At 33.5% G+C, this 60,948-nt stretch overlaps 8 protein-coding genes and 1 pseudogene across 11 annotated transcripts in view; 5 read left to right on the top strand and 4 right to left on the bottom strand.

The window, feature by feature from the left end:
• Positions 1 to 552: 552 nt before the first annotated feature.
• Positions 553 to 4,477, bottom strand: LOC129872807 (aminomethyltransferase, mitochondrial). 2 transcript variants are annotated; one of them, XM_055947689.1, is made up of 4 exons: positions 4,120 to 4,477; positions 2,708 to 3,278; positions 1,821 to 1,939; positions 553 to 1,260 (listed from the first exon to the last, which is right to left on the bottom strand). In XM_055947689.1, exons 2-4 carry the CDS (start codon positions 3,263 to 3,265, stop codon positions 717 to 719), a joined length of 1,221 nt encoding a protein of 406 aa, XP_055803664.1. In that variant the 5' UTR covers positions 3,266 to 3,278; positions 4,120 to 4,477; the 3' UTR covers positions 553 to 716. The 2 variants fall into 2 exon arrangements, with proteins under 2 accessions (XP_055803664.1, XP_055803665.1); XM_055947690.1 differs by having other exon boundaries at positions 4,123 to 4,477.
• A 1,536-nt stretch (positions 4,478 to 6,013) lies between these two features.
• On the top strand, positions 6,014 to 10,772 carry LOC129874291 (peroxisomal membrane protein PMP22-like). The gene is made up of 7 exons (XM_055949554.1): positions 6,014 to 6,315; positions 6,584 to 6,682; positions 8,218 to 8,319; positions 9,023 to 9,098; positions 10,017 to 10,087; positions 10,178 to 10,263; positions 10,377 to 10,772. Exons 1-7 carry the CDS (start codon positions 6,244 to 6,246, stop codon positions 10,426 to 10,428), a joined length of 558 nt encoding a protein of 185 aa, XP_055805529.1. The 5' UTR covers positions 6,014 to 6,243; the 3' UTR covers positions 10,429 to 10,772.
• Positions 10,773 to 15,083: 4,311 nt separating this feature from the next.
• On the top strand, positions 15,084 to 16,583 carry LOC129874314 (probable F-box protein At4g22030). Its single transcript, XM_055949576.1, has one exon. The coding sequence runs from the start codon at positions 15,160 to 15,162 to the stop codon at positions 16,399 to 16,401; it is 1,242 nt and encodes a 413-aa protein (XP_055805551.1). The 5' UTR covers positions 15,084 to 15,159; the 3' UTR covers positions 16,402 to 16,583.
• Positions 16,584 to 19,328: 2,745 nt separating this feature from the next.
• On the top strand, positions 19,329 to 20,687 carry LOC129874823 (probable F-box protein At4g22030). Its single transcript, XM_055950193.1, has one exon. It carries the CDS (start codon positions 19,410 to 19,412, stop codon positions 20,673 to 20,675), a length of 1,266 nt encoding a protein of 421 aa, XP_055806168.1. The 5' UTR covers positions 19,329 to 19,409; the 3' UTR covers positions 20,676 to 20,687.
• Positions 20,688 to 32,838: 12,151 nt separating this feature from the next.
• LOC129874176 (probable F-box protein At4g22030) lies at positions 32,839 to 34,299 on the top strand. The gene has a single exon (XM_055949422.1). The coding sequence runs from the start codon at positions 32,974 to 32,976 to the stop codon at positions 34,258 to 34,260; it is 1,287 nt and encodes a 428-aa protein (XP_055805397.1). The 5' UTR covers positions 32,839 to 32,973; the 3' UTR covers positions 34,261 to 34,299.
• A 627-nt stretch (positions 34,300 to 34,926) lies between these two features.
• LOC129872690 (transcription activator GLK1-like) lies at positions 34,927 to 37,031 on the bottom strand. Its single transcript, XM_055947617.1, has 6 exons — positions 36,824 to 37,031; positions 36,510 to 36,586; positions 36,358 to 36,394; positions 35,546 to 35,720; positions 35,170 to 35,266; positions 34,927 to 35,091 (listed from the first exon to the last, which is right to left on the bottom strand). The coding sequence occupies exons 1-6, from the start codon at positions 37,029 to 37,031 to the stop codon at positions 34,927 to 34,929; spliced, it is 759 nt and encodes a 252-aa protein (XP_055803592.1).
• Positions 37,032 to 43,779: 6,748 nt separating this feature from the next.
• On the top strand, positions 43,780 to 46,337 carry LOC129873881 (uncharacterized; annotated as a pseudogene).
• A 645-nt stretch (positions 46,338 to 46,982) lies between these two features.
• On the bottom strand, positions 46,983 to 52,807 carry LOC129873278 (aspartic proteinase-like). Of its 2 annotated transcripts, none has more exons than XM_055948341.1 (14): positions 52,489 to 52,807; positions 51,157 to 51,528; positions 50,990 to 51,050; positions 50,009 to 50,103; positions 49,815 to 49,927; positions 49,444 to 49,612; positions 49,324 to 49,363; positions 49,139 to 49,203; positions 48,431 to 48,544; positions 48,249 to 48,313; positions 47,992 to 48,145; positions 47,806 to 47,925; positions 47,381 to 47,469; positions 46,983 to 47,266 (listed from the first exon to the last, which is right to left on the bottom strand). In XM_055948341.1, exons 2-14 carry the CDS (start codon positions 51,520 to 51,522, stop codon positions 47,182 to 47,184), a joined length of 1,536 nt encoding a protein of 511 aa, XP_055804316.1. In that variant the 5' UTR covers positions 51,523 to 51,528; positions 52,489 to 52,807; the 3' UTR covers positions 46,983 to 47,181. The 2 variants fall into 2 exon arrangements, with proteins under 2 accessions (XP_055804316.1, XP_055804317.1); XM_055948342.1 differs by lacking the exon at positions 52,489 to 52,807 and adding an exon at positions 52,320 to 52,390.
• A 5,881-nt stretch (positions 52,808 to 58,688) lies between these two features.
• LOC129874137 (probable WRKY transcription factor 31) overlaps positions 58,689 to 60,948 on the bottom strand; it is a 2,899-nt gene continuing 639 nt past the window's right edge. The window contains exons 2-6 of one of the 2 annotated variants that reach the window (XM_055949374.1): positions 60,934 to 60,948; positions 60,458 to 60,640; positions 59,903 to 60,256; positions 59,699 to 59,812; positions 58,689 to 59,616 (exon numbers count right to left, since the gene is read on the bottom strand). The exon at positions 60,934 to 60,948 is cut by the window's right edge and continues 90 nt beyond it. In XM_055949374.1, the coding sequence (XP_055805349.1) occupies positions 58,963 to 59,616; positions 59,699 to 59,812; positions 59,903 to 60,256; positions 60,458 to 60,640; positions 60,934 to 60,948 (1,320 nt within the window). In that variant the 3' untranslated portion in view covers positions 58,689 to 58,962. The remainder of the gene's footprint in view (positions 59,617 to 59,698; positions 59,813 to 59,902; positions 60,257 to 60,457; positions 60,641 to 60,933) is intronic. The other variant, XM_055949375.1, reaches the window with a different exon arrangement.

The raw sequence follows: 60,948 nt of genomic DNA, 5'->3' as shown, positions 1-60,948 counted from the left end.
TACTGGAGAACGTTTTCCTGGAGTAAGTGGTCTTTGAATGCCAAATAGGGAAAGCAAAAAGAAAGAACTGTATATACGATACATAGTTTGATGCATCTTTCTCTCATTTTTTAAGATTCTGTAAAAGTTGAAAGAAGTTTTTAATTGTTGCATAATAAGTACTAACAAATTTAACTTTGGCAACATTAGTATGGACACCAGAATCACTCCTAGTGTTGTTCATCACATTCACATTTGGTATTGCAAATATGGTGCTAAGGCATTCTCTTACATACCTTTGATATGATACTTCAAATACAAATGGTCAGAGTAAAATGTTTCGTTTGTCATCAGATGGGTATATTTCTGACCATTAGCAGTTGGACAGTCGAAACAAGGAAAGGATTTTCAATCAACAACCAAGGCCGCATATGTTCTTTACACCTTCCATCATGTTACCTTTTCAAAACTGATATATAATTCATGTACACTATATATTTACTGAGATCATGCTACACTGTTAACCTTAAAAGATAATGCCAGAGGAAGGCTAAAGGAAAAATACACATATCATGCAAGAAAGAAAGGAAGTTGCCCATGTTGCATTGAAAGGAACTCATGAGCAAAAGACAGCAACATGTATAGTGAAGTATTCCGGTTTCACTTTCACCAAAAACATTAAGAAGAAGGTACAAATTAGAGGAATCAAGAAGTTTTCAAGAGGCAACAAAGAGTTATTATGGCTTGTAGTACTTGGTGGGTACAAAAGGCATCTTGGTAACCGCCCCATCGTAAGACTTCCCTCGAATCACAATCTTGACATTGGTCCCTGCCTTGTGGTTACCCGTTTTTACGTATCCCATTGCTATGTTCTTCTTAAGACAAGGGCTGAAACCACCACTGGTGATTTCCCCAATATTTTGTCCATTTGAATCTTGAATTTCACTGTGACTTCTAGGGGGTGGGCCTGAAGAGAAAAAGCCAACTCGCCTGATTTTAGGACCTTCTTCAATTTGCTTTAGTATTACCTCAGCACCAAGGAAGCCTCCTTCTGCCCTTCTTCTCTTCCCTATGGCCCATGTCAGCCCTGCCTCTACAGGTGTTATGTGCTGCTCCATGTCATTACCATATAAGCACAAACCAGCCTCAAGACGAAGACTGTCACGAGCTCCTAAACCTGTTAACCGTATCTTCCCTTCTGATTTCTCTAGAATAGTTTTTGCAAGGTCAAGAGCATTTTCAGAAGGTACTGAAATTTCAAATCCATCTTCACCAGTATACCTGAAACCTCTCAAAATATAGAGTATGTAAGAGGCTTCTAAAGTCAAGATTACTTGTGCAAGGATCAAGTTGCCAAGCATACATTGGAAGTAGGAAATGATTGCATAAGAAAATAGTACTAGTCGTTTGGTGTGAGGTATAAGGTCTAATAATCCGGTCCAGCGTTTGGTTGGAGGTATTAGGTAGTACTTGGATTATTTATCCCACCATTTATACCATTGTGATGGAGTAAGTTATCCCCGGGATAACTTGTTCCCAACCAAACGAATGACAAAAAACATAGAGAAGTTGCCTTATGTATACAGATGTAGCTGTTTTACACATTAGTGTGCAATAACAAAGGGGTATTCGACCATAATAGAAGCCAGGTTAACCCATTATTAAACAATTTAAGAAGGAACTACCCGACAAAATGCATGGCAATTTTTTCATTTATCTGAAGTGATTCTGATTTTGAACTTTTAAAATTTTGAAAAAGTTGATCAAACTAGAGGATTACTTTTTCTTAGGCACACTCTCAGTACTGAATTTTGAAGAGGAAAGCAAGAGCAGAAACATACCCTGTTCTTGTGAGGAAGCATTGTGCCCCATTGATATCCAAAACCCTGAATTCCCCAAAGTACATCTTGCTCAAATCATCTTTTGTCAGATATTGAAGAACTGGAGCAGCAAGGGGTCCCTGATCAAAAGAAGTCAAGAAAAAAAATCTGTAACTAGCGAAACAATTAAACAACTTAAAGAAGTGAAGTGAAAATTTTATTTCCTGAAAAGCAGAAAATGAAAGAGATTATTTTATGAACTTGTCAAAGACATAGAAGAAAGTGATGCATTGAAAGAAAATAAGATTTATTAATTGAAGGGAAGATGAAGATGATTTGGTAATATCTCGCATGTTGACATTCTTTTAGTCGGTTGAAGGAGTTGGGCGAAAGAGAGAGAGAGGGAGGGGTGGAAAACCATTGCTAGCAAAGAAGCGTACCCCAAAACTGATGAAAATAAAGTTTTAGATAAAGAAGAAAAAACAGAAGGGCGAGGGATTAATATGCTTGGATTTGGCAATATTTGCACAAAGGGAAAGAAAATAACTTACTGTGTCAAAAGAAAATAACTTAGTGATAGAATGAGAAAAGGTCATCCGGAAAGTATATTCATTTGTCTCTATATACTATCAGCAGATATGATCACGGCAAATTACCTTAAGCCAGACATACCCCACATTTGTACAGAGAGTCTAATAATTCTATGAGCTGAATCTCAGTTTTTTGACATTCTGTATCCACTGTGATGTTGGATATCACTTTCTCATATCCTTGTCTACTAGAATTTCCATTTTCAATCTCTTGATCGGTTCTTAGTGCATGTGATTAGCATTGCTTATACTTGATGATAAGAGAATATTTATATAAAGCATATAGCATGTACCAATTGTTGGAAAGAGCGAGCTAACCTGAAGGGCTAAAAGCGATCTCTCATCATGGATGTGCCATGAAACATCACCACCTTTTGACTTGAATGATTTCATATGCTCCTCAATGTGTGCAAGATCCTTGTCCCTGCAACCCGCATTTACAACAAGGTAGATGTGATCATTTGTCACCTTGGTGATCACTGAATCATCAATTGCACCGCCCTTCTCATTTGTGAAGACTGTGAGAGAACCAGTCCCAGGAGCTAGCCCAGCAACATCAGCAACAACAAGCTTTTCCAGGAAAGGGATAGTATCTTTCCCCTTGAGGCTTAGGCCACACATATGAGAAACATCAAAGAGGCTACCATTCTCCCTACAATTTACTGTAGAGTCCATAATTGAGTCCTTATACTGGATAGGCATACTCCAACCAGCGAAAGGCACCATCTTTCCCCCATTGACAACATGGAAGTCATATAGAACAGTCTTCTTGAGATCAGCATCTGAAGCAAAACATCTGCGACCAATAGTCTTCTTATCAGCTTGAGCCAGACGTCTGGTGATCGATTGTCCAAGTTGCCACAATCCTCCTTTCATCTTTCCAAATAATCTAAAAAGTTTACAGACAAATCATCAAAATTCAGACAATGAGACTGATCATATTTCAAGGCAAAATTGAATCCATCTAATTAAAAAATATCAAAATCATACCGAGAAACTACCAAAAACACCATTCCCAGCAGTGACAAGAACAAACACAAAGTCAGAACTGTTAAATCAGGTCTTAGGCTTAACTCACACACCAAAAGCTAGCTCAAAGGGAGGAGGATTGCCCAAGCCTTATAAAGAGTCCACTCATCTCATTAACCACTAATGTGGGACTTTTGTCGTTCTTTAACAAGAACATTGAAATAATAACCAACTTGTAAATTATCTAGGAATACAAATTTTCTGTGTCAACTGTTTTTTTTTTCTTCAATAAGTACTGATAATTTTAACTTCACATTATACAAGAACAGTCTAAATGGCGATAGCTAAAGTAAAAGAAGAACTTAAAGAGCATATAAACTTTGATAAACAGATGTATTAGTCCGTTTAATTCAATACTCTTTCTTAATAACATTTCTTAACTACTTTATCCATCCTAAATCACATCACAACTTGGAAATGTTGGAACTCCCTGAACAAATCACTTTAGAATTGTTCTCCTTTGTTGGTGTAATTTAGGCTATCCTGGGATTATAACAATATTAAATCTATATTTAAGGGCCAATTGCTTTTATCTCTTTGAAGGCGGAGGAACTCCTTTATATACACGATTGGATGTAAAAAATTAATCAAGTGTGAAAATTCGGACAGCATTCACCACTTCAGATCCAAATACAATGATCTATAAGGTCATACAATGACACAGATCTCTAAGGACAAAAAGAGATAAAAAGAAGACTTACCACCTTGCAAAAAGATTGAATCTTTTCTATTCTTGAAAAAATAAATCTGAGAGCTTATAAGGGTTAACTCACACCAACTGATATATGGGCAGAGAAAAAAGACAATGCCTTTTTATCTGATAAATACTAATCTTGGTGTTGGTGGACAAGGAGAAATGTTTTTAATATTTATATTTTTAAAATATGTAAAAAAGAAGAGATTTGTTGGTGGTGAAGAGTGGGTGGAGGAGGCTTTCTATTCCAAATCGAGAACTCATCTTTAGTGAGTGGTAGGAATTTGGATACTCCCTCTCTCCTTGCCTTTTGGATTTGGGGTTGTCTTCTCTTTGGTTGGTATGGGTGGTATTTTTACATTGAGTTGAAAAGGCTTTTTCACAAGGCCTATCTCTTTTTATAACTTGTTGAATATTACACCAATAACATATTCTGTAACTTGTTAAATATTATAAAGATAAAATTTAACGACCAACTTAAAATAAGAGCATAAACTAAATACCAGCACAAAATAGGCACAAAAGGGCAGGTGACCCTTTTCTTTTTCTTTTGTTCGGTACTTTTGAGCTCCAAACTTACAACTTTGTCAAGGCTAAGTAGGTGCACTCAGGGATGGTTGTTTAAATAAATTAAAACATAATTGATATCTATAATGTATTTAAAATATAGTCAAAACTTAAAAAGAGTGATAGAGACCCAAGTTCAACTTTGACAGTTCAAACATGATGAGGAGAAGAAAGCAGCAAACTGGCTAAAATTTATTTAGACATTTTATATTGTATCCACTGAAAGTAGCTACCTAATTTTTATTTATTTTAGGAGAAATTTCCCTGTTCTCTATTTCTATTGAAAAGAAATCCGAGGATAGGGCTTTCGACCGTGGCCAATTAAGTCCGAAGCTCACCTCTTGTTTGCTTCCAAGCCTACGTGAGAAATTAGTGTTCTCAAGGCCCAAGTCAGATATTTAATCAGTGCATTGACAATTGGGTTACTTACCGGTGTGTATAGGCAGGAAAATAATAATAATATGTATACGTAATATATGATTTGTATAAATAGTGTATTTCATTTATATGATGTATAAATATTATATATCATGTTTACATTTATATATAATGTATATCATATATATTTGAAAAAGCTTCCATGGCTAATACAATCTTTGAATCCTGACCAATTCAAAATCATCTCTAAACATTCTAAAAGATAGATATATAGATGTGAACTCCTTTCAATATTTTTAGTCAAGCAACGAAGAAGTAAGGAAGAAAAAGAAGAAAGCAACAAAGAAATACGGAAGGAGAAGGAGAAGAAGGAGGAAAGCAATAAAGAAGTAAGGAAGAGCAGAAGAATAATAAAAATAAGAAAAGCAACGAAGAAATAAGGAAGGAGGAAAGTAAAGAAGAAGTAAGGAAGAGAAGAATAAGAATAAAAATAAGAAAAACAACAAAGAAATAAGGAAGGAGAGGAGAAGAAAAAAAGAAGGAAAGCAACGAAGAAGTAAGGAAAAGAAGAATAAGAAGCAGAAAAGCAACGAAGAAATAAGGAAGACGAAGAACAATAATGAGGAGGAAAGCAGTGAAGAAGTAAGGAAGAAGAGCAAAAAGGAAATAAGGAGAAAGAAGAAGAATGAAAGCAACAAGAAATAAGGAAGAAGAACAAGGAAGAGAAGAAGAAGAAATTAGTGGCTAGAAGAAAGAGGACATAAGAAGAAAGGGAAAGTAGTAGCGAAAAATTCACTCCGCTTGAAATTAAAAATGGCCGAATGATCATTTTATATAATTAATGATAATTAAATTATTTTAACAAAAAAATTTTGACCAAATTTATATATTGTCTAATTTTCCATTTACAATTCAAGCAATGGAAAATGTTTCTCTCAATTTTTTATATTCTTTCCAGCCCATATAATAAAATTTTAAGAGTATTTGGAATGGATTGCCAAACGCTTACTAATTTGGCTGCTGTAGATGGCCCCCACACAATGTGTCACTTGCCAAATTTAGGCGCAGATTCACCAAATGGGTCTCAATGTAATGTAAGTCAAAAGAAGGCAGAGAATAAACCGGAAGATCGAATCTGTTCGTCTTCTCAATTCTTGGAGTTGAACAAGTGAAGAAAGACAGAAGAATGGGGTCAATAGCGAAAAAGGGTCTGCAACAGTACTTGCTACAGCTTCAGCAACATCCTTTACGAACAAAGGTCAAACCTTTTACCCCATTTCTTTACCAATCTTTTTCCTTTTCATTTTTTTCCAACTTTTCTCTTGGATTTGTGAAGAGGGTTTTTGGGATATTTTGAACTGTTAGCTTGATTGTGATGTGGGTCTTCTTTAATTTCTCGAGAAGTTTCTATTTTGGACAAAGATTTCACCTTTCCTACATTTTCTTGATCTTTTTGCTAAATTTTGCTGAAGTATTAGAAGAATTGGTACTGCAATTTTCTATGTTAGTTGAATCCTTTATGGCAGGCAATAACGGCGGGAGTGTTGTCAGCGATCAGTGATATAGTGGCTCAGAAGATCACTGGCATTCAGAAACTTCAAGTCAGACGCCTTCTTCTCAAAGTGGTACGGTTCCTCTACCTTCTCACTGCAGAGGTTTATATTTCTACTACTGAAAAATAACATTTATGGTAGAATGGAGGTTATAATTGCAATTCGTGAGCAATCCCATGGTTGCATTTATGTGTCTGAGCTCGAGTACGATGAATTTGTAAATTTCATGATGCTTTAACAATTTTTTACCTCTGAATCAGAAAAGAAGTATCAGTAAAAGTTTCATATACTGGCCTGAGTGCCTCATGCTTCGATTTAGAGGTTCATCTGTTTCTTTTGATAAAAAAGCTGCTTGGTTCTGTAACACTAGTACTAGTACACTACCTTAGACCTTAGTCTCTTTCATTGTTTTTCTGTTGATGATGGTAATCTGCCAGTTTACGTGTATCTACTAATGCCAAACCATAGAACAGACACACAATGTCGCAGATTGGAATATAGAACTCATATGGCTCGACCACTCAGCCTTAAACCATGGTCTCTTTTGTGTAATGCCAGTAATAGATCATTTTTACCCTCTAAGTGCATCAGGTACAGAAAGTAAATACAAAGCAAACCAATACAGTGTTAGAATGCTCTTCTGCTTAGATGGAAGTGGTACTTTCTTGCATTAAAAACTGTAGCCCAGGGCAATGTGATTAGCTTTTCTCATTTTTTCTTAAAATGACAGGATTAACGTGCCCAAGAGGGTACTTAATTTCTTTTTTCTCTAGGGAATCCCAACCCAATCTCTTTCGGGTAAATATTTCGGTTGTGCCCTTCTGGGGTTTGAATGGGCAACTTTATTTCAGATTCTAGTTTTTCTTCTAAACGAGAATTTTACTACTTACGGGAAGAAGTGTTTTGGTTATGAGCCGCAAAGGATGTTGCAGATATATTTCTTCTTTTGCGTGAAATCTCTTTATTCATACTGGCCCTACTGCACAAAGGCTTCTGCACTGAGTATTGGGACTGTAGCCTTTGTTGCGGAAAAGAGGGGCTATTTCTGTCTAATCCTCTAATTTTCTATTCTAGATTGTCAAATACTGAAACAGGATCTTACAAGTTAGAACTGTTGCACGTGGAATATTATTACTTGTCACAACACTGTCCTAGGAAATTAGGAGTAAGAAGAAAGGTAAAATGTTTCAAATAATTGACAACTACCTAGTATGGAATGCTGCTTGAAACTGCTTCTATATCTTGAGTTGCTTTAAAGATTTGTCTTTGAGATTTGAGACTCTGAATACTCAGCAAGTAGTTGCCAGTGAGCATATATAGTAAAAGTTCATCTCCTGGCTAACTTTAGTCACAACGAGCGAATGGAGCAGATAGGATATAGAGGATTCATACAACCGACCCCAAGTAGCTTGTTATTTAAGCGGAGTTATTGCCGGTGTAGTTTAAGTTTAGTTGCAATTCCGTGTCAAATTCTCTTCAATTTCAGGGTTGTTACTGACATTGCACATCAAAATCATTTGGTATCATTTGTATCATATTCCTTTACTTGTGCGTATAAGTTGGTATTTGGGATTGTCATCATCTGCTTCGCCTGTAACTACATGCAGCTTTTTGGTGTTGCCTATCTTGGACCATTTGGGCATTTTCTTCACTTATTACTGGACAAACTTTTCAAGGGGAAGAGAGACAAGAGTACAGTTGCCAAAAAGGTAATAATTACTAAACTCTCTCTTCTTTCAATGATTTAGAGCCCGTTTGGATTGCCTTTAAGTTGGTCAAAACCAACTTAAAGCCCCTTTTCAGCTTTTGGACGTGTTTGCCTAATGCTAACTTTAAGCCAGAAAGTTCTTAAAGTCAGTCAAAAATGAAAAGTTAGGATTCCTAACTTTTTTTTTTAAGTGCTTAAAGTCATTTTCTTTGACCATGGAAATTACTTTTATATCCCTTATATTTTAACTAAATTCCCAAACTACCCTTTTTATTCTTTTAACCCTAAAATTCACATAATTTTCCTCATTTAAGCACTTTTATCCAAACACTCAACTGCTTATTTATAAAAATAACTTTCAGCACTTTAAAGTTCTAAAAACACTTCATACATAAAAGTTACTTTTTTTAAGTCTATCCAAACGTGCTCTTAGTATACTTCAGGAAAACAGGATATGGTATCTTGTACATAGATGTTACACATTACCTTGTACTTTATGGATCTGATCTACCTCTTACGTGGATCTATTGTAATAGAACTGCTTAACTGTATACTCATGACCTGGTAAATTGCTACACTTGCCTACTTGAAAGTTTCACTTGTTTACCCTTTTTCCAAATGATGTTACCAGATAGAGTAAGAAGTAAATAAACAGTGAGCTGATAAATATACAAGAATGTGAACTTGCATTTTGATTATTTCAGGTTTTGCTGGAACAAATTACTTCGTCACCCTGGAATAACTTGCTTTTCATGGTTTACTATGGATTAGTTATTGAAAGTGAGTATTTACTTTGAGTTACCACTGCCTTTTAACATTCTGACTTATAAACTATTGCATGGTATACCGTCACGCCAAAACTCAACATCATGTCCTACAACTAATCGTCCAAGTAGGCAAAAATGTCCTTAAGCAGTCAAATTAGGATTGTTATCTAAGAACTCAAAGGGCCTGATAATAGACATAACCTTCAATTTGAAAGAGTTACAACTGCAGAGATTCTTGTATTCATGTGGCGAAAAGAGAAAAAGAAACAAAAGGTTAAAAACTATTGTTTCTGGCCATCTTTCAAATCCAGTTTTAGCAAAAACATATCATCTGAGGAAATACATTGTTTGTTACGCAAATTATTCAATTTGCACGTTCCAACAATTTATCTCCTTAAACCCTTACAATTGTACAAAGCTTGATATGGTTACTAAGTTTTTGTCATGTGAAAGCCTCAAATCCTTGATTTATGTTTCTTGTTTAAGGATAGTTTTGCTTATTCATTTCCCACTTTTCTTCTTTTGGACCTTGTGGAAAATATCCTCAAATGAGGAGATTGCTGAAGTAATAGAGGAGCTTTTGAACCCTCTGAAATAGGACTGAAGAGGTTTTAAGTTTTAACACTCTTCTATAATCTAGTGAAAGGAGGAAATATATCTTTTTACCTTCCATCCTGTCCTAGAAACAATTGAAACGAGATGCTGAATGCTCCATAAATGGAAAGTAAATCATGGGTTTCTCATTTCTTTACAATTTTCTTCTCCTGCGTGGAACCATATTTAGCACAAGTTTTGAAAGCTGCTGAAATGGAGCTTATAAGAGTCTGGCTCATTTAAGTTTGCTTACCTTCCATCAGCTAGAGGTATGATTATGTACACACAGAACAGTGGATTTGACTGAATATTCAATATTATCTTGTATTTTGCACAGAAAGACCCTGGATCCAGGTGAAATCTAATATCAAGAGAGAATATCCAAAAGTGCAGTATACAGCGTGGGCGGTTAGTCAAATTCACCCTCTCCCAATTCCAATGTTTTTTGTTCTGTTCTTCAGTGAATGATAATTCTAAGTATTGTTTATAAATGTGCAGTTTTGGCCAGTCGTTGGGTGGGTAAATCACTTGTATGTTCCGCTGCAGTTAAGAGTAATCTTTCACAGCATTATTGCATGTTGCTGGTATGCACCACAATTTCCCTGCTTGTTACTGTTTCTGCTACTGTCAAACATGTTCCCATCTCTATGATTTCAGTGTTGTTAATGCTCTATGTTTTTTTAATATCAATTTGTAGGGGAATATTTTTGAATCTACGCGCAAGGTCAATGGTCTTGAAAAAGGCTTGAAATCCTCAAAGTTGATGCATGAACATGGCAACATCTCCTTGTGTTAGTTGAAAGATATTGAAAGTGGTAGCTTGGGAATGCTTATTCTGTTTTGATTCACATTTTCTCTGATCCCTTTAAAACCAAGACAAAGTTTATTAAGCACATGCAGAATGCTCCACACATGGCAATGTGAATCAAAAAAAAAAGCAAGATTGTGGCAAGAGATGACAGTATATTATGTTTCACAATCCAACATTATTAATGTAGCCATATTTTCTTGGCATTTGACCAAATTGTAACTGAGTTGCTGCTATCTGTGTACCAAGTCCTGGATGGTTGATGTGATTCATCAATGCCTAGTACATCAGAGTATCAAATGATAAACAAAGTGCGCTTTTTCTAAACTCTCTCACAATTTTTTGGAATGTCAATTAAACCTTTCAAATTATTTGAAATTTTAGAAAAACGAAAAATCATTAACATACTCCCCCCCCCCCCCCCCCCCACACAAATAAACCTGTATGTTCTAATTAATGGAGTGTTAATTAGGTTAGACGTTTGAGGGAGAGATAAATAGTACTTGCCACAAATTTTCGAGATTGAGATTATTAGATGTTTTTCTCAAGAGTTGTGCGAAAATTTCAGAGGTAGGACTATATGGATCGGAAGCAGTAATTTTCCACGTGTCAGATAATGTTACAAGTTTAATCATCAGTGTGGAGTTTAAATTTTTACTGAAGTGATTTAAAATATAAAAAGACAAATACATAAAATTAAGAAAAATTAACATATGTAATCTTGATTTGTAAAAGGTCCACACGTTACGCTAGTGGTAGAGATGAACTGAACACGAGGTATATATAAATATACAACTTTTAGGGAAGTAAAAACTGATGAGCTTTAGGATTTCAATAGTGGCTGGCTGGCTTGTATGAGAATTTTCTCATCTTTGAAATATAGTATTTAAGTGTATATATATATATATTGGACGGGTACACTTGCTCATTATATATACATATCCCTCGAAATTTGAATTGACGAGTATTCATATTATATGTCCATATTTGGATTTATTTGAATTTTTCAAACTCCAGTATCCTAAAATTTCGCCAAAATGAAAATCCACGTGATTTGATTTGAAAGAAAAAACAGTTAGTGTTTCAAATACACTTTTGGTTCAAGTATTTGGAATTATTTCTTTTATGTTCTCATTCGTTTGTTGGGTTAGGTTAAGGAAGTTAATCACATAAAATAAAGTAGATTTTACCTAAATTCCATAGTGAAAAAGCTCAATTACAATTAATTCTTACTTTTTTTTTAAATTACCCGATTTCTCTGATTTTTTCCAGATTTCTGATACATTAGTAGTACGTTTGATACATACGTTTTGATACATAATAATTAATGTTGTTTATTTTTTATGAAAAGTTAACGTAAATCAAGTTAAGTTTTCTTCTTTCAGTCAATTACTTAGCTAAATAAGGGAATTAACCCATACATTGTGTAACAGTTATGAGGGACTTGAAAAATTTTAAAAATAGAGCATAGGATCATACCGAACTTCAATCCAAAATTCGAAATTCATCAAACAATTCAAGATGAATATCTCGATTCTACTGAGACATTCTGGAGTTTGACAATCTGAGGTGAGTTATGAACGATACAAAATTGATGGAATCGTAGTGGGAGACAGGATTGATTTAGGATTATTTGGTACAAGGCACTACAGGTGTTTTGTTGTAGATGTAACAGAAGCAGTAAAATTTGATAAATGAGAATCTGATACATAAACTTTCATCTTATATTTGAATTTGATACATTGATAACTGATACATGACCATTCGACAGATTTATGGTTGATACATTAAAAATTGTTGTATTATCTTTCAACTGATTTATGGTTGATACATAACATCTCGTATTGATATAAATTGTAGATGTATCAAAAGCAGTAAAGTTTGATACATGAGAATCTGATACATAAACTTTCATCTTATATCTGAGTTTGATACATTGATAACAGATACATGACCATTCGGTAGAGTTAGGGTTGATACATAAGCATTGTTACAATGCACCACATATTAGAAAGGTTATGTATCATGAACAAAAATTTATATTCAACAACATCTGCTAAATTGCCTAAATAACTGTATAGCTTCTTCACCTATTGATGATTTGAAATCATCAATAAAATTAGCCGTATATGCAGTGCCGAATCTCAAAGAGTTGGAAGGGCTCTTTTTGATGACATACTTCAGTCCCTGCATTGACAGGAAAAATAATTAAATACAACTTGAACTTAATACATTGTACATCTAATATGATACATTAGAATAGATGATACAAAAGTGACCTTATGAATCAGATGCATGGCTAATCATTATACATATAGAGCTTATGTATATTAATATGAGACTTTGTTTTGCCTTTAGGTTTTAAAAATAATAGAAAAAGCAGAAATTAATGTATCGTAAATAATGCAAAAGTCAAAAACACCTTATGTATCTTGATTAGTACTTGATGAATCATAAAATTATAAAAAAACATTAGACCTTATGTATCAGAACATCAATAACAAAATCATATCAGAAGCTTAAGTATCAAAATAGGAACATTAAGAAAGGTACATTGAAATGTATCAGAAAAATCGAGATTTAAAAAAAAAATAGAACACAGCTTAGATGAACTCATACCTTTGAGAGATTAGGGCGTGTTGTAACCCCTTCAATCTTCTTGTCTGCTTCTTTGGGTGCATGTTGAACTGGAGATTTTGACTTCAATTTCGAACGTAACTTATCCATAACTACTAGATTATACGATGTTTGGATCTAACCTCGTGGTAACCTTCTGAAGATGAATCAGAATCCGGTGAAACAAGAATTCCTTGATTTTTATTCAATTGTGTGAAACCAACACTAAAAGACGGAGCGGATTCTATATGTATCAGTGAACAATAAGAGTAAAAACAACAAAACATTACAGAAGAAATCAATGAAAATCGAAGGAGGTGAGATTGAAGTGAGATTCCAGATAAGGAAAAACTTGAATGTACCTTACTTAGAAGCTTGAAATTGAGTAATACTTGGATTGAAATTCAAAAAAAAAACTGCCGAAGCTCAAGCTTGAAATTAGGCGTGAATTTAGGATAGTTGAGAGAAGTTAAATGTGATGTATCTGTGAGATGGAGAGAGAGTTAAAAAAAAGTGGGATTTTTGAGATTTTTACAAATGGTAGGGAATATTAGTAAATATGGTAATATAACATGTGTAAATAGGTAATTTTTCCTAAAATAAAATATGTCATTTTCTTTAATTATATACATTCACCTCAATAAATAGTAAAACCTCAAGTATTTTCTACTTGAGGTTGATGCACATAATTAAATGAGATGAAGTATTTTATATGACTAACTTAACTATTTAATAGAAGAATGGAAACACACACAATTTTTTTTCGAAATTTGAACACACGCAAAAGTTTATGTGCTATTTGAACCAGGATCGTCTCAACAAGTCTAGGGGCCTAAAGCCAGATTTTATAAAGAGGCCTTATTTTTTTTAGTTGACATATAAAATTGAATAAGTATAACATGCTCAGTGTAATCCTACAAATGAGGTCTAGAGAGGTAGGATATACGTGGACATTATGAAGTAACAATATAAACAATGTAAATTTTCAATGAAAAATATATAATATAAAGTTAGAATAAATAAAACTTGACTCGAAAATTTAAAAACTTTATATAATGATATCGAAATAATATTGCGCTAAATTTGATAAGTTGATATAATGATATTAAAATAGTGTTGGTTAGTTTTAGTGTTTGAAATTTGAAAACAACACATGGGTTTGTTCAATCCTTCCCACATGGTGTGCCAATTCAGTGCGGCTAATTCTCATCACTTTGCAACTCAGGTTGACGTAATAATTTGATGTGCCAAGGGAATTAAAGAAAAAAAGAAAGGCATGTTGGATTTTATCGAGATCCAGATTGCTAATGTCTGGCATATGAATACTTATCTGCATCAAGTTTTTTATATCAAATTACATAAATTTACTATAATTAATTAATTTAATGACCTTAAGGATCTATGTACACATATATGCCACACATTATTAATTTGGTGTAATGTAATTTTTCTCATCTATTTATTATTAGTGTTATTTGTAACTGATTGAATAATGAAGTGAATCTCCTTATATAAGTATTAACAAGGATCATTCTTATTTTGAAGAAATTAATGTGGTTCGCACTTAATTATATATCCAATAATAATGGAAAGAACCTGATGATCATTTATGCCAAACATTTATCAGCCATCACACATGAAATATATAATTGGATACACGGGATTAAGAGTTGATCAAGGGTCTTAATTATATAATTATGGTTGGCCGTTTCAAAATTGAAAAACCCACAAAAGTTTTCCTATATTGAAAGTCAATAAGAATAAGTACAATATATCAGGTTCAGCCAAAATAAGAAATAGTCTTCTTTGCCATATTGTACTCAGTCAATTCAAAACTTTGAATAACGTAACCTACTATTTTTGAGATGCCCTCTTTTTTAATTCAGTCAAATCATATCTTATTTCTATTAACTACTATCCCTATAATAATCTATATATACGTCTCATGTCCTGTGTCTTCTTTATCATAAATCAAAAACTCAACTTTGGGTTTTCTCCTCTTTGTTTTCCAATCATAAGATCATCAATTAACATAGAATTGAAGTAACAAAACAAAATGGAAATTGTCCTCCAATCTTCAAATTTCTTGAATTCATCAACATCACGTAGAGGGGGATTAATTAGAGCGAATATTAATATCCCGAATAATCAGACATTTAAAATTTCCCTTCCTAGGCTTCAAAGAAGAGCTAGATTAGTGCAGGAACAGGAATTGATTAATGTGTTCTCAACTAGCGGCAGCCCAATTGAGAAACAACTTAGTCCTTCAAGAAGAAGTGATCCTCTGGTGATCGAGAAGCTTTACGCGATCAAGGAGGCAGTTGCGGATAGAGTGGAGATGCATAGGAATATTGGGGAACAGAGGAGTCAATGGAACAGTATGCTTTTGACATCTATTAATGGGATTACTCTTGCTGCTGCTACAATGGTTGGAATTGCAGCTAGTAGTGGTGAACCTGTTTTGGGACTAAAACTATCATCCACTTTGATGTATTTGGCTGCTACTGGTATGTTGGTGGCCATGAACCAAATTCAGCCATCCCAATTGGCTGAAGAACAAAGAAATGCAACTAGGCTGTTTCAGGATCTATATAACCAAATCGAAACAACTTTATCTATCGGTCATCCTTCTGCTATTGATGTCAAAGAAGCTATGGACAGAGTATTAGCTCTTGACAAGGCCTACCCGTTACCTCTTCTTGGCGTAATGCTAGAGAAATTTCCATCTTCTGTGGAACCTGCTGTTTGGTGGCCTCAACAACGTCGAAGGCAGCCCAAAAGGGTCAACGACAATTGGAATGGATGGAACGGTAAATTGGAGGAAGAAATGAAAGAAATAATGGGAGTATTAGGCAAAAAAGACCAAGAAGAATATATTAAACTGGGGGGAAAGGCCTTGAAATTGAACAAGTTCTTAGCCATGTCCGGTCCTTTGCTCACGGGCCTAGCAGCAGTTGGCTCTGCATTTGCAGGTCATTCTCCTCATGGATCATGGGCAGCAATGCTAGGAATTGTTGGTGGCGCTTTGGCAAGTGTAGTTAACACAGTAGAGCATGGTGCACAAATTGGAATGGTATTCGAAATGTATAGGAGCAACGCTGGTTTCTTTCAGTACATGCAAGAAGCCATCGAATCAAACTTGTCAGAAACAGAAATGGACAGAAGAGAAAATGGTGAAGTGTTTGAATTGAAGCTGGCTTTGAAATTAGGAAGGAGCTTGTCAGATGTAAGAAATCTTGCATCTGCTTCCTTATCAAAGGGAGAAGAAATCGACGAATTTGGGAGCAAACTTTTCTAAGTTTTAACTGCTTAGTGTGTAATGCAGTACATATCAATGTTTATGCAAATAGGACTAACTCATTCTTTGTAGGAGTTTGTAAGGCCATCTTGCAAGTAGCACATTAAATGGCTAGCTTGTTTGATTCTTAATTATTATTTTTGACTCCACACAGGGAATGAATCACCTTATCATTTATTGCCTTTCAATTTTTGACTCATTCTTTCGATGCAAATGTTAATTGCTTATATCAGTTTCTCAGGTTCCATGAGAAATGAATCATCTCTTTAGTTCAACTGTTTCTTTATATTCAAGCTTTAATTATGCATTGAAAACGAATGAAACAAAACACAAGCTGAGATCCTGTGTGTTTAACTAGTGAATAGTGATCAACAGATCGAAGATTAAGTTCGAAACTTTGAATTAGAAAAAGGTGAGCATGTGATCGACTGAGTTTAGAACTTAACAAGCATGGTAAAACTGCCACGCCTCTGAGGAGGGCGGGTGTAATAAAATGACCGATTGACTTTGAAGAAGGGGAAGTAAGGTGGGCTCAGGAAAGCGGGTAAAAGAGAATGACAAACATTTGAAGAAGGGCAAAGGGAGGGCTGACGAGGACGGGCCATAGAGAATGACCGACATGTTTTTAGGTTGACACTTTGAAGAAGGGGTGCACATAACACTTTAGGTTAAACCCACATCGGAATGAGAGAGAGAAGTGAAGGTCTTTATATGGCATAGGTCAAGTGTACATAGTATATACACTTTTGGGCTCAATATTAACATAACCTGATCGACAAATCTGTAGGACCAAACAGACGATACGTGCCATGAACTTGACTTTAGTCATCAAGGTGTAGAGTACAACTTTCAATAAAGTAAAGCTGATCAACTTTATACAAGTAATTGCAATAAAGTGGTTAGCTCGATACTGTATAGTAGTAATATAATACTCCTCAGAATAAAGACAGTGTCCATAATACCTTCCAAGTTCTTAGGTGATATATGTCATATCATATGTTCTCTATACCGTCACTTTTCATGTTTTGGTTAGCATTGATATTGACAACTTTGATCCCTATCACCTTCGAGTGTTCATAACTCGGGGTGAAATGGCTTAACAAGAAATTTTTTTAAAAAAATATTGGCAACTTCCTTCGTGTTTTGTCCAGTCATATTAAAAATATATATGATCAAGGATCTGATATATCATACAAAATGAAAAAGATAAAATAACAAAATGGAATTAAGAATATATACTTCTCAGTGAATATAACGTAAAGCTTTAATTTTGAAGATAAATACATGCAACTTATATGTCTATTTAGCTCTTAAATTTAAATAATTTCAATAGATTAATATATAAATTCCTAAGATTATGTTGATTTTCTTTATTAAAGTATGATATGACGGTAAATATAGTAACAAAAAATGGATCATCCAATAGCATGAATGAAGTTCCAATTGAGCAATGGGTTCTTTAACCCTTATAATATGTATAATATCATTAATCTTATATAGTAAAACATGCAAGAATTAAGTTCATGAAACTATAAAAAGCGAATTATATTGCAGTTGTGCTCATTATAGAAGTCAAAAGAAGAAGTCCTTTTTTTATATAAAAAAATAATGTATATCTATCTATAGGTACATTAAGGTTGAGAGAATGATGTATTGCCACCTCCCTTTTGATATCATCAATCATGGAGGCTGACGTATTACAATAATATAATAGAGATTAGAGACCACCCAGGCTACCATGGGTGAATTAGCTTTGAGTATGAGGAAAAAATGTAGTATAATAGTTTATTAATACTTAATAGGGTAAATATTTTCATTCGCATGAAATGTTTACCTCAAATTAATTTAACTTATCATGTTTAATTGATTCAATGAAATAAAAATATATATTAATTAATCATGATTAATTGATAATTGTGTATGTTCAAACATAATCTATTGATTAAGCATAAATATTCAATATAAATAAGTTTTTAATGATAAATGGCATTATATTTGCCACGGTTGACATCTATTATTAAGGTTTACCAAAGAAGTCAAAGAAACTGATTTTTTCGCGAATGTTGTCTTATGATAAGTATTCAAATAGTCAGGTCAGCCTTTGATACTTTGAGAATCAATTATAGCTTTTAATTAATTAAATATTTGACATATTAATATTGGCTAATATGGTCCTTACATGCCAAATCAATATTCCCAACATCTCATATATATCTTGTTAGTATTAAAAAGAAAACTTCAACATTGTTTTGTATTTATTTGACATAATGTGGGATTTTCAAAATTGTTTCGAAAATGGTCTTTATGTCTTTACAATATAGGAATAAGGCTTGCATACGTACCATCATTCTCAAATTCTATTTATGGAATTTCATGAGTTGTTGTGGTTATGATTACCATGATAAAAATTTAAAATAGATAAATAATTTAATACTTTTTGTTAGGAAACAAGTTCATGAAGTATACTTCGCTTACATTTTACAGCGTAAAGGTGGTCGAATTATATGAAGAGGAAATGTGGTTTATTTTTCATAGCCTTGAACATGTAAATGTTATAAATCCACATGAAAAACTATATTTCCTTCCTTTTATTGGTGTTGAATATATCAATTATCATCCTATAGAGAATAATGTTTCCAAGAAAATGAAAATCCCTGGGCTTGGCCGTTTCAAAATTCATACCCTATAAAAGTTTGTGTTGAAAGTCAATGTCAAAGCAGCCAATTATACTTGACAACAAATTAAAGGCAAATATCAAATATTGTGACTGCGCCAAATTACCCATTCAATTCAACTACTGAAAAACAAAAACTATATTACTATTTCTTATCATGCACCAACTTCCCTTATATATATATGCCATTTCCAACCCCTCCTTTGCCATAATAAAAAAACATATTGCCAACTGCTAGCATTCAAAAGACATTCTTTTCTGTTTTTTTTCCTTCAATTTTTCCAGCCAAGATAAATCATTCTTTTACATATATCAACAGATTTAGAGAAAATATATGGCAACTCTTCAAGCTTCAAGTTACTTGAGCTCATCTTGTACTTCTGCTACTTCATCTTCATCTTCCCGAAGACGACCCATTACAGCAAAAATTAATATTCCCAAGATTCGTACCAGCAAAATCTCCATCCCCATGCTAATATCAGATCATGAACAATTAATTACCAGCAATCCAATGGAGGAACTAGTGCTCAGTCCTTCAAGATTATTAAGTGATACAAATAATATTGTCGATGATCTGCTGGTTATAGAAAAGCTTTACGCTATCAAAGAGGCGGTTGCAGATAGAGTGGAGATGCATAGAAATATTGGAGAGCAGAGAAGCCAATGGAACAGTATGCTTTTGACATCCATTAATGGGATAACTCTTGCTGCTGCTACAATGGCTGGCATTGCGGCTAGCAGTAGTAGTGGTGATCCTGTTTTGGGACTAAAAATGTCATCCACTATGATGTATTTGGCTGCTACTGGTATGTTGACGATCATCAACACGATTCAACCATCCCAGCTTGCTGAAGAACAAAGAAACGCAACAAGGCTTTTCCAAGATCTATATAACCAAATAGAAACTACTTTATCAATCGGTCACCCTTCTGCTATTGATGTGAAAGAAGCTATGGACAAAGTATTAGCTATTGACAAGGCCTATCCACTTCCTCTTCTTGGCGTAATGCTAGAGAAATTTCCATCTTCAGTGGAACCTTCTGTTTGGTGGCCTCAACAACGTCGAAGACAGCTCAAAAGTCATGTCAACGACAATTGGAATGGTAAACTGGAGGAGGAAATGAAAGAAATAATGGGAGTTTTGGGTAGAAAAGACCAAGAAGAATACATAAGCCTAGGGGAAAAGGCCTTGAAATTGAACAAGTTTTTAGCCATGTCTGGTCCATTGCTCACAGGCCTAGCAGCAATTGGCTCGATGTTTATAGAATCTAGTACTGCTTCTCATGGATATAATTGGGCAGCCATGCTAGGAATTGTTGGCGGTGCATTGGCAAGTGTAGTTAACACAATAGAGCATGGTGGACAAGTTGGAATGGTATTCGAGATGTATAGGAGCAACGCTGGTTTCTTCCAGTACACGCAAGACTCTATCGAATCAAACTTGTCAGAAACAGAAATGGACAGAAGAGAAAATGGTGAAGTGTTTGAGATGAAGGTGGCTTTGAAATTAGGAAGGAGTTTATCAGATCTAAGAAATCTTGCTGCTTCTTCTTTATCAAAGGGAGAAGAAATTGACGAGTTCGCAAGCAAGCTTTTTTAAGTAACTGTTATTGTACATGAGTAGGGTCTAGCTAATTCATTCTTTTGATTCAATTGTTAATCCGTCGTTATCTTATTTAATTTTACTTACTCCATGTGGAATAAATAATCTCTTTAGGTCGAACTGCTTTTCTGAATTAGTGATGTATGCAACAAAAACAATTTAAAGAAATAAATAAAGAACCAATTACTATAAGACATAATACTAAAAGAGCACAAGCATATAATATTTGGTTAGCTTTTTCCCTTTTCTTCTTATATATATAAATACGTATTGACACAAATTAATTAGAAAATTTATGATTTTATGCCTGATAGAATATAGAATAGAAATAAGTGTATGAAATGATAAAAAATAACTCTCTTAATAATGAACAAAACTTTTTTTTTACTAAAATGTAAACAAATATTTGAAATTTTGAATTATACCTTCTATATAGTATTCCATCCGTTCCATTTTAGTTGTCATGGTTTTCTTTTGAGAGCCAAATTATATGAACTTTGACTAACATTTTAAGATATATATTTTTTATCATATCAATATGAAAAAATTGTAACTTATAGTACTTTTCGTATAGTTTTTGAATATCAAATTTTTTACTTTATAATATTGAGTTAAAGTAATAAAATTTAACTTTAAAAATTAGTCAAATTGACTTTCGAAAAGTATAACATGACAGCAAAAATGGAACAGATGGAGTAATTTGTAATATAATCAAACTATACATCCACAAAAAATAATCCTACGATACAATTTTTGAATTGTTAATTTCTACATAACAATTCTTACATCACGAGAATTTGTTTATTCCCTTAAAAGCGTCACATATAATCTAAAATATACAGCAACAACATGCTTTCGTTTTCGGCCGCTAATGTAGAAAGTAACAGATTACTAATTAATTATCTTATGAAGTAATGATCTGAGGGGCTATTTGAGGAAAAACACACACAAACAATTACTTTCTCTGTCACTTTCGGAGTATGAGGATCAAAACAATTAATTTTAATTATTAATTCAGGTATAAAAAAATTTAAAATTGTTTGGCTCCTCAAATAATAACACATTTACATAAAAATATGACGTATGGAGCATAGTTTTTATTTGTAATCATAAGTTTATATGCATACATTCTTTTTTTCTTTTCTTTTTTTTTCTTTTTTGGGTCTCATGTATTACTCAATTGCATTCGCGTATACCGTTAAGAAGATGTCCCGTTCCGTTTCACTTAAATTAGAAAAAGCATCTTTGTATGTTTGAAATTGCAATGTTATCGATTCAGATTTGAAGTTATTTTACTTTGTGTTCATTTACTTAATTTATGTATTCTTATATAACATGCACTATCATCTTTTTTATAAATAATTTGGCGATGCTTAAATATTTAATTAATAATAATTTTTAAAAAATCCCACTCAGCCCATGGTGCCTGTTGGCAGAAGAGATTTAACAAAGGCAAGCAATATATTTCAAAAGAAAATAGAGAGAAACTTAACGTTTTTATTGCGTTGAAAACCAGCGAGAATACAACCATTTAAATAGACTTGCAGACCAATAAACTTGGAGAAAAAAATAGAGTACTAGTTTATCACTAACCCATGACTCTAACAAATTTATTTCAACTAAATTAAGATTCTTAAAACTAGCTAACTGGAAACGTAAAAAGCTCTCAAAAATACGGACACAACTTTTGAATCAGTCAACTAACACTCCCTCTTGATTCAAAGTCATACACTCCCAACAAATTCATGCTTAGCCTGAGGAAGAAACTTCGTAAATATATCCGCTTCTTGCTTATTTGTCTCACAAAATATCAACACAATTCTTCCATCAGCTACCAACTTCCGAATGAAGTGATATTGCAAATTGATATGCTTAGTTCTCGCATGGAAAGAGGGATTTTTAGTCATATCAATTGCTAATTTGTTATCACAAAAAATCTCAGTAGCCTCCTTTTGCTCGTAACTAAAATCTGCAAGTAGTTTTCGGAGCCATAAAGCTTGTCGTGCTGCTAAACTTGTTGTTGTATACTTTGCCTCAAATGTAGACAGAGCTACTGTCTCCTGCTTCTTTGAATTTCATGTCACCGCTGAGCCAATGCTGAAACAACTGCCAGAAGTGCTTTTTCGATCATCCAAGCAGCCTGCATAATCACTATCTATAAAGCCAATTACCAGTCTAAAATTTGGCATTTTAGAATACCAAATGCACCATAGTAGTTGTAGTTCTGATCAATGCTTATTGCCATTTAATTTCTGCATTATATTATTATTTATAGGTGCGGGGCCATTGTACTTTGATTATATTATTTATTTATAGTAGTAAATGCCTCTTTCTTTTCGTACTATTCTATCATGACTTTTTCACTTTTGTTATTTCTTATTTTCATCTTGTTTTCGATATGCTTGTCCCTATTTGACTTTTTATCTTGTTTTCCTCTCTTGAGCCGAGGGTCTTCCGAAAACAGTCGCTCTACCTTTCAAGGTAGGAGTTAGGTCTGCGTACACTCTACCCTCTCCAGACCCCACATGGTAGGACTATACTGGGTTTGTTGTTGTTGTTGTTGTAGAATACCAAATACCAAAGCTTGTCATTCCAGCAACATAGCGTAGAATTCTTTTTGCAGCACCAAAGTGTTGCTTTGTTGGACTTTGCAAAAAACTGGATACAACATTAACAGAAAAGGCAATATCAGGTCTAGTGTACGTTAGATAATTTAAGCCACCAAGACTTCTAAACAATCTTGGATTTTCTTTCTCAGTTCCATCTTCACACTGCAACTTCTTATTAATATTCATAGGTGTAGCTGCTGCTTCACAATTCATCTTATGAAATTTTTTCAAAAGATCCTCTGCATACTTTTTTTGAGAAATAAAAATCTCATCTTTGTCTTGGATCACCTCAAGCCCCAAAAAGTATTTTAGTAAACCCAAATCAATCATCTCAAAGTTTTTCATCATACTGGACTTGAAATCATCAACTACAGACTTTGAGGAACCAAAATAAATCATGGCATCAACATAGAGACAAATAACCAAAAATTTTCCAGTACCTTGCTTCTTCAAGTACAATGTTGGCTCATTTTCAATTCTTGTGAATCCACTATCTTGAAAGAATGAATCAATTTTATTGTTCCATACACGCGGAGCTTGCTTAAGCCCGTAAAGAGCTTTTCTTAACTTGTAGACTTTGTTCTCATTGTCATTAATAACAAAGCCCTGAGGTTGTGAAACATAAACCTTTTCTTTCAGATCACCATTCAAAATGGCGGACTTAACATCAAATTGATATATGAGCTTACATAATTGCACAGCCATAGCTAAAACAACTCTCACTATTTCAAATCGAGCAACAGGAGAAAAAGTTTCTTCAAAGTCTATACCTTATTTTTGTGAATATCCGTTTGCCACGAGTTGAGCTTTGTTCTTTTGAATGCTCCCATCTACATTGTACTTTGTTTGAAACACCCACTTGAGCCCAATCATGTTTCTTCCCTTAGGTGAATCAAATAGCTCCCACATAGAATTCCTTTCAATTGCTTATATCTCTTCTACCATTGCGTTCTTCCATTGAAATTGCTCTGCTGCTTCTTCATAACAAACAGGATCTGAAACAAACAAAGAAAATCGATAAAAAGTATGTACATTGTTAGAGTATTTGAGATTTGATTTCTTTACCCTTGTTGATCTTCTTGGTATAATTGGCTCAACTGAAGACTCGTCAACCGGTGCAACTATTATAGGTGCAATTGAAGAGTTAATTAGTGAACTTACTAGAGAAGAATTGATTGAGTTTCCTGGAGTAGGATATGTTGTAGGTTTTTCATCACTAGATAATAGTTGGATGCTTGATCATATATTCCCAGAACTGAAATTCCATCTTGCATCCTCATTAAACACAACATTTCTACTTATAATCACTTTTCCACTTATGGGATTATATATACGATATACTTTGGATTGAAGACTATAGTCAACGAAAATGCATTTTTCAGATTTTTTATCTAGCTTAGAATGAAAATTAATTAAAGTATATGCTATACAACCGAAGATTCTCAAGTGGCTTACCCGAGGCTTCTTACCATTCCAAGCTACAAGAGGTGTTGCATTCCAAACCGCCTTTTTTGAAGAGATATTCAAAAGATAAATAGCAGTTGCAACAGCTTCTCCCCAAAAGTAATCTGATAAAGCATTTTCTTTCAATGAGCTTCTAGCCATTTCTACCACTGTCCTGTTTTTTCGTTCAGCCACACCATTCTGCTTTGGTGTGTATGGCATTGTAAGTTTCCTACGAATTTCATTCTCATCACAAAACATATTAAACTCATTAGATAAGAATTCACCGCTACTATCGGTACGGAGTGATTTTTTTTCTGCCACTTTGATTCTCTACAAGTGCTTTAAATTTCTTGAAATTCTCAAAGGTTTTTTATTTGAATTTCAAGAAATAAATCCAACTAAAGCAGCTGTAATCATCAATAAACATCCAAAAATACCAACTACCACTAAGGGATTCTATTTTCATTGGGCCCACACAAATCAGCGTACACAAGTTCAAGACTAGTTGTGGCCCTCCATGATTTTCCTACTCGAAATAATTTCCTAGCTTGCTTCCCATAAATACACCCTTCACACAAGTCAAAATTTTTGATTTTTGGAAAGCCAATAACCATATCATTTTGAACAAAAGTATCAACCCATTAACATTCAAATATCCATAATGTAAGTGTCACAGATTAGTCTCATTCTTTCCTTTGATAACTAAGGCAATGTTTTCAACATTTGAAATATCAAGGGGAGACGTTTTGTGTTTAGTCATAGGTACATGAGCTATGGTGCGTTCAGATTTCTTATCCTTAATATCATATACTTGATCGTCAAAAATAACTGAGTATCCACTAGTCATCAATTGACCGACACTTAACAGGTTATGAGCTAAGGTGGGAACATATTTCACATTATATAAAAGATTCACATAACCTTGGACAATTTCTATCTCAACTGTACCTTTTTCTTCAACGTGCACTTGTTTGTCATCTCCCAAGTGCACCTCGCTTTTTTGTGAATCATCTAGATCTCTAAATAGAGACTTTGAACTTGACATGTGATTGGAGCATCCGCTATCAATGAACCACACAGCACTTGCACTTTCTGTTACAGGAGAATGAGCCATAAACAACTTACTTTCTTCTCCCACTTTTGTGTGAAATTGACTTTTTTTTGCTCATCTTTCTGCTTCGTCCAACGATCAACCTCTTTATGGCCCAATTTCTTGCAGTATCAGCATTGGATTGTACTCTTGTATTAGTGTGAGTCATCAACCTAGTTTCTATCTCTGCCACCACTATGGCCTCGACCATAAAAATTACCTCTGTCATGTCCTCGCCTGCTGAGTTTTCTATTTTTTCCTTATAAGAAAACTTCCCGTTTACCTGTAAAGCCTTCTATTGAACTTTCTCACGTGACTTATTTAGCCTATCTTCATGAGCTAGCAAAAAAATCATTAATTTATCAAAAGAATAGGTAGATAGGTCCTTAGATTCCTCAATTACAGTAACAACATGTTTAAATTTAGTGGTTAAAATTCTCAATACTTTATACACAACAATTTAATTGTCAATTTTTTCATCATAGGACCTCATCCTATTAACATTAACAGATGTTCTAGATAAATATTCTTATACAGATTTCTTTTTATTCATGAACAATGTTTTCAAAATCACGTTGGAGAGTTTGTAATTTAACAACAATTGCCTTATCATCACCAAAGTACTCTTGATTAAGGATCTCTCATGCCTATTTGAAAGTCTTGCCTGCTGATATGCGAGGAAAAATGTCATCATGAAGTGCTTGCTGGATCATGAAGAGAACTTTTGAGTCTTTTTTCTGATGTTCCCTCAGTTGGTTGTCATTCCCTTCCGGAGTTTCAGTCTCGACTACATCCTAGAGCTCTTGAGACTTGAAAAGAGACTTTATTTTTAGACTCCAAAATTGATAATTTTTTCCTCTGAAAATTGGAATCAGAGGTTGCGACGAAGATGCTGTACCATTCCCTCCCATGGAAATTTTCTGGGTTCTCTCAAATAAGACCTCACAATATCTCTCTAACTTTACCAATCCCTACATGGGGAAAGGATAGATCTCAACTTGGAGTTAAGCTCGAATACCACAATTGTTGACAGAAAAGATTTAACAAAGTCAATTAATATATTTGAAAAGAAAATAGAGAGAAACTTAACGTTTTTATTGCATTGAAAATCAGAAAGAATACAACCATTTAAATAGACTTGCAGAGCAACATACTTGGAGAAAAAATAAGGCATTAGCTTATCACTAACCCATGACTCTAACAATCTTATTTCAACTAAATTAAGACTCTTAAACTAACAAATTGGAAACGTAAAAAGCTCCTAAAAATACTAACACAACTTTTGAAACAGTCAACTAACGGTGCCATCTTATCCCATCCCATTCCTAGCTTAGTGGATAGGACGATCCAAGGGGTTCATATTGCCATCCCAATACCCCCTATCCCGTTAAGAAATCATCATGTACCGTCCCCATAAAATCGTCCCTTTCCGCTCCACTAGACAACCTTAGTTTACGGCAAGTATTACCATGCATGAAATATATATACATATAATTTGGGATGAACATGAAATATATATTATTGCAATGTGCATATAACAGCAATGCACATTCTGAGTTTAAATTATTTTCTCATTTTTTGTTAGTTAGTCATCAATGTATCAGATAGTTAGTTAGCTGTACATTTCAAAGTGTGTGAGTTGTGTGTGTGCATTCAGTTAGTTAGCTTAAATAGTTAGTTACACAACTATCAATAATGAGCTGTCAATTAGAATTAGTTAGAAGGAGTTCAAGTGTATGTGTATATATAGATCAACAAGCTGTACATTCCGGATTGAGATCAATAAATATTTTTCTTCTCCTTTCTGAGTTTTCCTTTCTCCCTTTTCTCTGAGTTTCAGTTTCTTTCTCTGAGTTCATTAATGGATAATTGAGATCATTCACTTAGTTTTCACATGGTATCAGAGCAAGCTTAGCTGGTAATAGAGAAGAAAACTTGAGTTGAAGAAGACAGCAATGACTACTTTCAAAATAGATCAGAACGAACCTCTTTACATAGGACCATCGGATGCATCAGGAGCTATGTTGATTCCTATCAAACTGAAAGAATCTGAGAATTATGAAATATGGAGTAAATCTATGAGAATTGCACTTTTGGAGAAAAGGAAGTATGACTTTGTGACTGGAGCATATAGCAAAAGCTAGTATAATGATGAATTACATGAACAATGGGAGACTTGTAATGCCATTATTCTATCATGGCTAATGAGTACAGTTAGTGAAGAATTTTTAAGTAGAATTATATATGCCACAAGTGCTTACATAGTTTGGGAAGATTTAAAGGAGCGCTTTGATAAAGTGAATCGAATGAGAATCTATCAACTGCACAAGGAGATCAACACACTTTTACAAAGTATTGATTTTGTTTTGACTTATTTTACTAAATTGAAGAATTTGTGGGGAGAATTTGATGATTTAGTACCTTCACCAAGTTGTGTGTGTCCTAAATCTAAAGAGTATTCAGATCATCTGTATCAGTTGAGGTTAATTCAATTTCTGAGTGGGCTAAATAAATCATATGAACAAGCACGTATGCAGATCTTATTAAAAGGCATCACTCCTACTATAAACCAAGCATATGCTATGATAATAGAAAATGAAATCCAATATTCAGCTTGTGTAGTTACTGTGAGTGAAAAATCTGATCTTATTGCCATGTAAGTTCACAGAAGTCAAGGTTATAGTTTTGGAAATCAAAATTATAGAGACAGAAAATGTGAGTATTGTAATTTTACTGATCACACTAAGGAGAATTATTACAAACTAATTGGATACCCTGTTGATTGAAAACATAGAAAGAAGTCTAGTTATAATAATAATAATTTTAAGAATCAATCTGGAGGGCACAACAATCAAAGTACTGGTAATCATGGAGGTAATAATTCTCACAATGGACAACACTTAACTAACAACACTGTTAGAGATCAATTGGATCAGACTCAGATAGTCTCAATAAGTCATGAAGTGAACAATGCCTTTGTTGCCAAAGTATATGAATTCACTGATGGAGAATATAAGCAGATAATGGACTTTCTGAATAAAGATACTAAGGAGATGAAATAGGTCAATATGACAGATATGACTACTTGTTTATCATCGAATATTTTCAAAGAATTGGATAGTAGACTCTAGTGCATCTCATCATATAACAACAGATAGAAATGTGTTGACAAATAGTAGGTGTATCGATAAGTCCCAAAGAGATCAGGTGAATTTACCAATAGGAGATGAAGTCGAGATATCTCATATTAGAGATGCATGTTTGTTTGACAATGAAACTGTGAAAGAAGTGTTGTTTGTTCCAGACTTCAAACTCAATCGATTGTTAGTCTCCAAAATGACAAGACAGTTATCTTATTTTGTTTCATTTTATCCTGACTTCTGTGTATTTCAGGACCTTTTCAATGGTAGGGTGAAGGGTATTGATAAAGAAGAAGGAAGTTTATACATCTTTACAAATGAATGTAGAATAAGAAAAGGAGGTGAAGTTCAGAACCATCAGAAAATAGCTATTGGAGTTTCCCTGCAAGACTGATCTATGGCATAGAAGGCTAGGCCATCCTTCATCTCATGCCTTGAAATATTTACATTTGTTTCATAATAGCAAAAATGTAGAGTCCGTAAATAGTTGTTCAATCTGTCCATTAGCTAAACAAGCTAGACCATCATTTCCTACTAGTGAATCTAGAGCATCTATGTCCTTTGATATTGTACATATGGACCTTTGGGGACCATATAAAACTTATACCTTTGATAATAAATACTACTTCTTGACAGTTGTATATGATTATAGTAGATATACTTGGGTGCATTTACTACAGCTTAAATCTGAAACTATTGTAGCACTTAAAACCTTCTTTCTGATGATTAAGACATAATTTGGTCTCATCATAAAAACTGTGAGATCGGATAATAGGAAAGAGTTTTTTAATTCTCAGTGCAAAGAGTTATTTTTATAATTAGGCATAATACATCAGAGTCGTTGTCCTCATACACCACAGCAGAATAGTATAGTAGAGAGGAAACATAGACAGATCCTAAATATAGCTAGAGCCATCAGATTTCAAGCTTCCATACCTATCAGATATTGGGTTATTTGTATCAATGCTGCAGTTTACTTGATGAATAGATTACCTTTCTCAGCAATTCATGGAAAGAGTCCCTATAAAATGTTATTCTCCAAGTTCCCAAATCTAAGTCACTTAAGAGTAATTAGATGCCTTTGTTATGCTTCAGTGCTCCCTAAAGGAGACAAGTTTTCTGAAAGAGCCAAACCAGCTATTTTGATGGTTTATTCCACCACATAGAAAGTCTATCTATTGATGGATATGCAGACTAAACTTTTTTTCATTAATAGAGATGTTAGCTTCCAAGAACATATTTTTTTCATTTGCATCTTCACATATAGATCAAGAGCAACAAGTTGTCTTGAATACTGGTTGTTATGATGAACTTGAGCCTCTACATATATCACTTCCTGTAATTTCACCTCTGGATAGTGCAGTTGGTGAGACTCTACTAGAATCATTATCAGAGATGACTCATCATGTTGCTGTGCATCCTAGTAGTGAGGAGGTTAAAGTAGTTCATTCTAGTGCTGACAGACCACCACCTGAGGCCTCATCTAGAAAAACTTCCAGACTTACTAGACCACCTATATAGATGAAAGATTACACAGCTCCTAAAAAAGGTCAAGGTGGCTAACTTATCTTTCATACAATCACATTACTTCACATTACCACGGTTATTTGGCAAAGTTTTCTGATTGGTTGAACCACAGACCTTCAAACAAGATGCTAAAGATGATAGATGGATCCAAGCTATGAAGTTGAAAATTAAGGCACTTGAAGATAACAAGAACTGGATGGTGGTTGATTTGCCGCAAGAGAAACATACCATTGGTTTAAAATGGGTCTTTAAGATCAAATACCAAGCAAATGGTGAAGTAGAAAGATTCAAAGCACGACTGGTTGCCAAAGGTTATAGTCAACAAAAAGGGTTAGACTATTATGATACTTTTTCACCTGTTACAAAGTCAGATATGTCATTTCCTTAGCTGCATCAAGAGGATGGGGTTTATACCAAATGGATGTGTACAATGCTTTCCTCCAAGGTGATTTAGATGAAGAGGTCAACATGAAAATGCCAAAAGGATTCAGTAATCAAGGCTCCAATAAAGTATGTAAGTTGCTTAAGTCCTTGTATGGCCTTAAGCAAGCCTCTAGACAATGGAATATTAAGCTTACCACTACACTATTGGCAGCAGGCTTCACTCAAAGTTCCCATGATTACTCATTGTTCACTTTGAAGAATCCAGAGGGGATGGTCCTCATTTTGATCTATATTGATCATTTACTCATTATTAGGGATAATGAGATACTGATTAAAATGGCAAAAGAGGTGTTACACCAACAGTTTAAACTCAAAGTCTTGGGAGAACTTAGATATTTTCTGGGAATTGAAGTTTTGAGATCCAAAGCTGGGATTATCCTGAACCAAAGAAAGTATATACTGGAGCTTATTTCTGATATAGGCCTTAGTGGAGCAAAATCTGTAGCCACTCCATTGGAGACAAATCAGAGACTGACCTCAATAGAAGTTGATCAAGCTAATGATGTTCATGGAGATGACATCTTACCAGACATCTCAACTTATCAAAGAATAGTAGGCAAGCTGAAGTATGCTACTATCACCAGACCTGACATTAGTTATGCAGTTCAGACACTTAGTCAATTTAACACTCCAAGAAGTCTCATTGGGAGGAAGCAACTAGAGTAGTGAGATACTTGAAAGGGACAGTTGGCCAAGATATTTAGTTAAAAGCTCAGTCTATTACTATATTGATGTGTTGGTGTGACTCAGATTGGGCTGCATGTCCCAACATCCGAAGATCTGTTACAGGGTATGTAGTAAAGTTTGGAGAGTCTTTAGTTTCATGAAAGTCAAAGAAGCAACATACTGTATCTAGACGTTCAGCTAAGGCTGAGTATAGAAGCATGGCTTCAGTTATAGCAGATGTAACTTGGTTACTTGGGTTGTTTAGTGAGCTCAATGTGACTGTACAGATGCCCATCATAGTGTTGAGTGATAGTAAGTCTGCAATTCAATTGGCAACTAATCTTGTGTTCCATGAAAGGACAAAACACATAGAAATTGATTGTCATTTTATAAGGGACAAGATCAAAGATGGTTTGATTCAGACTGTTTATGTTCCTACACAACAACAAGTGGCTGATTTGTTGACTAAGGGCCTAAGTCATGCTCAGCATTCTCATTTACTAAACAAGCTTGGTGTTCTCAATATTTTGCACCCTTCAACTTGAGGGGGAGTATTGCAATGTGCATATAACCGCAATGCACAACTTGAGTTTAAACCATTTTCTCAGTTTCTGTTAGTTAGTTATCAATGTGTCAGATAGTAAGTTAGCTGTACTTTTCAAAGTGTGTGAGTTGTGCGTGTGCATTCAGTTAGTTAGCTTAAATAGTTAGTTACTCAACTATCAATAATGAGCTGTCAATTAGAATTAGTTAGAAGGAGTTCAAGTGTATGTGTATATATAGATCAAAAAGCTGTACATTCTGTGATTGAGATCAATAAACATTTCTCTTCTCCTGTCTGAGTTTTCCTTTCTCCCTTCTCTCTGAGTTTCAGTTTCCTTTCTCTGAGTTCATTAATGGATGATTGAGATCATTCACTTAGTTTTCACATATATACATATAATTTGGGCTGAAAGTATAGTTGGTCAGGTTGGTGGTTTGTAAATTGAGACACCATAAAAGTTTTCGTATGTTGAAAGTCAATATAAGGGAATGTGCAAGCAGTCAAAACAAGAAACCATAACAAATAAACAAAAGGGTGCTGGTGAGATCCAAAATTTACGGAAGCCAAATAAGAAAGAGTCTTTTCCATGTACCAATTCAATTCAAACTTTGAACAACTCATTAGTCAATTAGCTACTAGTATTATTTTCAGTCAAGTCATATCTTTCAATGTCAACTCTCCCTATACATTTATGTCCCATAATCTCTCTACTTTTTCATAATCACAACTAAATCCATCTATTTTCCTCTCTTCTTTATCATAATCTCTCTACTACACAAAAATCCTAAATCAGTACGCATCCCATCCAATTGGAGAAAAAAAAAAAAAGATGACAATCCTCCAATCTTCAAGTTTCTTGAATTCTGTTCCCTCAACATCATACAATTACAATTGTAGAAGAGGCTTGATAAGAGCGAAAATTAATATTCCAAGAATTAAAACAAGGAAAATCTCTATTCCAATTCTTCAATCAGTGCATGAACAAGAATTGATTAGCTATTCAACCATAGTTAACAATGACGACCTAGTCGAGATACAACTTAGCCCAGCTACAAGAAGAAGCAATATGGTTAATGGTCCTGATCCCCTGGTTATAGAAAAGCTTTATGCAATCAAAGAGGCAGTTGCAGATAGAGTGGAGATGCATAAAAATATCGGAGAGCAAAGAAGGCAGTGGAACAGTATGCTTTTAACATCCATTAATGGGATAACTCTAGCAGCTGCTACAATGGTTGGAATTGCAGCTAGCAGTAGTGGTGATTCTGTTTTGGGACTAAAGATGTCTTCCACTTTGATGTATTTGGCTGCTACTGGCATGTTGACGATCATCAATACGATTCAACCATCCCAGCTTGCTGAAGAACAAAGAAACGCAACAAGGCTTTTCCAAGATCTACATAACCAAATAGAAACTACTTTATCAATCGGTCATCCTTCAGCTATTGATGTCAAAGAAGCTATCGACAGAGTATTGGCTCTTGACAAGGCCTATCCACTTCCTCTTCTTGGCGTAATGCTAGAGAAATTGCCATCTTCCGTTGAACCAGCTGTTTGGTGGCCTCAACAACGTCGAAGGCAGACAAAAAGGGTCAGCGACAGTACTGAAAACAATTGGAATGGATGGAATGGCAAACAGGAGGAGGAAATGAGAGAAATAATGGGAGTATTAGGCAGAAAAGACCAAGAAGAGTATATTAGGCTAGGGGAAACGGCCTTGAAATTGAACAAGTTTTTAGCCATGTCCGGTCCTTTGCTAACAGGCGTAGCAGCGATTGGCTCTGCATTTGCAGGTCATTCTCCTCATGGATCATGGGCAGCCATGCTAGGAATTGTTGGTGGCGCATTAGCAAGTGTAGTTAACACAATTGAGCATGGTGGACAAGTTGGAATGGTATTCGAAATGTATAGGAGCAACGCCGGTTTCTTCCAGTACATGAAAGGATCTATCGAATCAAACTTGACAGAAACAGAAATGGACAGAAGAGAAAATGGTGAAGTGTTTGAAATGAAGATGGCTTTGAAATTAGGAAGGAGCTTATCAGATCTGAGAAATCTTGCTGCTGCTGCTTCATTGAAGGAAGGAAATTTAGATGAGTTTGCAAGCAAGCTTTTCTGATGTTGCACAATCATTTTGCACATATTTTTGTATTAGTAGTGGAACATATTCTTTAATTTTTTTGAATATATATTCTTTAACAATAGACCCTGTGGAACCCTACGCATAGCGGCAAGGGCGGACCCAAGGCATATCTCCGTTAAAAAATTACACTGTATATATAAGATGAAATTTTTAATTTATGTGTATATATTTAACATTGAACCCCCTAAGCATAAGTCAAAGGACTAGCTCAGTAGCAAATGGGGTTCAATATTTTGCTTTAGCTTGTCTCAGCTCGCGAGTTCGAATCCGAATAAGCACATTTTTTTTCAATTAGCGTGTCTAATTTTTTTTAAACCCCCTTCATAAAATTCCTGAATCCGCCACTGCATAGCGGCAATTTTAGTGTACCGACTACCTTTTTATTCTTTAACATTCTATTAGCATATTTTGTTAATGTATTGATTAGTTCTTGAAATTTCTAGAGAGCAATGAAGAGTAGATATTTCTCATCAAATCCTAGCTGTCACGATCCGAATTCATGAGACCGTGATCAAGCATCTACCGGACTAAGCAAATATTCAGACTGATTAATAATTAGTACAAAACCAATAGTTCTAGCTAGTAATTAGCTTGATTCTATGACAAAAGTCAAGGATTTGAGAGTGAAATTAGGGTGGTTAATTAACCTAGAGTAAGGTCAAGAGAGAGATTATTATTATTATTCACATGATCTAATCCGGCAGATGGTTGTAAGGACATAGTGCTGCCAGAGTCTTCGGCCTCTTCTTCAGTATCAATAATCCTATCTGACAAACTGCTACCATATTGATCTCCCATATTCCCATCCTGCCATAATTAAGCAAAATTAGTTAAGTAATTAACCTCACCAATCTATTGCTTCCAATTTATTGGATAATCAATTACTTGAACAGTAGTGCATCCATTGAAGAAACCCCTGAACATGTTGCAAGCTGAATTGGATCGTCCTTCCAATCCCATCATCTTCTCTGGCATATGTTTCCTGGGAGGGGTAAACATGTACGTACTTTCATATATCATAATTGTAATTTAATACTAGCTCTTATGTTATCCGCCTTATTTTTCAGGTAATTCCACTTGTTAATGAGTCTAGGGGATAAAATTACAACGATCGTGTAAAAACTATTCACATTCAATATATATATATATATATAATTTAAAACTCGGTAAGAAATTATAAATTTTTTATAGAAAAAAGGAATTTTGAATGAATTGATTGGGGTGATGAGAAAAAGAAAGTTATATGATAAATGAAACGAACCATGGAGGAGGGAAAAAAGTATGAGAGGAGACGAGTTGGTCCGAATAGTTAGTCGTTATTCTCAAATTAGGATGCCCATTATAGTAATGATGATGAAAGTTCCCATGGGGATGATTCACTTGACCTGGACCATCCATTCTATTCCTCTTACTCCCATTCGCAGCCTCTGCTACTTCTGTAACCCAAAAAAAATGAATTTGTGGTAAACTTAAATTAACTTGTAACTGTTGAAGAATAATTCAAAATTGAAGTAGGAAGTCAAATTTATTTAGAATTTGAGTGTTTATTTATTGAATTCAGGATTTTATTCAGAGAAAGATATTTTGAAAATCGGATTGATTATATTTTTTTCGTTCCATTTGGAAAAGAAAGAACCAAAAAAATCGAAAGGTCTCTGTTTGATTAATCAATATGTGATATCTTGAATCCTCATTAGTCTATTATTAATGGAATACAAATCATCTTTGAATTGATCATTTGAGTTACGAAAAATTGATAACCATAGATTATATATAGACCCAAACTAAAATGGATGAAATTGAGGTAAATTCTCAATTTTGGCCTTGCCAGCCATAGACTAGTACCAGTCCTTTTCACTTTTATTAACCAAAAGGTGGTGGTGTAAGGAATATATATGGAGTACTCAGGAAAAACACAAAGGGTCAAATGAAACATAAAACGATTCCTCAAATGGAACTTCACAATTTTTTCTTGATTGCATCACTATTCATTCATTTACTTAGTGTTTTCTCAAAATATATAAACTATATTTGACTCATCATCTTTTCTTTAGATAATAAAATCAAGTTTACCTTGCATCAACTGTTCATGCTTCATACTTCTGTACATCTGTTCATATCATCAAAATACATATTCTTTAAGCTACAGAAACGGTTGGGAAAAAAAAAGAAGAATAGAATTTAGAAACCCCATAGAATTAATTAAAGGATTATCTGTTAATTACCTGAAGGTGACTCTTAACGTGAGATATGGTGAGGCCCTTCACATCCATCAACTGTAGCACCATCTTTGGTGTTGCTCCTAATAATTATTAAGTAATTAGTACCTACCACAACAAATTCAATAATGAAATAATAGCCAATAATTAATTAAGTCATCATGATATATATATATATATGTACACTCCTCTTTTTTATGAGATGGAACCAATTAAAGGAATAGTGTAAATTTTAAATTAAGAATTAAGGAAAATGTCCTCTTATTCATGCCCTTGTTGTATATATAACTCGTGTAAGAAAAAGAGGTAGGTAGGCTTACGATCTTCTCCACCAAGACGCTCAACAGCATGCACAAAGCTGCGATGAAGATCATGAGTCCATCGGAGTCTCGGCATTTTTGATCTAACATATGGTCTTACCCCTGATTTGTTATTGCTAGTATTTTCTAATATTGGCTGCTTCATGGATAAATCATTACAAGGAGAATTTTCCGACAAGCTGTGATCTAGCCCTAGCCCCTTCATCATGTTAAAAGATGAGAGGTTGGGAAGATGCAAGTTATGGTTTATGCTGGGAGTACATGTAAAAAGAGAGCATTTATTAGGGAGAGTCTGTTGTCATGTTTTGTCTACTTCTGCACGCTTTTACAACAAAGGTATTTCTTTTTTAAAAAAATAAAAAATTCACCTTGAGAGTTTAATTTAAGTTTCTTAAATTTTGATTATAAAACTGGAAAAAAAAAACGCGGAACTACAGAAACTCTAGTGATATGTTCAACCTTGCACTCATAATAGGATGAAAATTGAGGAGGACTCTAATAAAAGAAAAATAATAATTCCCCCAGAAAAGATTCTTTGGTTGAAGTCGGTATTAAAACATTTTTGTGTGCCTTCATATGAGATGTCCACCTCAACCTCACCACATCCAGAGACACATTTTAAGTCTTATTCTTAAAAAAATACCCCTCAATTTACTTTGATTAATTAAATAGGATTAACTTAGTAAATTATAGATACTTTGTATATATGAATATTTTCAAAATGGACATTGAAAGAGTTAAGACAACAACAGTTAAATGAAATGGTGAAGTAACATATAGCTTAGCTTATTTGACCTTTCTTTGGCAGTTGCCAGAGCAGTTTAATTAGCTTGTTTTAACAGTTCAAACACGCTTGCATTTTTTTACTAACAGAAGTACAATAGTAACCTTCTTTAATATTGGGCAGTTGGCAGAGCTAATATAATTATATTTCCTATGTCCCAATTTTGTGTGATACTTTGTTTTAGTCTGTTCCAAACAAAAAAATGTCATTGATCTCACTTAACACACTATTGTGAAGAAAACTCAACTAAAAATAAGCAGAAGTAAATGACAATTTGATAAACATAAAAAGCCTTTCCTTATATCTTAAATTTAGTATATGTTCAAGCAATGCCACACGGATCGAGGAATTATCTATTATCCTAACATGAATGATGTATGGTGAAGTGAGACCAAAGAAGGAAAATATGGAGGTGACATAGGCAAATGTATGTCCTCAAGGAAACATACCAAATTCCCGACGGCCCACAAATTCTCTAATTCCTCTTTCCGGAAACCGTAACTCCCCCTCATCCCTAAAGTTGATTTATTCTTCTTTTCTTATTGAGGGGGGGAGGGCGCTAAACATCATTAACGTTACCCCTGACTAGAAGGAGCCAATGAAATAGTGATGTGCGACGACACGTCTAAAAGTTTGTTTACAAGTGGCTCATTTGTGATAACTTCTGTGAATAAATAAGGATATCGATCACTCTCAACATATCATAGCATGTTTAGGATAATTATTTAATGATGACACGTTAGAATTTCTGCGGGCTTTCGTAAGATAGTTAATATTTAGTGGGGCGGGTGCATAAATTCTAAGTGCCTTACGTCGGAATTGGTTGATGGGTGGAATTTAGGAGAAATCCTTTCCGGAATTCAGTCACGGCCGAGATGGCCGAATGTAGCCAAAAATTGGGGATGAAAACGGGAACGGAGTGGCTTGGAAAATAGACGGGAATATATTCTCTGGCAGGAGTATATTGAAGCATGAATAATGGAAATTTGAGAATTTTCTTCATATGGTTTCTCTAGCCGTGATCATTCAAAGGGTGTCACTCAGTGGCTCATTAGTATAATGGTTGAAAATTACGGAAATCACGGTTCAAATTCAATTCCAATAAAAAAAAAGTGTTTGTTAATTAATTATTTTCTTATTTGTCTAAGTATAATTTGATGAATAGAGTATATTCACACATATAAAATAACAAGTAGTATTTTGTAGAAAAATCAAAATGCATACAAATTACACAACGTCATCCTTATAAAAAAGAAATGGTTTCTCAACGTGTGGGTTATTGTTATGCCATTGCATTTGGTGTTTCCTTTGCTACTTCAATTATCACTCTTAGCCGTAATAATTCAGGCGAGAGAATGTAGCCAAAGTTAATTGTAGTAATATTCATCCTAGTAACTGAAAAGTAGTTAATGTTATTAGTTTCAAACTTTACATGTGAAATTTCTTGACAATAGTTATACTTTAGCTCAAAATAATTGTTACTTTGAAAATGCAAAATTAAAGTTGACAATTGTTTTCAACTATTACCTTAACAATAAAGAATTATGCGCAATATTTAAGAGGAAAAAAAATCAATCTTTATTAAATAGAGCTAACTTAATAAATTATAGACTTGAAAAAAACTAAAATGAGAGTTAAATTGGAAAGGAGAGAGTACCTATTAAATTTAAAACTCCATGACAATTGTTAGCTTGATGAAATTAGAAATGTAGTGTTGCTCTTCATTCTTTGGTCTTCTCTTTTAATTCCTTCATTTTTACGGTATATATGTAAAACCAAACTCGATTTGAGGAGTGATGATCAAAGAAAACAATACATTTTAATTCGTTTGCCATATTTTCGAGATGAAAGCCAACAAAAATGGATCTAACTGTCAAAAATCTGCTTAACTAAATTTATTTATGTAGGCATTCTATATGCTAAATGGCTTCTATGTTGATGGGCAACTCATGGAGAGCATGGGGGAGTATTGGCAAGGTTAAAATTTCCCCAAAACTTGTAACATTTGTTGGGAAGTGTTCTTCGACAAAGCAACGTGGAGGGAAGTTCATGGGTGTTCTATTGTTGAATTCGAATTAAGATTAAATTGGCCATACATGGTAACTTTTGTTTGTTTTAAATATAACCCTAAATCTTCATTTGTTTTTTTTCTCAAAAGTTATTTGTATTTTAAAAATAAAAAAGATGAGACGTGCCGGTTCAGTAAAAAAAAATTAGTTCAAGGGGAGTTTACATTTTCGAATTATATTATAATTTACGTATGCTATTTAATCAATATTTTGAATAACATTTGATAAATTTTGACACGCTAACAATGTATTTCTTGGCTAAAGAAATTCTGCATTTATATCTTATATCCTATTAATATAGCTACATTAATAAGAGACGTGAGTAATTTTTTTAAAATTTTACAGCATTTTATGCCTTATCATTTTGTAAGAAAAAAAGACTTAAATTACCAATTAGAAATTTTTTGTATTGGTACTTAAAATTATGCAGCACGTATTTGTCATTTTCAAGAGAAAAAAAAATTAAATTAGTACTTGAAAATTTTATTTATTTCTAAAAAAATCAGATATTTAAAATTGGGAATGAGCTATTTAATTTTCAGCTTTTCAAGTGTTCTTCCGTTAAAATTAAGGGTGAATTTGTACCAAAGTATAATGAGAGGGGTATATTTGAACCGAAAGTATAACAAGAGAGGTATATTTAGCCCAAAAATATAACGAGGAATATATTTAAACTATTTTCAATAGTACAAAGTTATATTTGACCCTTTTCTGTAGCTAGTTAGTGACATCTCATATATAAGTGTTGGTTACCAAATCATATAAAATAGAGAAAAGAGTCTGGACTTTCATTTATTAGTTAACTTTATCCTCATCATTAAAAAAAAATTATTCTTACCCTCACTGTCTACAAACTTAATAAATATAACCTTTAATTTGACGATTTCCCAAAAATTATCCAATTTGAATTGAAATTATCCGATTCTATCTGTCTAACCCCAACCCAACCCACTAAACTAAACAAAGCCCATAACAAATTATATCCCAAAATCAATTTATCAAATCTTCTTCATCTCCTTCATTCCTCCATGAAAACTTTATTGTAGCCGCCGCCGATGCTTCTTTCTATTCCAGCATCTCCACCATTAATTTCCCACTTACCATTTATGTACCTTCTAATTCCTCCATCTTTCACTTGCCCTTCTTGCTCCCTTTCCATTCTTCTCCAAGAACACTATGTTCTTAGCTTTTCCAACCCCCTATTTAAATAACATTTTCTCCAGAATTTCTTCAAATAATTTTGCTTTTCTTCATCAATCCAATTTGCAAAAAATTAGTTTTAGATGTAATCATATTGTGCTGCAATGTCAGTTTCACTTGCCTCAAATTGCAAGTTTTGAAACCAATTCTGGATAGTTCTTGGCTTTTCCACAACAAGTGAAAAAAATTCATCTTTAGTAGATTTCTTATTTTTGGGGTTCTTGGAATTGATTTGGATTTCTTAATTTTGGGGCTCTCGGAGATTGATTTGAATTTGTGGAGTTATTTAGGTGAGATGGAAAGTGGTATATTTGTTTGGGTTATTTGTTAGTTGGGTCGGGTGCGGGTTAGATTACGGGTGATAGCTGGGTCGGGTACGGGTTCAATTAATGGTTTATTTTTAGAAAATTGATTAATTTCATCAGATTTGGGGCTTTTCGTTAAAATAGGGATATAGATGACAAGTTTGTAGAAGGCAAAGGTAAGAAGAATTTTATTTTAATGATAAGGTTAAAGTTAACTAATAAATGAAACTTGAGGGATATTTTTGATTTTTTTCTCTATAAAATATAATTTATACTATATTAAAAGCATAAAGGTCTTAAAAATGTTGTTTGAATTTTTTGTCCTTTATTAAAAGTCTTTCTTTAGATAATATCTTTTTTTTACTATTTTTCTTCAATTATTATCATTTAATTATTATCCTAATATTTAGACATTAAAACTAATTAAAATCTTTATTTGATACAAATAAGAAATAATAATATATTAACACTTCTATATCAATTAGAATTTATCTTATTTAAAAAAGAATTTCTACAAATAAATATAATATTACAAAATTGTAATTTACTATTTTCTAATATTAAAAATTCAAATCAAAAGTATTATTTCAAGTTACTTTTCCTTTTTTAAACTGTGTAAAATAACCTAATACATTTCAAGTTACTTTACCTTATTTGAAATTAAATAAAATTCTACTTAGTTTAGAAAATCACATTGAACCTAAGGAGTAATTTCTATGGGAGGGTGTGTATCGATCGGTTCGGTTCAATTTTAAGTATTATCGGTTTGGTTTATCGATTTTCGATTTTTAAATATGCTAAACCAATAACCAAACTAATAAGATATTTATTATTGATTTTTGGTTTATTGATTTTGATTTTTAACGGTTCGGTTTCGGTTTAACCAATAATAAATGCTTTCAAAACAAATATACAATTTCTCTAACAATTTGACGCGATATAGGTGTACAACGAAACAAGTAAAAATTAGATATTCTTGTTATGAGTACTCACTATTCACAACCCTTGCCGTTGTCGTTGCAAACTGTAGCCGCCGCCGTTCTTAGTTCTTTAGATTTCAACGTTATGAACCTAAATTAATAATAACTCCTAAAGGATAAAATTAAATACAGTGTGAATTGTGAAGTGCTAATTGTGCAAGGTACTAATAATCTAATATAATGATTATATTAATATTTTTTGTTTGCTACTTTGATATTTATGTATGCGTAAAAATTAAAATAGTAAATTATTATAGTCTTAATAGGTTATCGATTTATTCAATAACTCAATATTAAGAAATCAATATCGAACCGATAACTCAATAATTATTTTTTGTAGAACCATTAAATAATTGTTAACCTAATAATTCAATAGCAATAAATCAATAACATTTTTTTGGGTTCGATTTTTGCACACTCCTAACTCTAAGTGGGTTTTTTAAACGAAAATTTAATTAAAACATGTTTTTATCTTTGAATTAATCGTACACGACAACATGAGGTCTCAACCGGAAACAAGTTTTAATGATTAAATATGTTGAAACTACTCAAAAGCTATACAAAAAGTTTTCTTTGCTCATTTAAAAAACTAAAAAAGTAATAGGAATAATGATATATACATAATACATGGTACGAATCTATACATATTTATTTATATTATAACAAGAATGAATCTATCTATAGATAATATTATTATAAAAAACAAAACTCACACATAAAATCTATTGGTAAATGACTTTCAGCTTTTATCGGTATGTTATTATTAATTTGTTACGAGTAATTTTGTTATATCAATGCTCCATCACAATTTTTAGATTGTCATCTTTTGCTTTATCATATTCTTTTATGTTATTGTTAATTTGTTATAAATAGTTATATTATATTAATACAATCATATACAATGTAGTATGTGTTTTCTTATGTTATTGTTTAGAGTGTGTTTTTGTGTATTAACACCAACATAAAAATTTGACTTTTGATATAATTGGCGAAATGTTTAATTTTTGCTTTTTAATGGTTAGTGTTGACAATGATTTATCACGTTCCACTTTTAGCACACTATTTAACTTAATAAAATTACGTTACTTTAAAAAAAATTGAACTTAATAATATAAAGTACGCACAATAATTTGTTCTTTTTAAATATATTTATTACTTTTCCTGTTTCAATTTGTTTTTCTTTTTGAACTTGATACGAATTTGAAAAAAAATGTAAAAGACTTTTGAATTTTTCGGTCTTAATTTAAGAAAAGTAGAGCAGGGCAGCCCAATGCAATAAAACTTTCGTTATACGCGGGATCCAGAGACATATCGGGCTACTAGAATCTATTGTACGGTCAGTCTTACCTTACATCTCTGCGAGAGGCTGTTTTCACGGCTTCAACACGTGACCTAAAAAGAAAAATAGAGCAGATAAATTAAAACAAAAAATAATATTATTTAACTCGATACGCACATGCAAAGCATATACACTTAACTAGTATAATTAAATAATACTTAATTCCTTTCTTTCAATGTGTATCACACTTTCTTCTTTTTTCTAATCACATAAATTGAAATTGAAAAAATAATAAATTAAAGTAACTAAATAAGTAAAAACAACCAAGTATTTATTTGCTCGGACCAAAACTAATCAGACTTTTTCCTCCTCCTCGTCGTGCTCATGCACTCAACTCTCGCCAATTGCTGATACAGAACCGATTCTCTCCGATCTTAAAGAAAAATCAAATTCCAGGAGAATGATTCAAGTACTGTTCACTGTGATATTCGCCGAAATGGCGTTAATCCTGCTCCTCATATTCAAGACGCCATTGAGAAAACTTGTGATAATGGGCCTGGACCGTGTTAAGAGAGGCCGCGGCCCAATCGTCGTGAAAACTACCGGCGGCACCATCTTCGTCGTCATGTTGTCCTCCGTCTACAGTGTGGTCTCTATCCGCAAACGGTGGATCGATGAAGATGACAATGTTGCACCTACTGATCAGATTCTTATGGCTCAACATCTTCTAGAAGCTTCTCTCATGGGTAATTTCATTTTCTTTCTCCCCTACGCATCTTATAAGACTAATTTTATCAGTATTAGCAATGGTGCAGTGAAATTTTGAATCCACTGGCTTTAAATTCTGAATCAGTTTCTGCGGATTTGAGTGATTGATTAATTCATATACCTGATCATATAATTTTGTTGCTAAAACTCAAGAATGTGTGTAGTGCGTGCTCAACTAGTTGTACCTTAATGGGCAGAGAAGAGATTATCATCTTTTGGTTTGCAATAACAACCAATTAATCTTTTTTTCCTGCATGAAGAGCGTTTTATATCTTTAATTAATACAAAGATATTTATTTCTGTTATCTCTTTACGTTTTTTGGGATTCAATCATTCATTAATTGAATTATTAGTTATTTCAAATTTGGTTACTGAGTTCTTCAGTACAAACTTGATGAGTCTGAAAGATGGTTTGGGCAAACAATGGAATGAATGATTTAGGTTGCACTAGTTAAAAGAAAGATGATGCACAGCGAGAGAATTACTTTTTTCCTAGCTTCTAATTGTATCTTCCACTTTTATGACATGGAAGAATGCTAACTTTCCTTCTTAGAAGATCATAATGCACATGAATTGGAGATATCCTTTTTTGTGGTATGCTCAGGTTATTTAAGTTTTTAGGCATCGTGGCGTCCTCCTAAAACTTACATTTTCTTTACCTTTTCCCTCTAAGCTTTGTGTTGCTCTATTGGTGCTATTCCATTCCTGAATAATGTGATAAAATCAAAACTGGTTTCTTATGTTGTGAACTCCATCAATTATGTTCAAATTCTCCAACTTGAAGTGTCAAGTATCAGGTATTAGTATAGACAAAAGCAGAAAGAAAAGAAAAGAAAATAATCTTCCATTTTCTTATTTTGGATTTTTTAAAAATTCAAGTCTATGATGAGAATGCCTAGCGGCAAAAACAGAGAGAGATAAGTGACAAAAATAATATTTTGTTTCTTCTTTGTTTGGATTCAAAACATGTCCAGTCTTGGACGAGAAAGGGCAACATTCTTTGTTTGAAAGAGGGAAGAATTAAAATACTGGTGCGGAAATGCTACTAATGGATGGAATTTCCTGCTCCTACTACTACAGAAGGGAAAAAAGCTATTAGGAGAACTGGAGAAGATCTTTGGGGCTTTCAATGAACTTGATGTGTTTTCTGTTTGTGGTATCATACATATTGATCTAAAAGTAAACCTGAAAGTTATTATTCACAGAATTTGTTAACTATTGAGGGTTTAATGCTTCCATTGATAAGCATGTGTTTAAAATTAAACTTTGTTTTGATGTGTGGTGGTAACATTCCTGTTGCCTTCTTGCTCTTCATTCTTCTTACCCCACTAACGGCTTTCTTCCAAGTCTGACTTTCACATGAGACTTTATGCAGGTTTTTCCCTTTTCCTTGCTCTGATGATTGACAGACTGCACCACTATATAAGAGAACTGCGTATGAGGAGGAAGAACATGGAAGCAGTGAACAAGCAAAACAGAGGTTTTGAGGATGGGAAGAATGGACCTTCTGACGAGATGTAGTCTTTGGAGGAAGAGGCAAGTGCATTGCGTTTGAAAATAAAGAAGCTGGAGGCAACTGTCGAGGAAAAAGCTAAAGAAGCAAGCGATGCAGAAGCCAATGTAGTTGCTCTTAAAGAGCAATCAGAACATTTTCTTCTTGAAATTGATAGCTTACTTCAGGATAACCAGAATCTTCATGCTCAAGTGCAATCACTGGATCAGAGATTTTCAAACTCTGATGTTAAAAAGGCCTCATAAGGAATCTCCTCTAGCAAGTCGTCCAATCACTCATCATTTGGAAGCTCAGTGATCATCATTTTTAGCTTAGAGACGTTCATGCTTAAAATACCAATACAGAGTGTGTAGGAAATTCTAGGTTCCCATAAACTTTTGTGATTTTATTAGGGACAAGACTCAATGGAAGTGTTCAAGTTTTTATCCTTACTAGCTTCATTGCCAAATGAAGTCTTTTCCTCAACTAGTTTACCTAGTCTCTTGTCTGTAAGCTTTTATTGTCAAGACGGCTTTCTTAAAAGTACTTAGTAGGTTTGATTTTGATATCCTGATTGTAATGTCTTGAACTGCAATTAATTCTTAAGGAAAATTTATGCATTCAAATGGGATTTCTTTTATAATCTTTTAGCTTTTCATTTTCGAATGGTTTCTTGCATTTCCCTTCGCCTAGAAACAAGTTACATGACTGCATAAAACATCAAATGGGTAGTAACTGAATTATGCCTTAGCGACGTTTGTGAACTTCACCTATCTCAACCTCAGAAACAAAAGGAAAAGAAAAGCTTTAGCATACAAGGCATTATTGTGCCGCGTCAGAAGTACTTGTGTAGATTACCTGCATTCACTCATGTTGGCATGGCAGGAAGACGAGTGCACCACGATGTTGATTCATATATTGAGATGCTTCTCCATAAAAATGTCTAGCCAAAGAGTAGCACACTCAATTTTATCTTTATACTTAGAAATTTAGATAACTCTCCTTTTATGAATGAATCTACAGAATCCACTAATATAATCGTATGAAAGAACTCTAAAAAGGAAAACAACATGTCTCACGCGAGGTCATCAAAAGACACCAAAGTAATTCCAGATTATTGGAAGCAGAAGGAAATTACTTATAAAAAAAGGTTGGTTCCATTTCTGTCTGTTGGAAAATATTTACCAGTTTTTTCTGCAACAAATTTTAATGGTGCACAACAACACAATCACCTGTATTACACCATGATAGCTATTATACGAGAAAAACAAGAACAAGCATATACACCAACACAACAGAACTACATAACTAGTCAAACGGGAGAAGGCAATATTTACAAGGTTTATCTCTTGCAATACATTAAGGTCCAAACTTTTACAATCCCATTTGCTGATGAGACTTATTTTAAGGGCAAGTCACTACACAACAACATCTGGGAGCACGGGAATGGGGCTGGGGGGTGCTTGCATTTTTTGGTTTCATTAAGCTGCTTCTGCGAATCCAACTCTAAGTTTTCCATAATCAAAGACAGTGTGATATCGACCCATGAAGACATCCCCCAAGATCCTGCACCACCAAAGCCATAAAGTAAACGACATTTATCGAATAAGGCAAGTTAGCTGGGGCAACAAAAATAAGAGAATTTGGGCACACGAGTGTTAAGAAGAGAGGAAAATATACCAGAGAGGTCCACGGGGTGGAGGAATGTCCAGAGCAATGAAGCCACTAATACATTGAGCAGCGTGACCCTCGCCCACCTTGAGTATGTACTGGTGACAACACAAGATTGCAAGCTTAGTACAACTCAACTGTATACCAAGTATTAGGAACTTTCCCCATAGCATAACACTATTCAATAAATGCTTTGAGGTCATGTTTAAATATTTCAATACAAACAGATTTAATTCCCTACTTCGCTTAAAAGCTGTGAGACACTTTTTAAATGTAATGGAAACTTTAAAACAATTGAACTCCCTAGATGCAGGGTAAACAAAAGATTCTGCTGCTAGCCACCTCATTCAAATAGAGGAAAGTCGAAAGCGGCATCTATAATTTTAGAGACACCAGAAAGCATGTAAATTTATAGATATTAACATCAAACATACCTCTTCAGGTGAGAGCTCAAATGTTTTGCCACCGATTGTGAAGGAAACACTAGGCATGCCAGAAAGCTTTCCACAATCAACAGCTGATTGTCCCATTGGACTTGGAAGTCGCTCACAGAGCTGTCAACGCTGTTAGCAGTCCGAACTAAGACAGAGAAATCAAAAACATGTGATGAAGATATTTACCTCATTCACATAGTTCAAAATGCGATCCTGAGTCTGGTTCTTTCTAAGTTGGTTCTGCATCCATACAACTGCCATTTCACAAGCAGAGCACATAGCATCGTGCAGTCCTGCCGATTTGCCAGCTTTCTCGTCTACAACACTTTCAATGCCCATGCTACACGTGGAGGACAGAAATCCGCTCAGCACCCGAGTCATAATAGAATTTAGCATATCAAATGTATGACCTAGGTGAGGGAAGAAAGAGCCTTAAGCCTAACCTTACGCCTCGAGTTCCATCAAAGGTGCATAATCCAACCTGTGAACAAATCTTCTTTGGGTGTGCCTGTTAGAATACAAATCCATCAGAATATTGGGGAAGGCAACTAATAATCGAGATCAGCTCATGAAAAACCCACTACGAAGAAAAACAAACTATCAACTTAAACAGTTGGTTGCTCACCTCAGTTAAAAGCATATCCATAATTGTTTGCCCATACTGTTGAACAACAGCTTTGCATTGTTGGCTAACAACTCCAGAGGCCCCAATGGCATGATTAATCATAGTGATTACAGTCTGAAAGATAGAGAAGGAAGGAGACAGAGAGTAGAATGATGAGGACTAGAAAATGAAGCAGTAAAACCTTACACTACTATAATTGTCTGGACAAAAAACTGAAGTTTTTTTCTTGTATCATATTGTCAACTATAAAGGCCTTAGAGATAACAATCTAGAAGCAGTTTCTTTTTTCTGGATGAAATAATCTAGAAGCAGTTCCTAGTTGCACTATTTTTTCCTAATAAGGGAGATCCCCAAACAAATAAGGCAGGAACAACAGGGACAAAGCAAAAGGAAAAATTTATTAGCAAAGTAAATCAGTAACGTGGTATGACCTGATACTGGAATGAGAATCAATTCATCACTTCTCATCCTCCTTTCATGGCTTAAAAGGGGAAAAAGTGAAGTTCAAATGCCTGATTGATTCATTGATTATTAATAAACTGGTATTCCGAAGAAAAACTAAACCTAGTCATTCCTCTATTACCAAGCCAATTTGATGAAGCTACACATGAACAAGACTGTACAAAACATTCTGAGATTCAATGTCAATGGTGGAAAAAATAGCTGAATAATAGGAACAAAAAAGAGAATCCTCATTTTGCAGAATACCGTTGGACCAGCCAAGAGAGAAGTTCCTGAATCCGCAATTGCAGAACATCCACTGTCACAGTAACCTACATAATTCAGTATCAAAACAACAAAAGAACAGGGACAACCAGGGGTAAGTGGTCTCATCAATATCCTCAAATCTCCAAATTAATTTCCTGTTCGAAAAGAGAAATACCACAACGTACCAGTAGCTTGACCATCAATCAGAACATCACCCATACCAAACTGCCAATTATATTCTGAGATTAAGAAAGGCGTTGCAGAAAGTCTAACAGCAATTTTCCAAAGATATAAAGATACCCCACCTGCCAATAACCTTTCCGTGTGACTGGGACATAAGTGTGTTTTCCCCTAAAGTGGTTAGGATCAACCCCACCAAACACAATTTCACCGCCTTTCTCTTCCTCTGCGTTTCGGTTGAGCCAAAATGAGAAGACAGGCTCCTTGACAAGACCCTGTTTGACCATGTTGTACCTATAAAACACAGAAGAAACTCTCAAGATCAATATCAAGTTATCAACTCAACTTTCTCATATACTAGGAGACATTCAGGAAATCCTTCAATCCAGAAGATGAAAACATTTTGATGTGATCATAAAACGTCCAAGGCATGAACTCAGTCAATAGGAAATTGAAAATTATTTATAAAGAATGCAAAGAAAATAAGCCAACACACCATACTGGAACAGCATTTCCAACAGCGATCTCACGGAATCCAAGACCCAATATACCATCAAACTTGGCTACCAAAAATGTCACACTGGGTTCTCTGGTTGCCTCAATGAACTCCTGTTGTCATTAACAACCTCCGCAGATGAGGGACCATATAGCCAAGAAATATATGAACCAGAAGTCAGAAGCCACACTCACTTGATTTTTCACAACAAGGTCACCAACTTTGACGTTATCTTGACTGAAGAATCCAGATATTGCTCCTGTGCCATAATGAATTGCAGCAGACTTTCCTGTAATGCGTATTAAGCAGAAAAAAGTGTGAATGAACAGATTCATATTGCAAAAACCAATTCAACATGTTGGCCAACTTAGAAAGTAGACACTGAAGACTAACCAAAGGTCATGCCCAAACACACAGTAGACATCATGTTTCCAGGAAATTTTAACAGATATCAAAACTCAAAAGAAGGAAGTCCACCATAACAGGTTCCTCAATGGACAAAACAGTTTAAAAGGCATTTTTTATTACCTCATATCATAGAAGAAAAAATGACACGGATAACATGAGCACCACTTTCATAACAGAAAGCATGTTATCAAATTATTATTTTTTCAAGCGGATTTTTTATGTCCATCACATAATTGGATGACAGCCATAAGAATGGTGAGCATCTTCTTTATTTTCTTTTTTTCTATGGGGGGAGAGGGGATTGGGATGAGGCATTCTATCTAAAGGTTGGGACCAGGGTGATCAGTTTGAACTCAAAACCTATAACATGTCAAATACGTATACTGCCAATATGCATCCTTCCTCCTATAGCCAAAAGAGTATCCATTTATGCCACACTATATCCTTATTAATCAGTTCCAAAAAGAATGCATGTTTATACGTTTGAAAAAGTTTAACTTTAATCTTCCCATTTTATCACATTTATTTTATCATTAATGAGAAGCTTTTATAGCGACACTAGTATCACAAGTTTCAAAAATCTCATTATTGTTACGACATGCTTAAGACCACCTTAAACTCCCTGCCGAGTTCAACTACGTCACATAAATTGGGAAGGAGGGAGTAACAAGTATCAGAGAGAAGCATGTGTTTGATGCAGTAATTGAACTAATGACTATCAATGAAAAACTGTTCGCATAAAATATAGACGAAGGGCAGACACAGACCATTTTTCTTATAAGTACTTGATTGGCTTGACTTATACTTGGAATGGAAAAGGCAGGGGACCTGCACGAATGTAGATAAGCATAAAAATTGATGATCGTCAATTATGAGCGGCTAGTGTTAGCTTTCTCTGGTATGCTTTCAAACTAAGGATGTAAAATAAGCTTACTGAGAAGTAGCATTTCGCTGAAGGCACCCACAAATTAGAGCTACCAGTATCAAAGATCACAGTGAACTTCTGAGGGGGAGAGCCTACACCAATCTCTCCAAAGTACTGAGCATCCATATAGTTCTTCAGTGCTACAATGTCTGTATCCTCAGACGCCCCAAGATCACCACGGAAGTTGTACTTCCTAATAGAGGCCCTCAAAGCCTCCGCCTCCTTGGACTCGAGGCGAGCAGCAAGTCGGTTATTTTGATCAAATTTGATCTTTTTCAAACCAATTCTAACCAAGCCATCATTTGATGTGGAGAATGCCAAAGGAACTAACAGCGTTGAGAGAAAAAACGCGACAAGAAAGGCCTTTGCTCCCATATTGACCTAGGCAAGTTCAAATCATCATTCCACATTAATAAATTTGAGCAAAAACATTTAACCAACAAAAGAAAATGCTCAGAAGACTAAATCATTCATATTAAGCCAGTTGCATGTCTTTGCCAGCCACGTAACTGAATACTAATAACCGCATGTAAAATCAATCAATCAACAATGCAACAATCACAAAGTCTAGTTCGGATTGACTATTTGAATTCTTGCATATATTGTGCTCTTACTGGTAAATTACATGTCTTTTTAAGCAAAAGATAATTTATTTATTCTGTATCAGGGGAAATTATAAGCTAAACATTATATCTCAAATTACAAAAATATGGGAGAACCAAAGTAAAAACAATAAAACCAGTGAGTTCAGAGACAAAAGTTGGCAACTTGGTACACATTCAAATCCTAAGAAGGAAAGCTAAAGATTGGAGCAGCTTTGTTTACTTTCTCCCCCTTTAACCTTCTCATCATTAAACAAATACCTTGCTACCTAGCAACAACACCCCAAACCACCCACCACCCACACACGGGTCAGACAATGGAAAATTCTCCTGGTGACTATTTTCCCTAAAATATAAGGTTCTATAACAATTAACTGCACCCCATCAAAGCTCAAACAAAGTTAATAAATGCCATAAAAGAGAAAAATAACTTCTTTTTTTCCCCTCAAATTTTCATCAACTTGTAACAGAAACACAAATTTTGACAACAGCAAACCAAGCTCACAAACAAACAAACAAAAAAACATAAAAAAAAATCAGTTCTTTCCTTTCTATGGGAAAATACCCAACCTTAAAATTAAGTTCTAAAATCTTGAAACCAATAAATGAAATAAAGCCCAAAACCTCTGATATCTCACAGAAACTACAAAAAAAAGTGCATATATTAAAAAAAGATTGAATCTTTATTGAATTTAACGAGGAAAGAAAAAGAAAGAGAAGAAACAGAACAACTACTCACCAGTTTGATGAAACAAGAAAAGAGAGAAAAAGGCGAATAAGAAAACAAGTTTGGAGATGCTCTGCATGAATAAATAAAAGAAGGAAAAAAAGAAGCAACTTTCAAGACCAACTTTGCTGAGATCAGCTACCGTTTCTCAGAAACTCTCAACCGTTAGATTTATTAAATTTGGCCCTTCGATTATCAGTTCCAAAAATCGTTTTCCCAAGATTCTTGTTTGCTTACAAGAACAATTCTCAGTTAAAAAAAAAAAAGATTTGCAACACAATCCTAGCCGTCCGTTTTGCAATCAACGGCTCATAGTAATAAAGTGGGTCCAAGGGGAAGATTGAAGTAAAAGTATTAAAGTTATGATAACTGATTAGGATGGATTAAAGTGAGTGAAAAGGAGGAGAGAGTAGGGGGCATATGTAGTAACTGATACCTTACGCGTCAGAAATGTATGAAACTTGTTGTTGCGCTTTCCACGCGACACATTACTTTCTCGTATGTCATTCTTATCCTTCTCCCCCCTTCAATTCAAAAATTTAAAAGTCAAAAATCCATTTAAATTATTTTACTTAATTAAATTTCATATCTCAATTATTAAGAATATAAATTTTTTATCTAAATTATTATTCAATGTGAATTAATTATACATGATTTATATAAATGTTGACTTTTTTTGAACAAGTTGACACAAAAATAAAAATCTCTTATATATAAAAATAAATATCCCTAACATAAAAATTTTAGAAAGTTAGAAAATCATTTTTCCCGAAATAGATCTATCGTTTATCTACTGATTTGACAATGATCCTTACGAATCAATTATACATTACTAATTCTCAATCCATCCACTCTATAATTAGGATTAGTTTATTAATTTAGGTGTGGAGATTGTATTGATTTTATGCACTTTGAACATGGAAGCATATCTCACAAAGCCAATGAGTTGCAACATAATTTTCTAGGTTTAAAGCAAATAACACTTGGATGGATTGATACTAAAGAATGTCATTTACTCGATTTATGGGATGATTAGTCTTTAAGTGTCGTTTGGCCCCAAATAGTTTTTGAGAAAATTTAAAAATTAATATTTGGCCATATAATTTGTCATTACTTGGCAAATATCTCAAGTTTTCAAGTTCTAGAAAAAACTACAACTTGAGAACTTGGGAAGTTTTAAAATTTTAAAAATTATCCTAAACTTTTATATTTTATAAAAACATCCATCATTTATTGTTGTAAACATATTGTTCGTAGAATATAAGAAAATTTTATAAAAGAGTAGTGTGTTATTACCTCATCCAAAAAAATAGTTTGAGTGACGAGATTGAAAAAAAAACAATTTGTTTTTAATTTAATTAATGTATTGCTTTTGCCCATATTGTTATTTTGTTGTTGTTGATTGTTATCAATTATGCTATAAGGTTTTTTTTAACGAAACATGTTCATTATAAAATGATAACACAAACTTATGAATATTTTTAATAATTTTTAGAATGTAAAATAATATTTTTTGAACAATCAAATATTCTTGAAAAAATTTGTGGTGAAACTTCACCAAAATTTTGTCAATAATATTTGGAAACTTAGGACTAAACGTTAGCTTAGAATGTCGGAATGAGTAGACCCCTATTCGATAGAGTGGGCTACCTATTGGGCGACGTTAGCCTGCATATGATCCATTAGAAAATGGGCCAGCTAGGGGGCGGGCAGGTCATGGAACAATTTGTGGAAACCCAACTGATTAAAAACGCATATGGCTAGTTGATTGGATTTTCAAGTGACATACTTTTGAAAATTTTTACTAGATTCAAAATATTAAAAATTGTATATGTATATTTTAAAAAGTTCAAAATCTATTATACATATAAAAATAATTTTAAATTTATATATAGTATACATAATTTTCTACTTAAGGGGGTTAATATTGTTAGCTCCGCCAATACCATGTCACCCTCTACCAGATAGTTAATATATGAGTTGATTATTTAAAAAATTAAGCAATTTGGTGTATTAAACTCTTTCCATGTACCAAGTTTGTGAAAGAGACAGATCACATTGATCTATTGTGTGTACGCAACATCACCATCGTGTCAAGGCATGAGTAATTGCTACTATACCTAAACGATTTCATTATTGAAGCTCGAAAATCTCTTCTAGTCTCACTTTCCATCTCTCTAAAAATCAACTAGTGTTGTATTGAATCAATCACGAATTTAATTTACAAAGGTTACTAATTGATCAAGTGGTATTAGTTAATCATTTCCTTCCTTTTAAAATATTTATCATATTTTACTTTTTTAGAGTTAAACCATATGACTACCATTTTAAGATACTATACTACATATTGATATGAAAAAAGAATTGCAACTTATAATATTTTTCATATAATTTTTGAATATCTAAATTATAATTTTAAAATATTAAATTAATCCATTTCAATGTTTCTCAAAATATTAGTCAAACTGACTATTGAGAAGTAAAACATGATAATTAATATGAGACATAGGGAGTAACATTTCCCAAATTAATTGATCTAAATTTCTTATAAAAATTTCAGTGATCTTGATGTGCCAACACCTTTTAGGAAATGTTTGATATGTTATATAAGCATAAATAGCGCTGTGATAAAAAATTAATACTGGCTTATCTATTGGTTAGTTACTAACTCTGGTATAACTTAAATACCAAAGTCAGGACTACCTATCCCTGGTAGATCATGGAATAATAGTATCGATATTAATTATACTTAGATAAAATGATGAAATTACAAAAATATCTTTGAAGTCCCTCAAACTTCTTTTCTACTTGGAAGATATTCTTGTAAGCAAATATTATAAATCATGTAATGCATATTATTTTTAATATAATAATCAAACAAACATTGAGAATTTCGACATAGCTAATTCAAGTATAAGTATTTTCAATATAACTTGTTTTTAATCCAAACTACTCATATTTAGTGTCTTTGCAATTCATACGAACATGTTCAACAAGGACAACTTGAACCACATTTATTAATATATCAATCCTTTAGGAATTTTTATTGGTTAATGAATAAGGTAAGATATTTTAAAATTAAATTTGAGATAATTAATTAAATTATTCATTTATATAAAGGTGCAAGTAAGTAGTAACCTCGTTTATTTACATGTCTAAATCAAAATATCCCATTTATATAAACTAAAAGTCACAAAATTGAGATTTATTTATTTATTTATTTTCGTAAAAGAGAGGAGAAAAAAAGATCACATGGGAGCATGTGTGAATAATAATAAGGTCGTTGGTAAACTCTGTTGTACGGTGGATATAGTACGGTTGCGACCCACAAAGTCACACGTTCCAAAAATATTTATTTCTATAAACTAATTTGATTATTTTAATAAGTACATTACATTATATGATTGGTAGGCACATCATCAAACTAAAAAGTCTTATACATGTGCGCGTAAGTCAATAACGTATCTGACTTATCCAATAAAATACTCCAATTTTAGACTAAGAGCCCGTTTGAATTGGCTTTAAGTTGGTCAAAATTAATTTAAAGCCCCTTTTTAGCTTTTGGACGTGTTTGACTAATGCTGACTTTAAGCCATAAAGTTCTTAAAGTCAGTCAAAAATGAAAAGTTAGGATTCCTAACTTTTTTTTTCAAAGTGCTTAAAGTCATTTTCTTTGATCATAGAAATTACTTTTATATCCCTTATATTTTAACTAAATTCCAAACTACCTTTTTTTATTCTTTTAGCCCTAAAATTCACATCATAAGCACTTTTATCTAAACACTCAACTGCTTATTTATAAAAATAATTTTCAGCACTTCAAAGTTTTAAAAACACTTTATACATAAAAGTTACTTTTTTAAGTAAATCCAAATGAGCTCTAATTCTTATACTTTCTCCATTGCCTTTTGTTTCTTTCTTAGGTACAATACTTTTACTCAGTATTGCAGTCATCCACGAACTTCTGTTTTAACACATTATGAAGAAAAAAATAATCCGAATATGTTTATATATAATCCAAAATTGATCCATTATTACAATATTGGTCCATTTACTTTTCTATCTTTCTCGTAGATGAAACTTCAACGTGAGAAATCTGTCTAAATGAATTTTTTTTTAAAAAATTATCTTTTAATTTTTCACTATGATTTAAAATTACCTTGACATTAAAGCTCAATTAGGGGTCAAGGATTAAAATGAAACTGCTAAAGATGGATAATATTTAACCAAATGTTTAATGACGTCAAAGTTGCTCAATTTTGAATATTAATATGGAGATAACTTTGACATTACCCTATTCTTAAAGTACCTGCATTCAGATGTTCACATATATAGAGGTATATCCTATATATTTTGGATATTCAACTGTTCGGAATGTCAATTTATTCCGTTACACTAATCTTGTGGTGGTGTGATAACCCACATCATTTTGATTTAATTTCTTATCCTTCAGAAAATAAAATTTTAAATTTCAAATTTCTCATCCCTGCTGTTATTTTCAGACCTAAATAAATTTATAAATTTAGTGCCTCCATGACCATTATATTCAAAACAAATCATATAGTCAGCCCATATGATGTTGCTAGGAAGGAGGCATTTAATTTGCTGCATTTTCTTTAAAATAAAATACAATCGGTCCCATTGCTAGCTGTTATACCATCATTTTATGAGTCCAACTATTGAAGGAAAAAAAAAGGAGTGAACTCTTCATAACAATTATTAAAAACAAATACTCCCTCCGTTCCAAAATAAATATTATTATTTTTGTCTTATATTAGATGGACACTTTCAACTTTATACGGTGATTAAAAAATCATTAATATATTTAAAAAACTTTATCATTTTGCCCTTTGTTTATATCAATGTAATATATATATATATATATATATATATATATATATATATATATATATAAAGTATAGAAATAACTAGTATTGGAAATTGTTTACATTCAAAATGTCGTATTTATTGTAGGGGTAAAATAGAAAAAATTTAATTAATTTTATCTTGATTTAGTAAGTGATCAAGTAATATGAGACAAACTTTTTTAGTAAGATGCCCATCTAGAGAGTAGTTTAGTATTTTCATGTTTCAAAATACGTAATGTCAGAATTGATCTCATTCTTCTAAAATTAGCCTTGTTTTAATACATAGAATTTTACAGTACTAAAGAATGACTTCTTTCTTCAAAACATTTAATTAGGGGTAAGTTGATAAAAATACTCTTTATTTTTTAGAATTGAATAATTTTTTTAGGGATATATCGAAATTAAAAACACCATTTATTTTAAAATGGAAGATAAATAAACAGTGAGACATGAGGAGACAGGAAACCATCTTGAAGGAGGTGAAGTCAAATGAAGACGTCCTTGTACTAATGAAATCAAATCCTTTTGTTCTTTAAAAAGTTAGTATTTGGTGACTTCAAAAAATCTCCAACATGAATGCTCCGAGATCATGGAGGACATAAAGGATGACCCAAACAAAGAAAAATACTCCTAATATATTCGGATAACTTTATCATTTATTAGAGACTTGTAATTTTTTTTTATAATTGACAAATGATTTTACTCTATATATTATATATTATATTGACAGTATAAATAAACTTGATTCACACGATTAGTGTAACTTCCAATTCGCTACAGTGATGATATATATTTTTTTGGATCTAATTATACAATGTGCTGCTATTTTTACACTATCAATTTAATTTAACTCACAATAATAGGTCGTTGTTGATCTATTTTCAGGTTACCGATTACCATATCAAATTTTGTACAACAATTAGACATTTCCTGAATCAATGTAAAATTTGACGTGTTTTATTTAAATTATCCTTAAATTATATCTGATCTTAATTATCGTATGTACTTATCTTTTTTTAATAATCGTCAACCATAAGATAATTGAGACCCAATGGCACGATGAATGATCAGAGAATCAAAAGGAAGTTGCGTTGAAGTTTCTACAGAGTTCAAACTTTTCATCCAAATGGAACAAACTTTTACGTGTCAAACAATTATAGCCCCATTTTATTGACTACTCACCAATCAAAGCAACTTTCTGAATAAAAAAGTGTGATTATTCTTTTCTTCAGTTCTTGGATCTTGCCAACCTTTTTGAATCTTAATTTCCTTTTTGTTTTTGTCAACTTACGAAAGATCACAAGAAAAAGAAAACAACAACAACATTCAAATTAAACAATTAACTCAACAGAAGATGATTTGATTAAGCAGCTACATACATTGCATTTGTTTTTTTAAGTATACCAAAATTCAGAATCAGAATAAAAGAATAAAAATAACGTTTTTTTCCTCCTATACTTTTTCCTCCACGACGATAATACAAAGAAAAAAAAGATATGAACATGTAAATTCATTCCAAATTTCAGCCTCTAATGTCCTAAGAAATGGGGGGAAAAAGAATGAAGAAAGACTATTGGATAATTGACAACAAATTTTACAAAACAAAGTAATTTTTTATTTAGTTCCCTGGGTAACTGCTGGTATTATTATTATTGCTTGAGGGACCGGACATGGGGCTGTTGCCGTTGTTCGGATGAGAACCACTGATGATGGAGGAGATGGCGGCGGCAAGGGCGGCGGTGAAGTTAGGATCGGCGGTGATGGCAGCTGTGGCTGCGGAGAGTGTGTCATGAGAAATTGAGGGATGGTGAATATTGTCTTGAGAAACTTGTAAACCCGAAAATTTCGATTGGTTATACATAGGTTGTCCCAAAACCTGAGGCATTTGTGGAGCTGACATTGAAGTCAAGTAATTCGGGTGATTAAGCCCAGCTGGTAAAGGGAATTGGAATTGAGCATTAGCTTGGTTAATTCTTTGATGATAATTAGGCAATGCTGCATTGGGATTTTGGGCCGTGAGATCCAATGTGACAGTAGGAAATGGAGCTGATGCCGAAATAGTTGCCATGTTTGATGAACATGGAAGCATGGCTCTTGCTAGGAAATTTGTGTTCATTAGCCCATCAGCACTTGGCATGGAACCAGAGAGCAACATGTTTGCTGCTGCAGATGTTGTCGATGCCATAGCCATGGCTGCTGGTGGTAGTGGGTGGTTATGTGTACCTTCATATGTTGTGATTAAGATTGTCCTATCCTCAGCACACCTTTGCACCTGCACATTTATGTTAGGTAACTCATAAATTTTTTTATATTGTCGGTATATATTTATAAGTTAAATTGAAAAACTTGAGTACCTGTTTGCGTACTGGACAGCCAACAGCCATAGTGCAACGATAATAAGCACGTGGACATGGATTGCCTTTAGCCATCTTCTGACCATATTTTCTCCACTGACAACCATCACTAATCTGCAAAGTTTACAACAAAATGATTAATTTTGACGCAAAATTTGTTAAATAGTAACATACTATAAAGGATTGATATTTTAAATGATGTACCATGGGAGCTTCTGATCGGGCACGGACGGAGACACGAGCTTTCCTCATGGTTGCTTCTGTTGATTGTTCAACAGGTTTGGATGATGAATTCATCAATTTAGGGGCTTTGTTTGGAGCCCAACTCTCAGATTCTGGGCTTTCTTCGCGGCCAATTGCTTTATCCTTTGACACCAATTCGATATTGTTCCGAGGTGATCCAGACAGCGTTCTTTCTTCTGATGAAGAATGCGAATGAGATGGCTCGTCCATTGGATCAGGCTTCGAACCACTTGGGCCTAGTTCCATGAATTGTCTTGGAACTATGGTTCCATTATTCTCTTGCTTCTTTTCTTCATCAGACTTGGCGCCAACAACCTAAAGAAATTAAACAGTGTTAACATTTTCCATCGAATTTGGAGTTTAAAATCTATGTACATGTTCATTTCTAGAATGAACATTCATCGATAACAGATAAAAGTAAATTACACTGATATTGCCAAATTATATATACACGCACAATTATTTAGAATTTAGTGTAGTACTAGAGTATTTTTTAAGGTGTTTTTGGGAAAGTACCTCATGGGCATGTGTATTTTCAGTTCTTGAAATCAGTTGTTGTTGCTGCTGTTGCTGTTGCATGAGTGTAACAAGATGCATCTGAAGTGCAGAATAACTGTTGCTAACTTGAGTAAGCATCCCTTTCAAACGTTGATTTTCGGAATTCATCCTTTCAAGCTCAACTTGCAATTGTGCCAACTGCTATTTAAAAATTATTAAGGAAAAAATAGAAGACATAATTAAATTCCCAAACCAAAATATATTTACAACAATATGAACATAGTGATATTCTATCAAGTGGGATTGGCGAAAGTAGTGTGAACGCAAAAGTTATTTTCAATATACTCTAGACTCAAAATGCATTTATGTAACATAAAAAATACAGTACCAAAGTTTCATCAATGGAATATCGGAGTCCACACAAGTTTGATTTTTTTATTTTTTTTCCTTTTAAATGTAAACTAAAAATAAAGCAGCCGCCATACTCAAATTACCTGAATTTTAGCTCG

The sequence above is a fragment of the Solanum dulcamara genome, chromosome 11 (assembly GCF_947179165.1).
Source record: "Solanum dulcamara chromosome 11, daSolDulc1.2, whole genome shotgun sequence".
In the NCBI taxonomy this organism is placed as follows: Eukaryota; Viridiplantae; Streptophyta; class Magnoliopsida; order Solanales; family Solanaceae; genus Solanum; species Solanum dulcamara.
The sequence above is the reverse complement of the archived record's forward strand: the minus strand, read 5'-3'. Positions and strand labels throughout refer to the sequence as shown.

Coding starts and splice junctions, on each gene's coding strand:
- LOC129873278 (XM_055948341.1), bottom strand. CDS start 51,522: ATGGGAGCAAAGGCCTTTCTTGTCGCGTTTTTTCTCTCAACGCTGTTA. Junction 47,926..47,991: donor TTTTGAACTATGTGAATGAG/GTAAATATCTTC, acceptor CAGCGTTGACAG/CTCTGTGAGCGACTTCCAAG. Junction 47,267..47,380: donor CCACCCCGTGGACCTCTCTG/GTATATTTTCCT, acceptor TTGGTGGTGCAG/GATCTTGGGGGATGTCTTCA.
- LOC129872690 (XM_055947617.1), bottom strand. CDS start 37,031: ATGATGAAGGGGCTAGGGCTAGATCACAGCTTGTCGGAAAATTCTCCT. Junction 35,721..36,357: donor GCATGAACAGTTGATGCAAG/GTAAACTTGATT, acceptor TTTGGGTTACAG/AAGTAGCAGAGGCTGCGAAT. Junction 35,092..35,169: donor ATGGATGCACTACTGTTCAA/GTAATTGATTAT, acceptor TAATTATGGCAG/GATGGGAATATGGGAGATCA.
- LOC129872807 (XM_055947689.1), bottom strand. CDS start 3,265: ATGAAAGGAGGATTGTGGCAACTTGGACAATCGATCACCAGACGTCTG. Junction 1,940..2,707: donor GATCGCTTTTAGCCCTTCAG/GTTAGCTCGCTC, acceptor TCTTTTGATCAG/GGACCCCTTGCTGCTCCAGT. Junction 1,261..1,820: donor TGCTTCCTCACAAGAACAGG/GTATGTTTCTGC, acceptor GAGAGGTTTCAG/GTATACTGGTGAAGATGGAT.
- LOC129874314 (XM_055949576.1), top strand. CDS start 15,160: ATGGAAATTGTCCTCCAATCTTCAAATTTCTTGAATTCATCAACATCA.
- LOC129874823 (XM_055950193.1), top strand. CDS start 19,410: ATGGCAACTCTTCAAGCTTCAAGTTACTTGAGCTCATCTTGTACTTCT.
- LOC129874176 (XM_055949422.1), top strand. CDS start 32,974: ATGACAATCCTCCAATCTTCAAGTTTCTTGAATTCTGTTCCCTCAACA.
- LOC129874291 (XM_055949554.1), top strand. CDS start 6,244: ATGGGGTCAATAGCGAAAAAGGGTCTGCAACAGTACTTGCTACAGCTT. Junction 6,316..6,583: donor AACATCCTTTACGAACAAAG/GTCAAACCTTTT, acceptor CCTTTATGGCAG/GCAATAACGGCGGGAGTGTT. Junction 6,683..8,217: donor GACGCCTTCTTCTCAAAGTG/GTACGGTTCCTC, acceptor AACTACATGCAG/CTTTTTGGTGTTGCCTATCT.